The sequence below is a fragment of the Molothrus aeneus genome, unplaced genomic scaffold (assembly GCF_037042795.1).
Source record: "Molothrus aeneus isolate 106 unplaced genomic scaffold, BPBGC_Maene_1.0 scaffold_34, whole genome shotgun sequence".
Lineage (NCBI taxonomy): Eukaryota > Metazoa > Chordata > Aves > Passeriformes > Icteridae > Molothrus > Molothrus aeneus.
The window spans coordinates 1,487,116-1,556,790 of record NW_027099005.1 but is presented as its reverse complement, the minus strand read 5'-3'; the positions used below and the strand labels follow the sequence as shown (position 1 = coordinate 1,556,790).

Sequence of the window (69,675 nt, the reverse complement as noted above, 5' to 3'; positions counted from 1 at the left end):
TCACACATTTTCACATTTTTATAGGTTTTGGTCCATTTCCATATTGGGGTTAATTATCCAATTACAGCTTCAGGTTGTGAAGTCCCATCCTCCCAGTCTGCTCTCCTCAATTCACTGTTTGCACTTTTTGGGCCTGAAGTTGCAACAGTGTCCTTGGCTCTCCTAGGTTTCTAGGTTTCCTAGTCCAGTTATGGAGAAATATTTCAAAGAGCTTCTAAAAAATATACACTCCTATTTTAAAGGACGTATTTTATTACTGCTCTCTTTGGAGCAGAGACAATTGCAGCCTTCTGTGACTGATATTGACCCAGGGTCTCTCCTCAGCAGCTCTGGCCTGCTCACAGAAGCTGTGCCTGGAGCTCTGACCCAGTGTGGACAACCTTGCTCCACGTTGCCCAGCCCCATCCTGTCTGTCCTCACTCCCCTGGACCTGCTGTGCTTGGAGAACTGGCTGCACTCAGCCTAAGAGGGGTTTTCCCTTTTTGTATTTTTTGAAGCAATCTGAAACTCCTGAGTTTCCCCACTGAAAACAGACACACTCCTCAAGTGTGTGCCAAGACCAAGCTGTCACCAATAACATTCCCCTCACCCAAGGCAGAACTGTGCAGGAAATGTTTTAGACCTTTGGACTCCATGGTTCCATGAGGCCTTGCTCTGTGGCAATGGACTTTTGGTTCCATGAGGTTCTGTGCTCAACAGTGGTATCCTTTGTTCCAAGTGTCACCATGGCCCCTTGGTTCCACGGGGCCCTGCTGTGTCACAATGGGCTCCATGATTCCATGATTAATGCAAAAGCTTTGCATGAACAACGAGCAACACCATGGTCTCCTTGGATCTGCTTTGTCGCAATGAACAATGGGTTCCATGAGATCCCAAACTGTCACGATGGATATTTGGCTCCATATGGCCCCTGTGTCACAAAGGACCCTTGGTTCCATCAGGCCCCACAGTGTCACAGGGGTTTCCTTGGTTCCATGTGCCCCAATATGTCACAGGGTTTTCCCTCTTCTGCAGCAACCAGCAGCAAACCCCAGTGCCAGGGTCAAATGTCTGGCAAGAAGGAACAAGGGGGGACATTTGGAGTGATGGATTTTGCCTTCCCAGGTCACAGTGACGTGGGATGGGGCCCTGCTGTCCTGAAGATGGCTGAACACCAGCCTGCCCATGGGAAGGGGTAAAAGACAACAACCTCTGTCCATGGAACTTCAACAGCAGAGAGGTCAGGAGAAGGCTGGGTTTAAAAGACTCTCACCAGCACAGGAAACATCAACCTAGGACATTTTCTTGAAAGCTGACATTTTAGAGCATTCTTTTATACAGACATGGACCACCAAATACCAAGTTAAACAGGCTTTCTCTGTGCCCTGAGACCAGCTGGAATCTTTTCAGCAGTCTGTGCTGTTCCATCCCTTGCTTAGGGCGAGGATGTCGGATGTTTCAGCAGTCTCCGCGCTTCTGGAAGGCTTCACAGGCAGGCTCTAAAAGCCGAATAAAACAAAACAGCAGTGTAAGGCACAGCACAAAGGAAGCACCAGGCTGATCAACACCGCCCTTGCAGTGACATTTCCCATGAGATCCTCAGCACCCCGGGCTGCAAACAAACCCTGCTCGGGGTGAGCACAAGAGCCGGGCCCAGCGCTGAGCACCAGCCCGATCCCAGCAGGGCCTTGGAGGAGGCAGGGGCGAGCCCCGAGCCGGGCTCCAAAGGGGCCTCAGGGCTGGGGGCGATGGCGCCGAGCACCCTGCCCGTGTCCCCCTCGTCCCTGCGGCGCCACGGGGCCAGAGCCCGGTGCTGGGGCTCGGTCCCTGCTGCCGCAAGGGCGCTGCCCAGGGCTCCCCGCCTGCCGGGGCCAGGCCCGGGGGCTGAGGGGCGGCTGCCAGCCGCAGCGGCGCCTTGTCCGGGCCGGAGAAGGGCTCGGGGCCAGGGCAGCAGCGGCGGCGGGGTCGCTCCTCTGCCCGGGATGTTTGCGCTTCAGCCGCAGCAGCACCGGCGGCTTCTCGGAGCTCGGCGAATGCCCAAGCTCAGCGGGGGCAGCCGAGCGGGGCCCAGAGGAGCCGCAGTCCCATCTGGGCCCAAAGGGCGCCCGCTCGGCCCGGGCGGCACTGAGGGAGCGGCGCTGCCATCGCTGTCGCCCTCAGGGGAACCTCCGGAGCATTCACCTGCCTCAGACACTTGTGTATACAGCGGCATGAAAGCATCGCTCCTTCTCGAGGCTGCATTACAGCACACAAGTAACAAAATCAGATTTAGTCCAGATTTGCTCCTTCCCATGCATCATCTATCAAGAATCTACTCCAAGTGCAGTGAATGATCGGAGACACATCCATGTATATTTCTAGATCATTTATTCTCACACCAATTTTCAAAGTCCTTACACTGGTTTGAAGTGCCCGTGTCCTCCTCCTTATTCTCCTCCTCGTCCTCCTGCTCCTCCTCGTCCTCCTCCTACTCATCCTCCTCCTCTTCCTCATCATCTTCCTTGTCCTCCTCCTCCTCGTCCTCCTCCTCCTCCTAATCCTCCTCTTCGTCCACCTCCTCCTCCTCCTCGTCCTTGTCCTCCCCCTCCTTCTCCTTATCCTCCTCCTCCTCCTCCTCGTTCTCGTCATCCTCCTCCTCCTCTTCGTTCTCCTCGTCCTCGTCCTACTCCTCCTCCTCCTCGTCCTCCTCCTGCCTTTCCTCCTCCTCCTCCTCGTCCTCGTCCTCATCCTCTTCCTCCTCCTCCTCTTCCTCCTCGTCCTCCTCCTACTCATCCTCCTCCTCCTCCTTGTCATCCTCTTCCTTGTCCTCCTCCTCATTGTTGTCCTCCTCCTCCTTGTCCTCTTCATCCTCGTCCCCCATCTCGTCCTCATCCTCCTCCTCCTCCTCGTCCTCGTCCTCCTCGTCCTTGTCCTCCTCCTCCTCCTAATCCTCCTCTTCGTCCTCCTCCGCCTGGTCCTCCTGGTCCTCGTCCTCCTTCTCCTCCTCTTCGTTGTCCTCCTTCTCCTCCTCCTCCTTGTTCTCGTCCTCGTCCTCCTCCTTTTCATCCTCCTCCTCGTCCTCGTCCTCCTCCTACTCATCCTCTTCTTCTTCTTCGTCATCCTCTTCCTTGTCCTATTCCTCATCGCTGTCCTCCTTCTCCTTGTCCTCTTCATCCTCATCCCCCATCTTGTCCTCCTCATCCTCCTCCTCATCCTCATCCTCCTCCTTCTCCTTGTCCTTCTCCTTGTCCTCCTTCTCCTCCTCCTCCTCTTCATTCTCCTCCTCCTCGTCATCCTCATCCTATTCCTCCTTCTCCTCGTCATCCTTGTCCTCCTCCTCCCTTGCCTTCTCCTCCTTCTCCCCCTTTTCCTCCTTCTTGTCCACGGCCTCCTCCTCATCCACCTCCTCCACGTCCTTGTCCTTGTCCTTGTCCTCCTCCTCCGCATCCCCTTCCTCCTCATCATCCTCCTCCTCCTCCTCCTCATCCTCCTCGTCACACTCCTCCCCCTCCTCTTCTTCCTCCTTGTCCTCGTCATCCTCCTCCTCATCAACAGAACTGGAGATTTTCTCCTCACTCTTTTCTGTGGAAGGATGAAGCCCAGCTGCCCTTTTCCTCTGGTGCCTCCTCCTTTCCTCAGCTGAGGATGTCAAACTCACCAGGAGCAGGAAAATCCCCATTCCCTTTTTGCTTGTGGCTGCAGCCTGGAATATCCTCTCAGAACAAAACCTTTCTGACAGCCCTGCTGAATGACACTGGCAGGAGGTTTGTGAGAAATGGAGAAAATTGTATTTTGATAGGAAATCAAGTTACAAAATTACTTCTTTCTGTCCCATTCATTTTCAGTCAGTTCCAGTTCTGTTTTTCAGAGTGCCACCTTCTCAGCTGATTGTGTTTGTGTCCCCCTTTCTCTCCTGCCTTTCTCTGCCTGCTCTGTTTCTCTCTCAGTGTCTCCCTTGACCCAGGGCAACTCTCACCAAAGACCCTGCCCTGATTGAATTCCCAGTCCATGAGCTACAACAACCATGGGTGAAGTTATGAAGGCTGGCAGGGAAATGTCACTATAAGAGCAAGATCTCACTTGGTTTTTGGTCCCTTCTTTAAGGGCTTGTGCCTTCCAGGTCAGGAACATCTTTTCCTGGCTGGGAACTGGAATTCCAGCCCCTGGCAGTGTGTGCCATGGATGCCAGAGGGGCATTCCCGAGGTTCCCAGGGTGCTGCTCCTGCCGTGCCTCCCAAGGAGCTGTGCAGGGCCAGGGCACAAGGTCCAGCAGCTCTGTTGGTTCTGCAGTGCCACAAGGGCCCCTGGTTCCATGAGTTTCCCAATGCCAACAGTGGTTCCTTGGTTCCCATGATGCCCTGCTGTGTCACCATGGATATTTGGTGCCATGAAGTTCTTCAGTGTCACAATTGGCCTCCCTCGCTCCATGAGCTCCCACAGTGTCACAATGGCCTCCTTGGATGGGCAGTGTCACCATGGACCATTGGCTCCAGGCAGCCCCGCTGGGTCACCATGGACTCCTTGGTTCCATGAGGTTCCGGGGGTGTCTCCATGGTCTCCTTGGATCCACAGTGTCACAGTGGACCCCTGGATTCATGTGGCCCTGCTGTGTCACCATGGCCCCTTGGTACCATGGCACCCCAGGGTCACAATTGACTCCTTGCTTCCACATCGCCCCCTCAGTGTCAAAATGGCCCCTTTGTTCCATGGGGAACACAAAAGTTTTGAGGAAACATTGAGTAAATCCTGCTTAACACACCTGGGAACATCTGTTTGCATTCAAGAGAGAGTTTAAAGGTGAGGATGGCACCAGCAGCTCTTCCATCTGCAACAGACAGCCAGGGAAAGGACAGGGACAGAGGATTCAGCTGCAAGACTGAGAGAATTCTGCTCCCAGGGATCATTTCTGCTCACACTGTCCCTTGTAGAAAGGTGACACCATTCCAGGCAGCCTGGACTGAGCAGGTGGGTCCTGAGTGGGGTTTGTTGTTCAGGAAACCTGCTCAGGCTTTTCTATTCTTTCCTTCCCAACAGGAAAACTTCTCCTGGGCCTGTGTGCAGGTAGAGCCTCGAGGAGAGCAGGTGGGTCATGGTGCAATGGGCTGGGACATGGAGCTGCAGAGCTCAGGGGACAAGGTTCTGTGCAGGGCATGGGAATGTCAGTCCCAGGTGGGCCATACAGACATGGTGAGGCTGGGGGTGAGGAGCAGCTGGTCCAAACAGGCTCAGCCCTCAAGGGGCTCATTATTCTCCATGGCCAGACCTCGTAAGGAGATATTCAGCATCAATATCACCTGGGGAATGCTTCTATCAGCTCTTCTCTGATCTGGAAAATAAAAAAATACTCACTTGATTAAAGAAAAAAGTCATGAGGTACACTTTGAAATCTTCATCCTTAACAGAACTCCAAACTGACTCCAATCACTGCACAAGCCCTGGAGAATTGAAGACCATTGAAGGAAGAGAAAGAGCCCCTGAGGTCTTTCTGTATCTTAATCAGACCCATGGTGGATTTGGGGCTGGGTCCAGGAGCCTCAGGCACGGAGAGAAGGATGAAGAAGCTGCTCAAGGAGTCAGCAGCAAAACTCCGAGTGCCTTGGAGCATGGCTGGGCCCCAGTGAGGGCAGGGAGTGCCAAAGGCTGCCCAGGGCCTGGTGAGAGCAGATCCTTGAGGCCAGGATTGCAGGGAGCCCAAGGCTCTGAGCAGGGAATTGCAATGCTGAGCAAGGCCTGGCTTGGCTGCAGGAAGCAGAAAGGCCAAGGCCTGAGCCCAGCCTGGGCCAGCAGGGCCTGTCCCTCACGGCTGCCTCGGGGCTCTTGGTGGGCCAGGGGGATGTGAGGGGCAGCAAGGACAAATGGCACAAACCCGTGTGACACTCCAGATCCTCGGGGAACCGAGGGCCAGTGTGACACAGCGGGGCCTCATGGAAACAAGGGGCCATTGTGAGCCTGCGGGGCTGGGACACCCCAGGCTGATCTCAGAATGTCAAGGGCTGCCTCTCATCTGCCCATGAAACACTGGGGCTCCATGCTTTCCTTCCTATGGAAAGAACTGTCTCTCTTTTCAGACGCCCATGGACAAAATTGGTACTCCGCCCTAAAACCTTGCTGTATGCAAGCGTATCTCTCAGAGAAAAACCTGTCAGCTTTGGCTGGCCTTGGCCTCTGGTGGTCACATCTCATCTGCCTCAGAAGCACCAGGGCTGTGCAGCAGCTGCAAGACAGCCCTGCCAGAGCCAACTTGGGCAGCACTTTGGCCGTGGCTGCTGGGCCTGGGCCTGAGGCAGGAGCAGGAGACAAGTGACCCTTGCAGGCCTGGGGCCTCATGGCCTCCTTGTCCCTGCTCAGCAGCCGGGCAGGGGCCGCCCCATGCTCCTGCCCTTGGCATTGCACATCCCCATATGCCAGTGCCCATCCCAGCAAGAGCCCTGAGCAAGGAGGGAGGGACAGGATCTGCCTGGCCAGGCCCTGGGGCTCAGGTCTTGGCCCTTGGCATTCCTCAAACACATCCAGCTTTGCTCAGCACCAGAGACACCTCGGCCTTGTTTGTCCCCAGCTGTCATCACTGCCTCCAGTGTTCTGCTCTAACTGGAACCTGGGGACACTTGCTCAGTCGTGTCCCTCACTTGGACCCATTAAAACTTGAAGAAACTATTGGAGTTTCAATTTACCTTTGAGTTCTTGAGAAGTTTTCTGAACACTCTCTCAGGGACTGAGTCTGATGTAAACAACACCAAATCCCCGAGAGGCTCATTAAAGTCCTTGTGCTGTGTCTGTGCTGCTGAGCTTTAAAGGAACAGCTCTTCCCAGGGCCAGCTCCTCTCCCAGCCCAGCAGGGCTGAGGGCTCTGCCTGCAGGCACTGAGGGCACAGGAGCCAGGCAGAGACAGGCTGAAGGCAATCAGGATTGGGAAGACATTGAGCTGAGACTTCACTTGGGGAAAGTTCTTCACAGCCCTGTGCATGGTGAGTGTGTGGGTGCAGGGCAATGTCCCCTGTGCTCCTGGAGAGATCTCCTGAAGCCAGCAGACCCCAGAGCATGGGGGATGTGTCAGGAGGACTCTCCCAGTTTCTCTGTGGCACAGGAGGAGCAGGAGGAGCAGGAGGAGCAGGAGGAGGAGGGGAAGGATGTGCTGCAGAGCGGGGCTGCCCTGGGCACCGTCAGAGGGACAGGGCAGGACGGCTCCTGCTGCCAGGGACGGCTGCAGGGGCTGAAGCTGGGGCTGCAGCCAGGGCTGCCCAGGGCTGTCCTGCAGAGCAGCTCCTGCAGCCCTCAGGGCTCTTGGCCAGCCCAGGGCATGTGCCACCTGCCAGGGGCAGCTCTCAGCCTGCCTGGCAGCTCCCCATGGACGCTGCAGGGGAGAAGTTCCAGGTGCAAGGAGCCACCCCCATCAGGGCAGATTCCTCCTGCTCTGGAGATGGTGCTGCATGGCCAGGGCTGCTCTCAGCTTTCTCCTAAAGGGAAGGGAAAGGGGCTGTCAGCTTTGGCTGTGTCCCTGAGCCTCCTGCACTGTCAGCCTGGGCATCAGCAGATGGGCCTCAGATCTCCCTCAGAAAGTGCCTCCTCAGCCTCCTCTCCCTACAGACAGCAGCAGCAGCACCTTGGCTTGCAGCATCTCTGTTTGTCTGGCCTGCCCTTAAGGCCCTGCTGCCAGGGAGATGCCCCTGGGCAGTGCCCTGTGCTGGGAGGGGTCTGCGGGGCAGAGCTGAGCCCCCAGGGCTGGGCTGGGCTCTGGCAGCACAGGCAGGGACAGGGCTTGGATAGAGAGAAACAGCTCCCAGCAGGCACAACTCCGGGCAGCAGAGAGCCAGACCAACCCTTGGCATCCCTCCATGTTCAGCTACACTGGGAAAGAGAGAAGGGCTTAGAGAAATCGACTTTAAAGCTGGAGTCTTTAAAAACTCCACTTTATTTTTCAAGCTCGTTTTATGTTTGATTATCCTGAATTAGAGGGAGGTAAAGTGGGCAAAGGGCACCTGTGTGAAGACCAGCAGGTCTGACTGCACTGGGACACAGGGAGCCCTGTTTTCCCTCTGGGCTTCCCTGGGGTTCAGCCTGAGAGCAATGCTGAAGATGAATCAGTAATTCAGGAGCATAAAGCCAAGCTCAAAAATAAAGAAGCTGATGAGGTTTCCCCACAGGCAGAGAAGTAATTTTGAGGGAATTCCTAAAATAAGTCCATAGGATTGACTCAAAGAGCTTCTGAATGTCTTGTTTCAACAGTCCACCATGCCCAGAGTGAAGAAATGTCCAGCAGCAGCTCCATCAGGCACTTCCTCCTGCTGGCATTGGCAGACACGCGGCAGCTGCAGCTCCTGCACTTCTGCCTCTTGCTGGGCATCTCCCTGGCTGCCCTCCTGGGCAACGGCCTCATCATCAGCGCCATAGCCTGCGGCCACCACCTGCACACGCCCATGTTCTTCTTCCTGCTCAACCTGGCCCTCAGCGACCTGGGCTCCATCTGCACCACTGTCCCCAAAGCCATGCACAATTCCCTCTACTCAGCATGTGCTGCACAGCTCTTTCTGTTTGTCTTCTTCATTGGAACAGAGCTTTCCCTCCGGATCATCATGTGCTACGACCGCTACGTGTCCATCTGCAAACCCCTGCACTACGGGACCCTCCTGGGCAGCAGAGCTTGTGCCCACATGGCAGCAGCTGCCTGGGCCAGTGCCTTTCTCAATGCTCTGCTGCACACAGCCAATGCATTTTCCCTGCCTCTGTGCCATGGCAATGCCCTGGACCAGTTCTTCTGTGATATCCCCCAGATCCTCAGGCTCTCCTGCTACAAATCCTACCTCAGGGAACTTGGGCTCATTGTAGTTAGTGCTTTTCTCTTATTTGGTTGTTTTGTGTTCATGGTTTTCTCCTATGTGCAGATCTTCAGGGCTGTGCTGAGGATCCCCTCTGAGCAGGGACGGCACAAAGCCTTTTCCACCTGCCTCCCTCACCTGGCTGTTCTCTCCTTGTCTGCACTGATATATTTGCCCACTTGAAGCCCCCCTCCATGTCCTCCCCATCCCTGGATCTGGCAGTGTCAGTTCTGTACTCGGTGGTGCCTCCAGCCCTGAACCCCCTCATCTGCAGCCTGAGGAACCAGGAGCTCAAGGATGGCATGAGAAAAATGATGACTGGATGCTTTTCAGAAGGAATGAAGGACCCCTTTTGTACAGCATAACATTTAGAATATAACTCATTACAGACTCAGTCTAGGTTTTCATATATTGATAGTGTTCTGGGTGGATAGTTTTGGTTTTCTTGTGATCATCATGATCACAACATAACTTTATTATTCATCCCTCTTCTATTTAAGTGTTTTCCTCTTGAATTTGACTCACAGATTTTTTAAATTGGGAATTGTGCTCTGTGGTTTTTAAACAAAATAAAAGACCCTGCTTCAAATGCTTTTTCTGCTACCCTTCCACTGAGACTTTTGTAAAAGCTGTGATGCTTTGCAGCACAGCAGCACAGACAGGGAGCACCGGCACGTGATCTTTTCAGAGCTGCTCTTGGCTCCTCCACACTCTCCTTTGGAGCCCTTGTTCTCTGAGGTCTGAGTGCTCTGGAAGCAGGGGGAGCAATGAGGGCTTTTGTGAGAGATCTGACCTCCACCCCAGCACTGCCATCAGCAAAGGGATCTCCTCAGCCCAGTGCCTGAAGGCTTCTGCCACAGTCTCTCTCAAGAACATGCCAAGGGATGGACTCTAAAGAGGCTCATTGTTCTCCCAAGGCTCAGTGGGATCAGATCAGGGTCCCAGTGTCACCTACAAGACACTCAGGTCTGGGTCAGGTTTTGCTTGTGGGTGGCCAGTGCCCATCAGATGCTGAATGGTCTGTGCTGAACCTTCCTGGGGCTCTGCAGCTTGTGCCAGGGCTGATGGCAGGGGAAGGTTTTCTCTACCTCCTCCTTTTACTTTGCAGTGCCTCAGTTTTCCGGGGCATCCTCATGATTTTCAGTGTCACCGGTGCCCAGATCCATTGTGTCTCCTGAGACACTCTGACAGAGCATTTTTTAAACACAGTCCTCCCCCCTGCTGAATCCTCTGACATACAGCCTGTGGAGCAGAAAGGATGGGCTTAGAGAGGCACTGAGAAAAGTGCTCAGGACAGCTGTGAGTGGGGGAATTACACACCAGAGTCACCCATCTAAACTGGCCCTCAGGACTGCGACAGCTGGACAGGGCTGTGTCCTGGGCACTCCTCTGGAAGAGCATTTTGGTGTCAGGGCTGTTGAGAAGGCTGGGCAGTGTCACTGTGGGACCTCTCTCAAACCCCTTGGAAAGGCCAGAGCCATCCCAGAGGGTCCTGGGCACTTGGGAAGGGCAGACATGGAACCAGTCTGCAAACAGGGCAGGGAGGGGACTGGGAGAGCCACAGCCTGGTCAGGATCAGCAGGGAAGGGGATGTGGCAAATCCTCCTGCAGCCATTCCAGGCACTGGCAGGACAGGGCAGGGACTGCAGAACCCACGTGGGAGGGAAAAGAAGGGGATGTTGTGTGCCCAGACTTCAGCCAGGCCTGGGACAGGGTCTTCTGTGGTCTCCTCAGAGCCAGACTGGAGAGAGCTGGGCTGAAGGAGTGGAACATGGGCTGGGTGGGAATTTGGCTGAACAGTGAGGGTCAAATGTCAACCATGGTACAGACTCCTCTTGGCAGCCACACCCTGGTGACATCCCTCAGTGACCAGCCCTTGACCACCACTGTGGAATATTTCTATTGTCTCTACAATGGCATGAAATGTACTTTCAATTCCTTTGTGGATGCTGCCAAATTGCAGGGAGTCTGTGACTGAACTCATCTAGTTAATGCTGACTGCAATATATAATTGGGCAAGATGACAGAGTTGGATAAATTTGTCTTGCTGTCAGGTGCCAAGCAAGCCACAAGAAACATCAGAAAAAACTGCATCAGAAGAAAGGCAGTTCAATAGGGAAAAACCCAAATCCAATGAAAAATACCTCCAAACTCAACCAAAAAAAAGGCACAGCAAGACCCACTAACAGAAGAAAAGAAAATCCTCAGGAAATCTCCTATCAGCAGAAAATGTTTGACCACCTTGTGGCAGGAGAAGATTCTGTATGTGTTGGTGCTGTTTTGAAAGAAAAATGTCTTAAAAATAAATTATTCCCTACCCCCCTTGCCCCTCTGCTTCTCTCAGGTGATTGCTGATCATGGTGTGACATGGAATGGAACATCCCTTGGGTCAGTCCAGCCCAGCTGTCCCATCCCTGTTCCCCAGGAACACTTGCCCACCCCAGGCCCATAGGTTGGGGGGGTTGCAGACGCCTCATGCGGGGCGAGCACTGAGACAAGGACAGGAGAACAGGACAACATTTACTCTTGTCAAGGACAGTCGAACAGAACAGCACGGCCTTGGAGAAACTGATTGAGGATGTGCCTCTGGCAAACAGAAGCCACACAAAATGCAAGCAGGATGCCAGCTCAGCTCTGCAAGGCTGACAAAACAGAAGTTATGCAGAACAATAATATTGCCCTTACTCAAAAGGAGGGGTCAAGGAACAGCCACCTAAAAAGGACACTGGATGTTGAAGACAAAACCCAAAGAACTATAAAAGGACTTGTGATAAGGGGTGCAACTATGTCAAATAAACTCAAAGGAAGTGGGGATAGCTAATGGATACGTAATCAGTGTGTGTGATAAAAACTCTGTTCATTCAATGCTCAGTGCACTCGAATGGAGGAAGGATGGCCCAAGTGACCACCATGCTGTAATAAAGAATACCTGCTTTCAAATACTCCAAACTCTGTTCAGAAGTTTCTATCCAATGGATTTCAGTATCAGTGGTGTCCTTGGCTCCATTATGCCCCACTCTTAGTTCTGTAATGTGAAAATGGTTGCTTGGTTCCTTAAGATTCCTCGGTGTCCCTGTGGTTCCCTTGGTTCCATGAGGCTCTGCAGTATCACAATGTCCCATAGTTTCCAGGAGCTTCTGGCCAATCAACCATGTCCTTTGTTCCAATGAGGCCCTGCAGTGTCACAATGGCCCCTTGGTTCCATGAGGTTTCACAATGTAACACGGTTGCTTTGATTCCAAGAGGTTCCCCAGTGTCACAACGGCCCCTTGGCTCCATGGGGTTCCACAGCATCAACATGGTCTCCTTGGATCTGCAGTATCTCCAAGGACCCTTGGTTCCACATGGCCCTGCTGTGTCACAGTGGGTCCTTGGTTCCATGAAGCCCCAGTGTATAACAATGGAATCTTGGTCCCGTGAGGTTCTGTACTGTCACAATGGTCTCCTTGGTTCTGGACTGTAACAATGGTTCCTTGGTTCCCTGAGGTTCCATGATGTCACAATGGTCTCCTTGGTTCCACGAGGTTCCATGATGTCACAATGGTCTCCTTGGTTCCACAAGGTTCCATGATGTCACAATGGTCTCCTTGGTTCCACAAGGCCTTGCTTTGTCACAATGGACCCATGGGTCCATGAGCTTCCATGATGTCACAATGGTCTCCTTGGTTCCACAAGGCCTTGCTTTGTCACAATGGACCCATGGGTCCATGAGCTTCCATGGTGTCACCATGGTCTCCTCAGATCCACATTGTCACAATGGACAATTGGCCCCATGGGCGCTGCTGTGTCACAATAAACCCTCAGTGCCATGAGGTTCTGTGGTGTCACAATGGTCTGCCTGGTTCAATGAGGCCCTGGAGTGTCACAATGGCTGCTTGGTTCCGTGAGCTTCCATAGCATCAACAATGGTCTCCTTGTTTCTGCAGTGTCATAATGGACCCTGGTTCCATGAGGTCCCTAAATGTCACTGGTCTCCTGGGTTCCATGTGGCCCTGCTGTGTCACCACGGCCCCTTGGTTCCATGAGTTTCTGTACTGTCAGCAATGGTTCCTGTGTTCCAATGAGGCCCTGCTGTGTCCCAATGGACCCTGGGTTCCATGAAGTTCTTCAGTGTCACAATTGCCCCTTGGATCCATGAGGTCCCACAGTGTCACCATGGTGTCCTTGGATCCACACTGCCATAAGGGACCATTGTTGCAGCTGGAATAGCTGCTAATAAAGCCCAGGGTAGGGAAGCACAAAGGGCCTTTGCATGGTACCCACAGATGTTTGATTCAGCCGTGCAGTGAGATGTTCAGGGTCACAAGGCAGGACTCCTGGGGGGAATCCAGGTTCCTGTCTCTCCAGAGGAAGGGGCTGATCAGTGCCATGGGGGCAGTACAAAGATGGGGCCAATGGGGGAATAGGGAGGGAGTGGCTGAGGCACATGGGACAAGGGGAAGGAGCCAATGGGGTCAAACAGCTTTTGAGGGAAGCTTCTTATGTCTCCCTAACCCAGGGAAGCCTCTCAGGGTCTCCACAGCTGCACAGTGTCAAAATGGCCCCTTGGTTCTTTTGGGCTCCTCAGGATCAAAGCGGCCCCTTGGCTGCATGATGCCCAGCTGTGTCACACTGGTCCTTTGCTTCCATTGGGCCCCACAGCGTCACAATTGTCCTCCCTTGGCTCCATGGGGCCCTGTAATGTCACAATGCTCCCTTGCTTCCGTGGTGTCACACAGTGCCACAATTGCCTTTGGCCTAGCACAGCATCATAGTGTCCCAATAGACTCCTTGGCTCCATGGAGACACAAAGTGCTACAATGGTCCCTTGGTTTCACAAGGCCTCAAGGTGTAAAAATGGCCTCCATGGTTCCATGAGGTCCTTCTGTGGAAAAATGGACTTTTGGTTCCATGATGCCCCATAGTGTCACAGTGGTCTCCTTGGTTCTGCACTTTAAGAATGCCCCCTTGGTCCCATGGAGCCCCACAGTGTCACTATTGTGCCCTTGATTCCATGAGGCCCTGCAGTGTCACAATGGCCCCCTTGGTTCCATGATGTCCCATAGCAGAGCAATGGTCTCCTTGGGTCCACAGTGTCACAATGGCCCTTTGGTACCCATGGATTCCAAAGGGCCATAATGGTCTCCATGGTTCCATGAGGCCCCAGAATATCCCAATGGACCCTTGGTTCCAAGGGCCCCACATTGTCACAAGGCTGCCACAGTGTCAGAATGGCCCCTTTGTCCCATGGAGCCCCACAGTGTCACTTTGGTCCCCTCGATTTCATGAGGCCCTGCAGTGTCACAATGGTTCCTCGGTTTCAATGGGTTCTGAAGGGCCATAATGGTCTCCATGGTTCCATGAGGCCCTGCAATCTCCCAATGGACCCTTGGTTCCAAGGGCCCCGCAGTGTCACAAGGCTGCCTTAGTTCCACAAGGCCCTGCAGTGTCACAGTGGCCCCTTGGCTCCATGAGGCAAAGCAGAATCAGAATGGCCCCTTGGTTCATGGAGCACCACGGTGTCACCATGGTCCCATTGGTTCCACAGGGCCCCTCAGTGTAACAATGGACCTTTGGTTCCATGAGGTTCCTCAGTGTCTCAGTGGCCCCTTGGCTCCATGTGGCCCCGCTGTGTCACAGTGCCAGGTGGTTCCATGAGGCCCCACAGTGTCCAAATGGTCTCCTTGGTTCTGGGAAGCCCCACAGAGCCACAAGGGACCCTTGGTTCCAGGAGGCCTTGCTGTATCACAATGGACTTTTGGTTCCAGGAGCTTTCCCACTGTCAACAATGGTCTGAGCAGTGCAGTGTCACCATGGATCCTTTGTTCCATGAGGTTCCAGAACATAACATGATCGCCTTGATTCCAGAAGGTTCTGCAGTGTCCCAGTGGACCATTGGTTCCAGGAGGCCCCACGCTGTCACAATGACCCCATGTCTCCAGAAGCTTCCACACTGTCAGCAATGCTCTCCTTGGTTCCATGAGGCCTTGCTCTGATACACTGGACTTTTGGTTCCAGGGGGTTCCACTGCATCACAATGGACCCTTTGTTCCATGGGGTTCCACAGTGTCACAGCTGACTCCTTGGTTCTGTCAGCCTCTGCTGTCACCAAAAGCCCAAAATATCAGAATAAGTCTCCATAACACTAATTTGCTATTAAAGAGGGTATCGTTTGTTGAGGCCTAATGTGTAACATGAAATAACTCCTAACCTTATGAGGACATGTAATTCTACCAGTGTGTTACAGTGGCTAAATATGAATTACAATTTACCCATTTCCATAAAACCCACCCCAAGTTCCGAGATTCACTCCTTGTTTTCTCTATCTTTTCACCCTTGAGCCAGATGTCTTCCTCTTCTCTTCCAAGCATCCTTGCAGGGAAAGCAGCCCCTGCATGCCTTGTTCCTGTGCTGAAAGTTCCCAGGCAGGGTAAAAATGGAATGAACCCTTTTGGTATCAGCCCCAGGCTTTGTGTGGGCAGGCAGAGGCAGGCAGGAGGCAGAGCTGCCAGCAAAGGAAGGGCCCAGCCAGGTGGGGCAGGCGGGGGATGCCGACAGCCTGCAGGGACAGAGGCGCAGGGCAGGGACACCGTAGGACAGCCTGGGCTGCACAGGGCACAGGCATGGGCAGCAGCTGCAAGACAGCCCTGCCAGAGCCAACTTGGGCAGCACTTTGGCCATGGCTGCTGGGCCTGGGCCTGAGGCAGGAGCAGGAGACAAGTGACCCTTGCAGGCCTGGGGCCTCATGGCCTCCTTGTCCCTGCTCAGCAGCCGGGCAGGGGCCGCCCCATGCTCCTGCCCTTGGCATTGCACATGCCCACATGCCAGGGCCCATCCCGGCAAGAGGCCTGAGCAAGGAGGGAGGGACAGGATCTGCCTGGCCAGGCCCTGGGGCTCAGGCCTTGGTCCTTGGCATTCCTCAAACACATCCAGCTTTGCTCAGCACCAGAGACACCTCGGCCTTGTTTGTCCCCAGCTGTCATCATTGCCTACAGTGTTCTGCTCTAACTGGAACCTGGGGACATTTTCTCAGTCGTGTCCCTCAGTGAGATCCATTAAAACTTCAAGAAACTTTGCAGTTTCAATTTAAGTTTGAGGTCTTGAGAGGTTTTTTGAAGACACTCTCAGGGACTGAGTCTGATGTAAACAACACCAAAGCTCTGAGAGAGTCATTAAAGTTTTCCTAGTCCAGTGATGGAGAAAGATTTCAAAAAACTTATCAGAAACAGACATTCCTATTTTAAACGATGTATTTTATTTTCTTTCTCTTTAGAGTAGAGACGATTGCAGCATTCTGTGATTGATATTGACCCAGGGTCTCTCCTCAGCAGCTCTGGCCTGCTCACAAAAGCTGTGCCTGGAGCTCTGACCCAGTGTGGACAACCTTGCTCCACATTGCCCAGCCCCATCCTGTCTGTCCTCACTGCCCTGGGACCTGCTGTGCTTGGAGAGCTGGCTGCACTCAGCCTAAGAGGGGTTTTCACTTTTTGGGGTTTTTTGAAGCAATCTGAAACTCCTGAGTTTCCCCACTGCAAACAGACACACTGCTCAGGTGTGTGCCAGCCCCAGGTGCCACCAAAGCCACTGCAGAGCTGCCCTGGGCCAGCTGTGAGGGTGGATCATCAGCCCAAGCTGCACTGGGCCACTGCAAGGGGCTGTGGCCATGGGCACTGCTCTGACCCCACTGGTGGGTTTGGCTGCCATGGCCACCGTGAGAAATTAAACTGTCCTTGGAAACACTGGGGAGGACTGGGACATACTGGGGAACACTGGGAACATTGTGGGGAAGACTGGGGACACAGGGGCACCCTGTGTTTGAAATTGGGTGGAACTGGAGGGAATGGGAATGGACTCAGGTGTTTTGGGAGGGACTGGTGTGTATTGGAAGGGATCAGAGGGGCACTGGGGTTTTACTGGGGTTGTACTGGGGTAGTACTGGGAATGAACTGGGCTGTACTGGGAGGGAATGGATAGGCTGTTCCCGCCTCCGCCGCCTCTCATTTGCCGAGGCTTCCGCCCATCACCACTCACAGCCAATCAGCGCCAGAGATCGGGGCTTGGGGGCGGTGCCTAGATGGCTGCCATATTTTCCTTTTGCCTACAACTCCCATCATGCCGCGCAGCTGGATACAGCCCCATTGCAGCCGGGACTGCAACGCCTGTCATGCCCCACGCTCCCAAGAACCCTGGGATCCGCCCCCATCTGTCCCATAAGTGTCCCCTAGACACTCCAGGATCCCTCAGTGCCCCCTCAGTGCCTATCTGGGAGCCCACAAAGGCGTCCCCAGTTCCCCTGAGTGCTCCCAACCCCACTGATGCCCGGTACAGCCACTTCTGGGAATTCGTCTCCTCTCATCCCCCGTGGCCCCAGAGCCCCTCAGAACACAGTCCCGCGCCTAAAACTCCTGCCGTTCCCGCGCCCTAAAGGGCCCGGTTAGAGCTCCCCGAACTCCCCCCACGGATTCCCGAGCCGTTTACGTTCCCCCGAGGACCTCAAGTCACGGCTTGGATGCAAAAGTGTCCCCCAAGAGCCTTCCCGGACCCCCAAACGCCACGTTCCAACCACTTCCAGGACTACAGCTCCCATCATGCTCCGCGGCACACGTCCAGCGCTATTCCAGCCGGGACTTCATCTCCTGTCATGCCCCGTGACTCTCGGAGAGCCATTGCAACTGCGCCTCGATCTCCCATGATGCTCTGCGGCCCCGTTAAACCGTATGATACCCGCGCCTACAACTCCCATCAGCTCCCGCGCCCCAGAGAGCCCCGTTCGAGCTTCCCAAGGGCGCTCCCGGACCCCGAAGGGCCCCGAATTCCTCTCCCTGACCTCAAAGGGCCCCCCTGGACCCCCAAGTGCTGTCCCAGACCCCGAACTGTCCCTCAGAATCCCCGAGTGCCCCTCCAAGTGCCTACCCGGCTCCCCCAAGTGTCCTCCAGACCCTCAAGTTCTCTCTGAATTCCCTCCCCAGACCCAAAATTGCCACAAATGTGCCCCAGAAATGTCTCCAGGGACCCCAAGTGCCTCCTCTTGACCATATGCGAAAAAAAAGATGATAAAAATGATGGCAAAAGGTCTACAAAGAATATTAGTTACCATAAAGAGGAAGAAATAAATACCCAATAGAGCTTAATGAATTAATGAAGGGAATTGTGTTACTTAGAACCAATGAGCAATAATTTTCTTGGTTGCTAAAAGTGTATAGATTTTTAAATATAAATATACAAATTAGGTAATTAATTTGAATAATACTATCAGAATAATATAATTATCATTTTATTAATTAATTGAATTTTATTTATAAGGAAAAATGCTTAAATTTTTGGATATGTTTAGGGATGTCACTCCCAGGTGGGCGATGGTTTTATCATTCCAATGGTGCAACTGCCAGACCAGTCTCCTGGCAATTTAGTGTATGCTGTAGTACCACAGATCCAAAACGGGTGTTTAGGGGCCCCCCAAAATGTATGCTTAGGTTCTGTTGGACATTCCCAATATTTAGAAATGCCTTTCATTCCCCAAAAGGGGTTTATCCCTTCTTCAGTGTACTCATAAAATTCATATGCTTCATGGTAGATACACTTGTTCTTTTCTTTTCTTTCAACAGACCAAAATCTATTTGGATCTCTTGGGATCCGCTGGGTAGCAGAGTTCTTTACTGCTAAATGCCATTTACAGACCATTCTTTTTACTGGTGTACTGTGCCCCTTAATACTAAATTAATACTAAATTCTGAGTTACTCTGTATCCAGTTACAGATTTCTAATAGTCTTAGAGTAATCTTTTCCCATGGCTAAATTTCAGTCATCTGGGTACAAACTCGACAATCAGTTAAATTTAGTTTGTGGCTAACTTTTTTCACTGAATCTATGAATAGGTTCTTACCTCGGGGTATCTCTAAATGGTGTTGTAGTCTTACTGCTTTTACTGTCTCTTTCTCTTTGACCTGATGTACCAGGCTTGCTTCAGTAGCATCACATTCAAAGCACAACCAGGTTTCTCCTACAGGGCACTCTCCCAGGAGTTGCTGCCTAAAAGTGGTGGTATTCTGGACTGTCCAATACATTGGGGGAGGTTAACACAATTCGGGTTAGAATTGGTGTGGACTCTGGACAAGGAGCTCACTTCTTCCTCCTCATAGAGGGGTTGGTAGCACTCATTGCATGGCTCTCTTGGGCTCCCCAGAGCACCACCAGCAATTAGAGCCATCATTACTGCTCTTCCCAAGAATCTGGTATGGGTCATCTGGCACGACCGGCCCACCCGGCCTTGCCTCTTGGGGAACTTTACTAAGAAGAAGCTTCCAAGCTCTTTAGAGTCCCTTCTACCGCTTCTCTGGTTAAACTTCTCTTGGTCCGTTCCTTACTAATTTTGGTTCCTCTTAGGGGAGTGGTCTCTAGAGGATTAACCTGGAGTCTTTGGAACTAAATTGGGGGAACTTGACCAGAATTACTTATTAACAGTCTTTAACTTGTTAAAAACTTATTTTAAGCACAGAACTGTCTTTATAACACTTTAGGATAAGGTATGGTTCTGATACCAAACTCATTTAGTTCATCAGTCTTTTGGGCTCTTCCTTTTGAGAGTCAACTTTAAGTCTTTTGGTCCTTTTATAATGGTATACTCAGGTGAATTAACTCGTGATGTGGTTGACTCCTGTCCTGAGTTAGGGGGTGAGCCATGTGGAATCTAGTCCAATGCTAGGGAGTGAAACTGACATTGAATCCGGCCCAATGCCAGAGGGTGAGTGGTGTGGAGTCTGGTCCAATCCCAGAAGGGAGAGTGGTGTGGAGTCTGGTCCAATGCCAGGGCGTGAAACTGATGTTGAATCTTGGTCCAATGACAGGGGGTGAAAGTGGTGTGGAATCTGATGATGTGGGTCTAACGTTTTCCTCTGGTCCGCACAGTCGAATTAGCAATGAGGAGTACCTGAAAGGGGCTTTCAAATATAGGCATTAATGGTCTACTATGATTTTCTCAAAACCCAATTTCTTGGGTTAATGTTATGTATAATTTGTTAATTTCCCTTTTTCCATAGCTTGCATGTTTCTCTCATCAATTTCTGCCTACTCTGTATTTTGCAAGGAGTTGTATTTCTGTAAGCTAACTTAACTCCCAAAGGGCTATCTTGGGGGTATCTTTTCTAGCATGCTTTTATTCTCCCCATTTTTCTCGGCATCTAACTTACTGGTTTGCTGTTCAGTTTTCAAGATCTTATCTATTCATCCCCTGCCTCTGTTTCTCACTTTCACTAACAGCTGAAATACCACTTTTCTTTCAACCCCTTGCATCTAAAACAAACTTTTTCCCCACACTGCTTTTCAACACAATACACCTCCCTCCAAGGAGATGTGGTAAAACTTACAATGCACAATCCACAATACCTATACTTTAATTCGTCTACATTCACTCACTTTTATTTCTCATTCACCTTCACACATTCCTTCACACCCTCAAGACACAAAGTGAATCCTCATTGCCAGAAAATCACGGGTCCCTGTGGCCTCCCCTCGCCTTGGGGTTGGCCTCCAGCTCTCAATATCTCCGGGCCTTCTGGAAGGGCCCTGGCTCTGCTGCCTCCGGTGCCCGTTCACCTGTGAGGCTGCCTGCGTGTCACTCACGCTCTTACAGCTACGGCCCCCTCACACACCGGGGAACACTGGTCTGGTTTGCAGGTCACACACACTCTTTCTACTGCCCCCTTCCTACCTGCCCGGGAAGTTGAGGCTGACTTTGTTTGTGACTCACTCTCACACACACAACAAGACAACAATAAGGTACCTTTGACTTTCACATCACTTATTACTAGTTTAGTGCTACTGTCCAGTCCTAATGCTATTGGATGTCCTTCTACCTAGCTGTTTTTGTCTCACCTCAGATGTTTTTGGGTATTTTACTATACTTTTTGGTACTTTGTTGAGACAGGACTTATCTGCTCCTGTATCCAACCAAAAATTCAAATTCTTCATTTAGGGGTCCCACCTCAATGTTTACCAAGGGCTTTTCTAGATGTTGCATCGGGTCCCCTAAAGTGTAAAGCCCCTGTCACCCTTAATCATCACCTCTAAGAACCCTCTCCAAGGCTTCTTGTTCCCTGGCTATTGCCTCATCGAGACTGAGCTTTCTACAAAACTTCCCGACGTGTCCTGCCTCTACACAATAACAGCAGTGTCATTCACTCAAAGGGACTTGAGGTCTCTCTATCTCTCTTGTACCTGACAATCCTGGCCTATCTTTGCCTCCTCCTGGTGGTGGACCCACCCACCCCACACTTTCTTTAGCTATGGCAACCATGATCTTGGCCTTGGCCTTTGCTTTTTCTTCGCCTCTCCTTAAATACACTTTCAATGCTTCTCTTAATAACTCATTTATGTCCTTCTCTTGCCAATCTTCAATTTTTTCTAGTTTTCTCCATATATCTGGCCAAGATTTGGTAACAAATTGGACTTTTAGTAGCACTTGACCTTCTGTGGTGTCTGGGTCTATTCTAGAGTACAATTGGAAGTTCTGCTTTGGGCGATTAAGCCAAGCAGCAGGAGCTTCATCCTTCTCTTGTGCCCCCTCAAATGCCAATTTGGTATTAGTTCCTTTGGGAATTGACTCTTTTATCCCTGAATTATCAAAGACCTATATTCCATCATGGCCTTCCTCCTTTCCTCCTGGTTAGGGTTCCAGCTGGGATCTGTCAGTGGCAATTTCTGTTCACCTGATGGCACTTGGGACAGTTCTCTTTCTCCCAAATTCTTATGCCAGCCGCTCTAATCATCTGGACCTCTTCTGGGGAAAATAATATATTTAGAATGGAATTCATCTCCCCCCAAGTGTAGATATTTGGACCTAAGAATTGATCCACTTGGTTGGCTATGCCCACTGGGTCCTCAACTAAATGCCCTAACTCTTTCTTGAATCTTCTCACCTCAGAAGCTGTTAGAGGAGCATTCACAAAGCCATCACCTCCCACTACTCCTCCCATAGGAACTTCTCTGAGGGGAAAAAGTCTCTCTGCCTTGGAGGTCTTGGATCTGGTACTACAGTATGGCCCATCTTCAGACGCCATGCTACTAGTTTGAGGGATATCAGGGTTACCCTGAACTTTCTGCAGATCAGCAGGTGTATTTGGTGATAGCTGTTTACCGGGCAAGGTGACATTTGTGTCCCAACTAGGAGGAGGTAAAGGGACAGCAATAGGAGGGGGAGAAGAGTTTGGGTACATTTTAAGTGGAGCTGGAGAAGGGGTGGAGAATGCAGCAGGTGGAGTAGGCAGGCACTTGTGGTGGTGCAGAAGGAACTGGAGAAGCCAAAGGGGGTGGTGAGGGAGTGGTTACTAGGGGAGATACTGAGTCTACCATAGGGGAAGCCTAAGAGGTAGAAGGAGGAATTTGAGCAGGCGGTAATGAGATGGCAGCCGGGGGAAGAACCGGACCTGCCATTTGAGGTGCCCAAGGAAGAGGATTATAAGGTGGAGGGGCAGGAGGCAAATAATCCAGGGGGTCCCATCTTTTACCAATTCCAGCATCCTCTCCTTCATTCCCCTCTTTCGTCCTCTGTACCTTACAAATTCGCACCCTTCATCCCCAATAGCGTTCTTTAACCAGCAAGCTTCATACAATAATTGCTCAGGATCAGTATCTCCTCGAGCTGTCAGACAATGACTCAGTTGTTGGCTCATCCACTTGTCCCTTGCCCCATACCAAGGCCATCCTCCTTGAACCTCTAATTCTGGCCAGACTTCTACTCAATAGTGGATTATCTTCACCTTATCTAATCCCTCTGTGGCCTCTGTAGAATGCCATTTCTCTAACAGTTCCCCCAAGGGGCTATTGGGAGGTATATTCCTCAGATGCAGGCAGGGAAGCTGGCGGAACCGCGGCCGGAGCGCCCACAGGCTCTTGCGGAGGGGCGGCCGCGGGAGGGGCCGCGCGGGGAAGCGCCCTCACGCGCCGGGCGGGTTGGGGCGGCGCTCGCGGCGCTGGCCGGGGCGGCGCCCCCACTCCCATCCCCCCTGAGAGCAACGGGAGGGGGGAACAAACGGCTCCGTCTGAGCATGCTCCGAAGACGCAGTAAAAAAAACTTCGGCTGCGGGCGAAACTTCGCCCCCCCGCTGCGGTTCAGGGGGGCTGGAAAGCAGCAGAGCATCCCCCTCCAAAGGGTCTTCCCCCGGAACTGGGGGGAACAGGGCTTTCCCCTTGCAGTTAGCAATCCAGGGAAAAACAGCTGCTCTCCGTTTCAAGACTAGAAAGAGCTTCAAAAAGGTTGGATAAATTGAGGGGCATCCGAACCCCCGGTATAAAAAGAATTGGAAAATGGAGCCCATACACTCCCAGACAAACACATCGAGGGCATATAGCACATTCGTAAAAAACCCAAAGAGCTTCGCCCATCGAAAAAACTCATAGAGATCTGTCTCCAACAGGAGAATTCTGTCCTCTTCACCCCATTTTTGCCAGAGGGCAATAAGTTTCTCCTCTGAAGGGGAGAATGGAACCTCATCCTCTAGGGGAGAAGTCCTCCAGATGAGCAGCCACAAACTGCGAATGACCTCATCTTTAGGAGGGGAAAAACCAACAGTACCTTGTGACAGTGTCCAGGACTCTCTGGCTATCTGCATGGTTCTGCTGAGCTTTCCGAACATCTTCCTGGAGGCTTTTCAGAAGATTCCCTTTGTGGTCAGCCTTACTGTGAACTCTGTCCAAATTCGGATCTTCAGTTCTTCAGCTCCTGGCTAGAATCCACTTCTGTGGTCACTTGTGAAGCAACCATCAATGCCACACATTCAGGGTTTACCCAGTGCAGCAATGCTCCTCTGGTGGTCTCACCAAGTGATGATTGTCCTCCTCAGCCGAGGGTCACCAATTGTGACTGTGGTCACAAGGGTTTTCAGGATGAAGAAGAGACGAGAATGTTGACTCCATGATCAGAAGGCTTGATTTATTATTTTATGATATATGTTACATTAAGACTATACTAAAAAGCAATAGAAAGGAAAAGTTTCTTCAGATGCTAGCTAAGCTAAGAATAGAAAAGAATGAATAACAAGGATCTGTGTCTCAGACAGAGCAAGAGCCAGCTCTGCCATGAGTGGTCAAGAAATCCAAACACCCACAGGAGACCAATCACCTGTTGCATTCCACAGCAGCAGATAACCATTGTTTACTTTGGTTGCTGAACTGCAGCTTGTCACAAGGAAAAATCCTAAGAAAGGATTTTTCATGAAAGATGTCTGCGACAGACGGCGAACAAGCACGGCTGAAAAAGGGAACGTGCCGTGCCCTGGGTGACTTTAACGGAGAGCCCAGCCGATACGTGCTGCCAAGACCTTGTAGGGCTGCAACAGCGCTGACCTTCTTAAAATGGATAGAGAAATGCAAGCAGCATATGATTTATTTACTAGCTTTTTACAAAAGCGTCAGGTTAAGGGCATAGATTTGCAGAAAGAGCTTCCTGGGTTGTTAGCTTATGGGTATGAACAGGGAGTTTTTCAAAATCCTCATACAGTTCATGTGTTAACAGAGTGGTGCAAATTTGGGGATAAGCTGTGGGAGGCAATCATAGATGATAAAACTGCAAAAAAGTTGGGAAAGCTGTGGCGAGTTGTGCATGATGAGTTATGACAATATCAGGCAGAAGAAAAGGCTGCTCAGCAAGCTAGCGTGGCACATGAAAAGAATAAGGGTTATGGGGACTGGTTTAACTGTCCGTTACCCCCTGCCACATCCACAGTCATTTTGCCACCAACATCAGCTCCTGCCTAAAGCAGCAGCTCACCCCCTGCGTGTGCTACAACAGCACCATCCGCACCGCCCGTGTCAAACCCTCCATCTCCTCCTCCTAGTAATGAGCCAATCCCTGGGTCAGAGAGTGACCTAGCAGGGGCCATTGCACAGGGGTGAAGGGAGGCATGGGCAGCGGTAGCAAAAGATGTCATGGATACAGGGGATGAGGACGCTATAAAAGCAGCTATGGATGTTGCGTGTCCGGTGATATATTCACCCATGGCAGGGGGTGGGTTTCAAGCAACAATAACTGCTCTAGACTGGGAGTTGTTGTTGCAATTACAGTCCACAGTTAGTCAATTTGGGGTAACCAGTGAGCCCACAAAACAAATGCTGGATTATATCTGGGGGACTCAGGTTTTGCTGCCGGCTGATTGCAGAGGAATAGCGAAGCTTATCTTCACTCAGCATCAGCAGCTCTTGTTTAATGCACACTGGCAGTCACTCTGTCAGGAATGTGTAGCAGTAATACGGCAGCCAGGCGACCCGTTACACGGGATAACCCTAGAGGAGTTAATGGGTCTCGGGCCTTTTCTTCGGACAGAAGCACAAGCGTTACTGGGTCCTGATAAGTGTCGGGAGGCAATGCGTCTGGTGCGGTTGGCTATAGATAGGATAAAAGAGCCAGGGGGGATTCCTTCTTATATGGGAATAAAGCAAAGAAGAGATGAGTCATTTGGATCTTTTATAGATAAGGTAGCCAATGCTATTGAGCGGGCAGGAGTCCCTGATTTCATGAAGGGTACTTTGTTAAAACAATGTGCACTCCAGAACAGTAATCAGGCTACAAAGAACGTTTTAAATACCCTAGGAGCTAATTGGTCTATAGAAGAAGCTTTAGAACAATTGGTGAATGTGCCCGTAGGGAATCAAGCGATGTTAGTAGATGCTATTAAGGAGTTAGGGGCAGGATTACAAAAACAGGTAGAAGCCTCACAGAGTCAGGTGTTAGCTGCTCTTGCCCCCCTACAAGCAGCAGCAACAATTACTCCACAGGCTCCATCTACTGGCCGATTCAAATGTTACCGGTGTGGAGGCACAGGACACACGCGATGGGCCTGTCAAGCAGCCAGCGTCTGGTGCCAAAATTGTCGCTTGGATACCCACAACACTGGAGCCTGCCGACGCCGCTCGGGAAACGGGAAAGCCAGCGCGTCCACCAGCCGCTGCGCCCAGACACAAGTAGCTGCTGTCAACACCTCAGCCCAGCTTCCCTTCAACCAGCCACCACCGGGAGCCTCGGGCTGGACGTGGCAGCCGCAGCAGCAGTAACCTTGATGACCACCCAACCGGAAAAGGTTCCGACTGGAATAAAGGGACCAATCATTAATGATAGATTACCTATGGGAGCTTTGCTTCTGGGATGATCATCGGCCACCATAATGGGATTATTTGTTTTACCTGGGGTAATAGACGCTGATTATACGGGGGAAATTTGTGTTATGGTGCATACTCTTTTTCCACCTATACAAATCGAGAAAGGACAAAGGATAGCTCAATTGGTTCCTTTGGAACAAATGGCTAAAACTTTACCCCCTCGTCAATCACAGTCGAGAGGGGAGCGAGGATTTGGTTCCACTGGAGGACTCACTTTATTAACAATGAACCTGAATGATCGACCAAAGCGCACTGTAATACTGGATTATCGGGGTGAAAGGCAAACCTTGGAAGGATTATTGGATACTGGAGCAGACTCCAGCATTGTGAGTCCGGATTTTTGGCCCCACAACTGGCCATTACAGCCAACCACAGTGACAGTTACCGGGGTTGGAGGCCTAACACTTGCAAGAAAATCACCCATGTTATCTGTAACTATTGATGGAAAAACTTTGCAGAGTGTTTTATCAATTGTACCTTTGCCCCCTACTGTACAATGCCTTATTGGTCGGGACATTTTGGCTCAAATGGGAGTAGTACTGACAAACGAGCACCATTTAGGCTAATGGCCATTGCGTGGACTTTCCCAATCCCATTAACCTGGATCATGGATGTTCCAGTGTGGGTTAAGCAACGGCTGTTAAAAAGGGAAAGTCTGGAACAAGTTCATATACTAGTACATGAACAATATACACAAGGTCATTTACAGTTGTCAACAAGTCCATGGAATGCCCCTATCTTTGTTATTAAAAAGAAATCGGGGAAGTATCGCTTAATACATGATTTGTGGGCTGTAAATGAACAAATGGAGCCTATGGGAGCCTTACAACCAGAATTACCTAACCCGGCTATGTTGCCAAGGGACTGGCCACTTTTGATTATTGATCTGAAGGACTGCTTTTTTACTATTGCTCTTCATCCTCGAGACACTCGGAGGTTTGCCTTTAGCTCGCCAGCTTTAAACAGGGAAGAGCCGGACAAGGGATTTGAATGGGTTTCTCTTCCCCAGGTCAGGCGCAACAGCGCCACCTTGTGTCAACATACAGTTGACCTGAAAAAATTCAATTATCTGCGCCTTGGAAATATTTAGGATGGATACTTACTGATCAAATTGTTACCCCCCAGAAATTGCAATTAAATGTTAAAATACATACATTGCATGATGCTCAAAAGTTACCTGGTGATCTGCAATGGCTGCGCCCCATTGTTGGTATCCCTAATGAACTGTTAGATGAACTTCGACCTTTGCTGAAAGGAACTGATCCAGCACAGCCTGTTCATGTAACCTCTGAGCAGGTTAAGACACTGCAACAGATACTGGACTGTGTGACACAAGGCAGTGTTCGGAGACGTGATCTTAACCTCCCCATACAGCTGGCAGTTTGGTGTGGAACTCAATTTTTACTGGGTGCACTTACTCAGCAAGACAGAAAAACGGGGGAGGTGTGGGCCTTGGAATGGATATCTCCTCCACTTCAACAACATAAAACCCTTCTTCAAAATATTGAAATTTTGGCTGATTTGCTCAAAAAGGGTCGTGAATGGGCATTACAGATTACGGGAAAGGAACCTGATCAGATACGGATACCAATGAAGAAGGATCCATTGACCTGGTACCTGACAAACAGTATGGAATTACAAGAGGCTCTGTTGGGAGCTGGTAGTGTGATTGCCACTGATGATATTCCCAATATACCGTTGAATTGGATAGGACAGTGGGGTTGGATTCAATGCCCAAAAAGATCACAAAAGCCCTTATTGGATGCTATAACAGTTTATACGGATGGAGGAAGAAAATCCAAAACTGCTGCAGTGACCTGGCAGGAAGAGGGACAATGGCATCATCAAATACTCCAGGCTACCGAGTTGGATACTTTACAAACGATGGAGCTATTGGCTGTTGTATGGGCCATGATGCATTTCTCTGGACCTCTCAACATAGTGACAGATTCTTTGTATGTTGCAGGAGTGTGTGAGCGAATAGAAGATGCCTCTAAAAAAGAGGTTCAAAACAGGAGGTTGCATGAGCTGTTTATACAGTTGCAGAGGGCAATTAAGCTGAGGAAACATTCTTTCTCTGTTATCCATATCAGAAGTCACAAGTGAGAGATTGGTCTGGGAGAGGGTAACGCGCGAGCAGATAAGTTAGTCTCAATCACACAAGCAACTCCAATTCCCAGGCAGATATAGCCAGAGAGGCACATTCCATGTTCCACCAAAATGCAAAAGACCTCCGTAGAGAATTTCAGATATCTATGGAGGAGGCACGGGCAATAGTCAAAGCCTGTCCTATATGTAGTCATCATAATGGGGGCTGCAGGTTAGGTTCTGGGAGTTAACCCAAGAGGGCTGAGCACAAATGAGACCTGGCAGATGGATGTCACACATGTTGCTGAGTTTGGAAGGAGGAAGTACGTGCATGTTACCTTAGATACTTATAGTCATTTTATATGGGCCACAGCACAGACTGGTGAGAAAGCAGGGCAGGTAGAGAGACATCTCAGCAGTTGTTTTGCAGTAATGGGAGTGCCAGAGCGCATCAAAACAGATAATGGGCCTGCTTACTGTAGCAAAAGAATAAAGCAATTCATGCAAATGTAGGGGATAGAACATGTGACAGGCATCCCTAATTCTCCTACAGGGCAAGCGATCGTAGAGAGAGCAAATGGTACCTTGAAAAGATATCTGAGTAAATACACAGATATCAGAGAGCCACAAGAAAGATTGTTAAAGTGTTTATTTGTTTTGAATCACTTGTGTGTTTTTGGGGAAAGTAAAGTTCCTGCTGTAATTCGTCACTATGTACAGGAAAAAGATGATGTGAAACAAGATGTATGGGTAAGATACAGGGATCCTAAAACAGGACAATGGCAAGGTCCTGCTAAGGTGTTATAATGGGGCTGCAGATATCTTTGTGTTTCTACCCCTACAGGATCTTTGTGGGTACTAAATGGACCCGAGCAGCTGTGTTTGATGGAAGACCTCAATCAACTGAGTGAAGAGGATTGTCAGCGAGTGGAGACGAGGCTGTTGATCATCCTTCGACCAATACTTCTTAAACTGAAAGGACAGTGTGATTTTGCCATCGACCAAGTGGTTGATTGGTGCAAATCTGTTGATAATATATTAAGCTTGCTTTTGGTGCTTTCTACATTTGAATCTAGAGGACCTAGGATTTTAGCTTGTATTAAGTGTCAAAATAGACATTGTGCTGCATGGATACTGCTTTTTTGTGGGGGTTGTCTGGAAACTAAGTGGGTACATCAATCCCAATTACCTGAGTTGTGGTGTAGGAGCTGTGGTTTCTATTGGCAGTCAAACTCCTGGCAGAGAGAACTTGAAGCATTTACAGGGCTACCTGGCCGCCAAGGGTTACAGTTGTATGAATCCCCAGAACAGAAAATCCTTGCATGGTTTAGGTGGGAAACCCAGCACTTAGTCAAACGTGCTTTAGGGCAATCTCAGTCGTGTATTTTACAGTCTAAGTGTGGTCAGGGTATTCTCCTGTCACAGTCAAGTGTAATAGGTCCGATTTCAGGAGGTCAGGATCCCAACCAAGTGTGGGATGATTGTTTCAAAGACCTAAAAGGGTTAAATCTGGGCAGGTCAAAGGGAAAGGAGAGAAGAGGAAAAAAGAGATATTCTTAACGGTTTGTGACAGACATGCTTGTTTCCAAAATGTCTGGGTGGTTCAAAGTAGTGCCTGGAAAGATCAGGGTGATGTGGAGACTTTATGCTATTACTTTATTAATTTCTGCTCTTTCTGTGGACAGTGTAGACCATCAGGCATGGGCCCCACTTCAGCCCAAGACTAACATATGGGTCACCCTGGCAAACTTAACTAACCAGGAGGCTATTTGCCTGTCATTATCTTCTCCTGCCAATCCATTTACAACCTGTTTGGTTGGGTTACCAGCAGATCCCTGGCCATGTCCCTCACATGTACCCACCTGTAGAGTTAACAATGCTAGGGCAAGTGTAGATAATCGGGACCAATGGGTTTCCTTTTTTCCCATAGCACCGCAGGAACCCCAAGAATTGGAGCTGTTAGGTTCAGTGATGGCAGATGCATGTCTTAATTTCAACCATAGAAGCCAGCTGCCAGCCAAGAACCATTCCAATATTGTAACTTCCAGCATGGCTATCTACCGTAATGCAACAGCCTGGTGCAATTATACCACAAAGAAAGTGTCAATCTCATCAAATGAGCCTATTCAATTGCCAGCAGGATACTTCCTGATATGTGGGGACCATGCTTGGGCCGGTGTCCCATCAATGCTGCACGGGGGCCCATGTACAATGGGACGGCTGTCTCTACTCACACCCAACATGTCCATGATACTGAACATGAGCCGCCACCATCGTCGAAATAAACGAATGGCTCATGCATTTGCTGCAGACTGCAGGGATGATGTAAAATTCTGGTCCCCAGAGGCCATAGTTGCAGCATCTTTCTTGACTCCAGGAGTATCAGCAGCAGGTGCTCATGCTATTTTAAACAAGTTGGGATGTTGGCTTGCTAAGCAAACCAATGCCACCTCTTTAGCACTTTCTAGCCTTTTGCTTGATGTTGATTCTATTCGCCATGAGACACTTCAAAATAGAGCTGCAATCGATTTTCTTTTACTTACGCAAGGCCATGGTTGTGAAGAATTTGAGGGCATGTGTTGCATGAATCTTTCTGATCATTCACAGTCCATTCACTCCCAACTCTCTGAGTTGCGGAGGTTAACTGGGAACCTACAGGTAGAATCGGGTAAAAATAGAAACAAAATAAGCATAAGAGTATAGAAGTAGGCAGGGTAGACCGATAAGTGATTAACCAATAATGAGCTCAGACCTGCAATATGTATAAGCTTCATTAACACCAATATAGATATGTGTGAACTATCAATAAAATTGGAGACTTGCTGATCACGCATATTGTGAGCTGCATTTCTTCCGCCGATCCAACACAGGCTCTGTAGGGCTTAGGGGAAGAGGGGGACAAGGGTGCCTGGGCTCAGCCAGCTGCCCAGGCGTGCAGTGTTGCAGGGAAAATGGCCAGAAGCCCCTTGGCCTTTGATGGTTCTGCGGAAGCCTTTGTGCTGGTGACAGAGCGGCTGGGCAGGGGCCGGAGCTGCGGGGATCCCTGTGAGAGCAGTGCCTGGAGATGGCCACAAGCCCTGTGCCAGACAGGAAGCACCCTCTGTGTCCTCCTACCCGCGTGCTGCTGGCTGCATTGCTGAGGGCTCCCGGCTGCCTCTGGATGGGGCTCCTCTAGAGCTGCTGTGGGGCTGCAGCGCTGCTGCCGGGCAGCTTGGCCGGGCTGGGGCAGCCCCTGAGGGGCTGGGGCGCTGGCAAGCCCTGAGCAATGGGGCTGTCAGAGGCCACAAGCAGCCCCCTGGCAGCCGCCTTCTTCCTGCCAGAGTTGACTTGCAAGAGGGATCCTGGGCACTCTGCAACTAACAGCATCGGTGCTGTTGGAAAGCCAAAGGCAGGGAAATCTCAGACCTTTGGTCTTGTCAGCAAAGCTTAGAATTCAACACAGCACTTGATAGGAGACCTTGGAAAGGGCTTCCAAACTTAGGTGCTAGAAGCCAGCATGCGGATTTCTAGTTGATTAGAGCAGAGACACGGGGAGGAAAGTTGAAGTGGAGGAAAGTTGAGAGTTTTAGGGCTGAAGATCTAGAAAAAATCCAAGTAGTTCCAATGGTAAACAAGAAGCTTAGGATGCAGTGCTGAAGGTTTGTGTGTCCTAACATGATTGGCTAAGGAAGCTTCCACTGAAGCCTGAGTCCAGAAGAGGAAATATTGAAGCATTGGCTCCAAAACATCAATATCCTTGTTGGCAGTGTCTTCTTGGCCAAGAAATCCGTCAAAGCTCTTGGAACTACAAGTCTTGCAGCCTTGTGAGTCATGCAGTGCAGATGTGAGCCAAAGTCACCCTTCCTGGCTATGGAGAAGAGAAGAAAAAGCAATGGCATCCTTTAAAAAGCTCAGAGGTCCGCTCTCTAGCTCTTTCCAAACTCCTTCAAATCCCCCAAAGTGGCATTTAGCTCAAAAGAGATGACAAGGACTCTTAGTGCTGGCTCTTGGACTCCAGAGCAGCTGCTTTAGGATCTTTCCCATAAGGCTGTGTAGTTGTGGGCCAGCAATGGATCATTTGAAGAAACTTTCCCAAGTGACTTGCATGGAGGTTTGTTTGAAGGGAGTTTGAGGAGAAAGGCTCCCAGCAGAGCTCTGGCCTTTGGCCTAGCTGTGTCCCCTGCTGATTGGGAAGTGTGCCATCAGCTGCAGGGCTTTCTGGGCTAAAAATATCATCAAGTCACTTGGACTTGCTCTTTGTGGTCTTTAAGAGCTGGACCCAATTTTGGGCCAAATTTGGAGAGCTCATCTATGGCTGGATGGACCAGCTAGGATTTTCCCAATTGCTGGCAATGGTTCTCCAGGGCCCTGGTGTAAAACGGGGCTCCCCAGAAACTGCGGATCTGCAAGACGATAAACAATTGCCTTGCTTTGAAGAGAGAGGCGTCTGCTAATGAAGGCAGAAGGCTTCTCTGAAATGGAAAATGAACATGCCCTCCCTTGAAATGATTCTAATTCAGAAATTCAAATGCTCTCAGGCAAAGATATGGGGATAGGAGTGAGCCTGCAGAGCCGGGCAGCGTTTGCTGATGCTCTGAGCCCTTGCTAAAGACCCTGTGCGGGCTGTCTTAGACACCTGGGGCCAGGCATTCCTTCCAAGCTGGGCCACTTGGGCTGGGCTGGGGGCGGCCCCAGGGCAGAAGGCAGTGTGTGCAAGGGCCCTGGCTGGCACGCGGCAGCACGGTCACCGTGCCATGGAACGGAACCCGGTGACCAAGGCCCCTTTGTGACACGTGGGAAATAGAAGCTTGCCCGGCTGCTGGGAACAGGCAACGGGGCAGAACGGGACAGAGCGGTGCCGTGAGGAGCCCCCGCACAGCGCACTCGTTCCTGTCTGACCCGCAGCCTTTCCCACGCGTTATTCCTGCAGCTGAGCTCGAGGCCAGACCACGGGACTTGGTGACCTGTGACCTTGCCGAGGCTTCTCTTCTGCTGCTGCTCTCGAGGGCAGAGCGTGGCACTTGGTGCCCCAGAGGCATCTCCCATCCCTGCCAACAGTGCCCTCGAGGCCCCACCACAATCCTTGACAGGAATCTCCTGTCCTTGGGGCAGGAGCCCTGGAGACCAGAGTGCAGGACTTGCTGTCCTGTAGCCTTCCCCAGGCTTCTGTCTTGAAGGTGCCTTCCAGGCACGACTGCAGGACTTGCTGACTCGGAGCTTTTCCCAGGCATCTCTCCTGCAAGTAGCCACAAATCCAGCCACTAACATGGAGCAGAGACCCCTGAGAGTGCCCAAGGTGGCCTGGGGGGAACAGGAGGAAGAAGGCCCTGCAGCTGCCCCAGCACAGGAAACCAAAGAGGTGGTGCCGTTTGAGCTGCCGCAGGAGGGTGAGTGCCAGAGCTGGGCCACAGGCTTGGTGCCTGCAGCCAGCTTGGCACCTTTGCATCCCATCGCATCGCATCGCATCGCATCGCATCGCATCCCATCCCATCCCATCCCATCCCATCCCATCCCATCCCCTGGGCCATGTCCATGGACAGGACGGAAGAGGGGCCGGGCAGACACCCCGCAGGGGCCGTGCTCCATCCCCTGGGGCATCCCGGGGCTCTCCCTGCCTGGGGAGCGCAGGGCTGGGCCGTGTTCTCCGGCCTCTCCCGCAGCCCCTCAGTTCTGGCTGCGCTCGCTCTTTGCCAGGTGCAGCCCTGGAGTGCACACAAGAGCAGGAGACCGCCCATGGCCTCTTCCGCAGAACAGCGCAGGTACCTGCAGCCATCCCCACCTGGGCTGGGCCTGCTGGCACTGCGCTTGCAGCATTACCTGCAACATCCCTGGCTTCTTGCCCTTCTCCTACAGCTGGTTTGCAAATTCATGAAGAAAATTCGGGCGGAAGAGACCCGCACCATGGGCACTGGGCTCAGAGCATATTCACACATCTTCAAAACTAAGACCAGTGCTGCTCTGCTGGATATGCTGGTAGAGGAGGGCTTTTCCAACCCAAAGCAAGTAAGCAGCCTGTGGCCAGGCTTTGATCCTCCCAGGAATTGCTTTGTCTCCCAAGCCATGCCTGCTGGTCACTGCAACTCTTGGAGGCCATGGCAGCGTGGTGGCAAGGGAAGCACTTGTCTGGAGAGGCTGGGCACATTCCTCCCTCTGGCCTCGTTCCAAGTGTCCCCGTGCCTTCTCCAGGTGCCCGCCCTGGTCAGGTACATCCACCAGTGGCTCCTGGCCAATCAGTTTGCTGAGCACAGGCTGAACAGGAGCCTGCTGGATCTGACGGAAGCATAGCCCGCTGACGTAGTCGTGACGCTCCTGCGTGTGGCCCCGTCCTGTGACAGGTATGGGGCCCACCTGCCCAGAGGGCTCAGGGCTCCCCAGCCCATCAGCCTGTACAGCCTGGCCCAGGTGTCCGAGTAACAGAGAGTTCCAGGGCCCTCTGGCTGCTCCTTTTGCCAGCCCTGGCACGTCAGGCCTCGAGCCTGCTGCCATGCTCCCTCGCTGCCCCTCAGGGTCCTGTCCCCACAGGCCTGGGCTGCCTGGCTGCTGCTGGCCAGTGGCAGTGGGCAGAGGCAGAGCTGGCAGCCAGCTCAGGTCCCCACTGCTGCCCAGGCCCCCGTGCTGTGTCTGAGACCCCCCTGAGACAGAGCTCTAACCCCACAGAGCTGCTTTCATCATGTGGAAGAGCATCATGTGCTCGCCCAGGACTGCAGAGCCGGCGCTGCTGATCCTCCTGCATGTTCTGGGCAGCTGGCCCAAGCACAGCACGTGCACCTCCGACGGGGACAAAACGGGTGTCTTTGTCCTGGCTGTGAGTTTCTCTAAGTGGTCTTTGCTGGCCCCAAGGCTGCCTCTCCAGCAGCTCTCCATCCTCCTTCCCCCACTGCGTCTCCCTGCCGCAGGCGCTGGGCTGAAACCTGGCCCAGGGGCAGCTCCAGGCCCAGCAGGCCCCGTGCTCCTCCTGCGTCTCTCTGGGCCTCTCCCTGCCAAGCTCAGGCCCTGCCACACGGACACCTGGGCACTGAGCGCTGTCTCGGGGCGCTTTGTCCTTTGCAGGCAACCGTGGTGATGTGGAAGATCCTCCAGGTGCCCTGTGTCCCACATATGGTGACGGTCTATTTCCCCCGCCTCTTTGTGCATCTGCTCTCCCAAGTGTTCTTCAGCACTCTGGATATGCCAGAGGAGGTCGATGCCTTCTGGAAGGGATGCCAGGAGGAATACGGCCTTGCCACCAGCCCCAACAGGTGCTCCATCCCACTCCTCCTGTCCCTGCCATGTCCCTGGCCAGGAGCCAGTGCTCCCAGCGTCACCTGGCCTTTGCTGTGCACGCAGGTTTGCAGTGCGGACCCTGAAGTCCCTGCTCTGCCGCATGCAGCACGAGGATGTGGTGGTGGCAGCGGAAGGCAACTGTGGCTGGGACACGCTGCTGTGTGCTGACACCCACCACTATGCCGTGGCTCTGCTGGCCAGGTGAGAGCCCCTTCTCCCCACAGCCTCTGACATTTGTGCTCCAGGTCCAGGGAGCTCCACACAGTCCCCGCGTCGTGGGCCAGAGGGCCTTGTCACCGAGGGATGGCCAAGCAGACTGGAAAAGGCTGGCAGAGGAGGCTGCCCAGCAGGAGCTGCCTCCCAAATAGCCCAGGGCCCCTTGCAGGATGCTGGGGAAAGAGCAGAGCTCTGGCTGTCAGTCCTGGCAGAGCTTTGTCCCCCTGGCCCACAGGCTTGGCTCCTTTTTCTCCTGCCAGGGAGATGTGCTGTGTCTCCATCCCCTTGTGCTCCCGCATCGCTCGCTACCTGCTGCGGCTGCTCAGCACACAGGAGCCACGCTGGGAGCTGCCCGCCCTGGCCTTCCTTGTGGAGGTGAGCCTGATGGCCAGCGCTGCCTGGCTGAGCTGCCTCCCAGCTCTCTGCCCTCTCGGAGCCGCAGCTGCCTGGGACGGTGCCCGCGCCCTGTGCTGCTGCCAGGGCACAGGCCTGTGCGGCTCCGGGCTGCTGCCGGCCGGCTCCCCTGTCACTGCCCTGTGCCTTTCAGGTCCTCCAGTTCCTGGACTTGAGTCAGCGTGGTGCTAACAGAGTCCTGCCAATCTTGTCAAGGCAGCTGCAGAGCAAGTGCAGAGAGAGGCGTCGCCTGGCGCTCAGGGCCCTTCTCGAGCTCATTGAGAAGCCCTTCATGGTGAGAAGGGGGCAGCGGCTGAGGCTGAGCTGGAGAATGCAGTCGCTTGGGCTTGGCAGGGCGTTGGGCGCTGGGTCAGCTGCTCCCAGCTCTCCTGCCTCCCACTTCAGCTGCCCCAGTGCTTCAGGACAGGCCTTTGGCCTCTGGGTCCTGCGGCAGCAGGATGGCATTTCACAAACTTGTGTTCCGCACAGACCAAAAAAATGTGGAGCCTGACTGAAAGTCTTGTGCAGTTCCTGTGGGATGCAGATGGAGAGATAGTTTTCATGACAGTCATGCTACTCAGCTTTATCATCTTGGACAACGACGCGCTGATGCCCGGCCCCATCACACTGCAGCTGCTTGAGGCGCTCCTGCCACTCTTTGACCACGTAAGGCTCACTGCCCCCAGCCACAGCCACTGGCGGCTGCCCGCACACTGTGTCCTGTGCATTTGCAGGCCTGCGCCAAGCTGAGCCCCGTGCAGCCGCAATGCTGAGGTCTTGTCTTCTTGATTCCATACAGAACAATTGGCAGGTTCAGCTGATCTCCATCCTGCTCTTCCAAACGTTGGTGACTCTTCCACAGGAAAGGGAAAAAAAGGCCCTGAAGACACCCCTGCGCCAGAGCCTGCTGCCCCTCTTCTTCCACTGCCATGATGGCAATCGGCTTGTGGCACAGGTGAGGACTCGTGGGCTGCTGCTGTCCCCCTGGCAGGGGGCTCGGCTGCCTCCTGGCCTGGCGCCTGCTGGGCTGCAGCCTCCTGCAGGCCTTGGCACAGGGACCTGGGTCCTGTGCCCTGGGCTGTGGGGCCATCTCCGCCTCTCTGCTGCTCTCCAGGCTTCTGGGAAAACGCTGCTTTGTGTGGCCAAGTTCCTGAAGAGGAAGGATCTTGAAAGACTGGTGAAGAGCCAGAATCTGTGGAAGTTGAGCGAGTGCCTGGTAAGGAGGGCCTGGAAGCCCCAGCCTCAGCCCAGGGAAGCCCCCTGAGGGCGGTGCAGGCAGTGCCCGGCCCAGGGGCTGAGCCCGCGCCAAGCCTTCCCTCCTGCCGCTCTCTCCAGCTGGCAGAGGACAGCAGCAGAGCGGCCGAGCACCTGCGCTGGGCCCTGCCCTACCTGCAGAGGCCACAGGAGTCCCTGCGAGCGGCGGCCATCAGGTTCACGGGTGAGCCAGGAGCCCGGGCTCCCTCCCGGGCCCGGCCCGCCGCAGCTGGGCCCCAGCCCCGCCTGCTGCCCCGGCAGCGCCAGCCGGGCCCAGCGCCGTGGAGCCCCGGCTGGCATGGGCATTGCTGCTGCCGCCCTCTGGCAGCCGTGCCCTGGGGTGGCAGTGTGCGCCAAGGACCGGGCTGAGCCCTGCCGGGCCAGCAGCCCGTGTGGCCACAGCGCCGGCAGCGCCGCTGGCAGGGAGCTGTGCCGCTGGCGCCCTCACAGGCTCGGTGTTCACAGGGATGGCCGCGCGGCACCTGAGGGGGAAGAAGGAAGAGCTCCGGCTCATCTGCAACGGTGAGTGAGGCCAGGGGGTGCTGCCAGGGGAGCTGCAAGCCCTGCCCCGGCTGCCGAGGGCTCTGCTCCCTGTGCGCACCAGGGCCGGCGTGGGCAGAGCACACAGAGATTTCAGGGCCACTCGGGGGATTCGTGGCCATCAGCTTCAGGCTGGTCCCGTTGGTCCCTGCTCCCTCCTGGCCATGGCTAGAGCCGGCTGCCATGGCCCAGCCAGGCCGCTCTCCTCGGCTCCCCGCAGATGTGGCATCAGACCATGGCTCTGTCCCTCTCTCTTTCAGCCCTTGAACACCTGACAGAGGACACCAGCAGTGCCGTGTCAGACGTGGCACTTGCAACATTGGATGTCCACCAGGCACTGCAGAGTGAGCCATATTCCGTCTTCCAGAGGCTGCAAGATCAGCTCCGCAGGGCATGGAGGACTCAGCCTGGTCTCTCCGCGCTCAGTTGGCTGCGCTGCTGCAGCTCTGCAGAGAGCTGATGCCAGAGGCTCTGTCTGCTGGGACCACCTGAGCCAGGGGAAATTTTCCATTTCTTTCAGATTGTTCTTTTCTTCTTTTTGGTTTTTCTTTAGTATATGAATATAGAGTTTGTTAGAATACACAGACTCCCAGGAGCTTTCTTTTGCTACCCAGGCTCTGCAGGGCTTAGGGGAAGAGGGGGACAAGGGTGCCTGGGCTGGGCCAGCTGCCCAGGCGTGCAGTGTTGCAGGGAAAATGGCCAGAAGCCCGTTGGCCTTTGATGGTTCTGTGGAAGCCTTTGTGCTGGTGACAGAGCGGCTGGGCAGGGCCCGGAGCTGCGGGGATCCCTGTGAGAGCGGTGCCTGGAGATGGCCACAAGCCCTGTGCCAGGCAGGAAGCGCCCTCTGTGTCCTCCTGCCCGCGTGCTGCTGGCTGCATTGCTGAGGGCTCCCGGCTGCCTCTGGATGGGGCTCCTCTGGAGCTGCTGTGGGGCTGCGGCGCTGCTGCCGGGCAGCTTGGCCGGGCTGGGGCAGCCCCTGAGGGGCTGGGGCCATGAAGGCATGAGGGGCTGGGAAGCCCTGACAGGACACGGCAGTGGGAAGGCACGAGGAGGATGTGTGAGGGAGTGGGTGGCTGTCACGTTGGCTGGAGGGGCAGTAGGTTGGAGACAGAGAGAGCACTCACCCCGATGTTCATGTGGCAAACAGAGAGCGTTTATTCTCAAGCCCTTCCTTCTAAAGGGCCTTTAAGAAACCCAGTCTAGATAATTTCATTGCTCTGATCTCTATGCCTTGTCAGATTCTGGCCAGTGAAATGCTGCAGCCCTGGGAGAGATGTGACTGGGCGAGGCCCCTGGCAGTCAAACCAGGGCTGGTACATTCACACAGCACGAGCCAGCCTGCACTGTGACACACGGCAACAGAGTGCAAGGCACAGCTCCGGGTGCTCCCCAGGAACCTCAGCTCTGGGAGCACTGTCTGCCCCAAGCTCCAGGGGCTGCAGTGGGAGCCCGGCTGGGCTCTGCCCTGGGGCCATGCTGCAGGGACAGCTGGAAACAGGGAGCATTCCCTTGCCACAAACAGCCAAGCCAGGGCTGCAGGGCAGGTGCTGCAGCCCGGACTGCACTGTTGTGTGCTGTGCTCTGGGGCTGGGGCTCCCCGCACAGGGCACTGGGCTGGTGTGCCACAGGAGACAGAGAAGCTTCTGCTTCAGCCTAACTGAGGTGGGTGCATGGGCTGGGAAGAGTGGGGAGGCTCAAGGGGATTCACAGAGCTCATCCTGCTGCAAGGACGAGGAAAAGGGAGAGGGAGCTCAGCAGTGAGGAGAGCTGAGGGCTGGAGAGCAGCTCTGAATGACACTAAAATCCCACTGGACCTCTGAGACATTGCTGCTCCTCAGGCAGTGACAGGATGAGTCCCTAAACCTGGGGCTCTGCCTTCCTCATGGTGAGGGGCATCAAGGAGAGAAAGCAGAAACCGCCCGTCAGCTGAAGGCTCCTGTGCCCTTGTCCCAGCTGCCCGCGGTGCCCAGGCCATGCTGGCCGTGCTCAGAGCGGTGCCCAGAGCTGCCCATCCCTGCGGCCTTTGGCACAGAGCAGGAGGGCAGGACATGTGCCCAGCCTGCAGCCAGCCAGGGCACATCCAGCCCTCAGCAGCTGCCCAGAGCAGGATGCTCCTGTGTTCGCTGCCATCTCCCAAAAGCTCTGATCCCACCCTGCCAAGCACACAGGGACCCACTTCACGCCCTCCCCCGCTGGAAGAAAAGCTGCTCCCAAACGATGTCCTCAGCCTTCTCCAAGGGCACGGCCCATCCACGCCACAGCTGCTCCCAAGCACTTCCCAATCCAGACTGGAGCCCACCTGGAACGCTTCCTCTAGGAAAACATACAACAAATTATTGAAAATAGATTACAGACAAAAGGGGAAACAAGAAACAAGGTCAAAAATCTTATCTCTACCAGGGGCTTGAGGAAGGCCCAACCCCTGCATGCCAGGGAAAAACCCACCCACGGGTGAGGGAAGCCCAGGCTTTCTCCCTTCCCCCTGCACTGCCCCCCACAACAACGGTGATCCCAAAGCAAACAAGGGCAGTGCAGCAGCCCAGCCCTTCCTTGCCTGCACAGCAAAGCAGCCCCTGCACAGCTTCTGGAGTCCCACCTCTGCTCCCACCATGGGGCTTTGTTTGTGTCGGGCTGGCTGCCCCAGCCCCAGCCCCAGCCCGGGGCACGGTGGGTGCTGGGGGCTGTTGGCAGGGCCAGGAGCCCACTCCCATTTGTATGCAGCCCAGCCCATGCCCCAGCCCTGCCAAAAGCAGCTGGGCAGTGACTGAAGGATCAGCTGCACCCGCCCCAGCAAAGGGGAAACCTTTGGTTCCTGGTTAGGCTGTGCAATGCCCAAATCTGGGAGCATCCCCCTGCGTGTGGACTCATCTGCAAATTCCCTGTAGAGCCTGGCTTTGAAGAAGGTGCCACAATCAAAGTCCAGCATCTTCAGCTGGCCAGTGGCCAGGTCCAGGAAGAGGTTGTCATCCTTGATGTCATCCTCGCTGTCTCCAGCAGCAGCAGCCCCACCTGGTACAGCTTCTCCAGGGGCTCCTTCTCCTTCCCTGGGCTGAGACCAGGCTCTCAGGGTTCTGCCCAGGGCCTCAGCTGTCAGGGAACCAGGACAAGCAAAACCAGCTCAAATGGCAGCCACCAGTGCTGGGCAGAGCAGCTCAGCTCCAGCACAAGGGCTGTGTGTGCCCATCTGATGAGCCCTGGGCAGTGACACAGGCAGGACAAAAAAGTCTGGGTTCCTTTGCTTCTCATTGCCAAGGCATGTGTGGGGCTGTAACTTGCCAGGGCCCTGCATCAAAGTGTGCCTGTGGCTCTCTCCCTTCTTCTAGGGCAGATGAATATTCTGCATCCCAGGATGACAGAGCAGCTCTTCCAATGAGGGTCTTTCCAAGTCCAGCATGGATAAACACCGCCTGATCAGATCTTGGCACTCTGGGCACAGAAACCAGAAACCGCCGGGCAGTTGGAGAAGGCTCCTGTTGGCTTTGCCCCACTATTCCCATGCCCAGGCCTTGCTGGATGTGCTCAGAGCTGGGCCTAAGCTTTCCCATCAATTCCCTGTTTTGGAGGAGAGCAGGAGAGCAGGACATGTGCCACCTCCTCAGCAGCTCCCAGAGCGGGATGCTCACGAACCCGCTGCTGTCTCCCAGCACTGGGATTCCCCCCGTGCCCAGAGATGAGGATCCACCTTGAGAGAGCCCTTGTGGCAGCGAGAGCCGATGGTCCCAGCTGATGTTCTGGCCCCTCCTGAAAGGGTGCTCCCCGCAGACCATCTGGTGCAGCAGGATGCCCAGGGACCAGATGGTAGCTGGCTTGCCATAGTACCAGCCAAAGTGGGTCCATTCTGGGGGGCTGTATGACCGTGTTCCTATGGAATAGAGATGGAGTTCATCAGGGGGATGCTGCTGCTCCCAGAGCCTGGCCCCAGCATCCCTGGGTGTGCAGGGGCTGCCCCAGTGGCACACGGGGTGACCCACTGCCCTCTCGCCAGCACCTGGGACTTGTGTACAGACTTGGGGTTGGGAAAGAAGCCACTGGGGCTGGAAGAGGGCAGTGAAAGCCCTGGCAAGGCCCGAGCATAATAAGGAAGAACCCACTCATTGCTGGGAAAAACCATGCCATCATTATCCCTGCCTGCATTGCCCCAAAAAACATTATCAACCCAAAACAGACCAGGTGAGTGGAGCAGTCCAAGCCCTTTCTCACCTGCACACCAAACCGGCTGGGGCTCAGGTTCCTGTTCCCCGTCTCTGCTAACCCCACCCACGGGTGTTTTTGTTGGGCTGGCTGCCCCAGCCCCAGTTCTGGGCAGAGTGGTGGGCAAAGGCTGCCAGCAGGGCTGGACGCTGGCTCCCCACTCAGCCCTGCTCAAAAGCAACTCAGCTGAAATCTCAGTGCCATGAAGGGCAGCAAAAGAGAGAATCCCTGCTGCCACACCCAGCTTGGGCTCTGAGATGTTGGGCCATGAGATGCCAGGACCAGGAGCACACCCCTGCGTGGGCTCACCTGCAGAGTGTAGGCTGTCTCTTGCAGGTAGGTGCCACAGCCAAAGTCAATCAATTTGGCCTGCCTGGTGTGCAGGTCAAGCAGGATGGTCTCTGGTTTGATGTCCTTGTGCAGGACCCCGCAGCTGGTGCAGTGCCGCACGGCCTCCAGCACCTGGCGGAACAGCTCCCGCGCCACCTCCTCGGGCAGGAACCCCCGTGCCCCAATGAAATGCTGCAGGTCCTGACACCGCTCCGGGTGCTCCAGCACCATCAAGATGTCGTTGGGGAGCTCAAGGCACTCCAGCAGCTGGACCACACCAGGGAAGCCAGTGGACACCTTGGCCAGCAGCATGATCTCCAGCGGGGCCCTGCTGCCGTCGGGCTGCAGGAGGAGCACGATGCCCTCAGTGGGGTTGATGCCGTGCCGGGGCTCGGGGAGCCCTCAGCCAGCCCGGGATGCTCTGCACCCTGCGCTGGCCCCACGCCCGCTCTCCCTTGGGGCGTCCTGGCGGCTTGCACCCTGCCGGGCCTCGGCTCATCCCCGCCCGGCAGCCCTGGCTGCTGCCGCTGGCCCCGCTCACTCACCAGCTCGCCCCAGTGCCGGACGTGCTTCCGTGGCACCCTTTTGATGGCCACCTGCAAGCCAAGGGCAGCAGCGGGCTCAGCTCGCCACCCGCCCTGCCCAGACCCATCCTCCGCCCTCCTCCCTGTCTGCCCCCTCCTCCTGCAGCCGCCACCAGCCCCGCCGCTCACCGGGGCACCCTCCGAGAGCCGCGTGGCCACGAAGACGCTGCCAAAGCCGCCGCGCCCCAGCAGCGAGCCCAGCCTGTCCTGCTCCTTCAGGCCCTGCTGCGCCTTCTCTGCGGGCGGGACGCAGCTGTCAGCACTCAGCCCGGGGCCAGCAAGGGCCCCCAAGCGCCCCTCAAGCGCCCCGGGCTTGCCATGCCCAGGCGTTCGCTCCCGGGAACGGGACAGCGGCGGCTCGGGGCCGGCGGCCGCGCTGCCAAGCGGCGGAGCTCGGGCCGGGCAAGCCGCAGCGGAGGCGGCAGGAGCGGCAGCGCTGCCTGTGTCCTCTGCAGGCACCGGGAGGAGCTGGGGCCGGGGCCGGGCTCGGGCCGGGTGGAGCCAAAGGGAGATGATGCCGCCCCAGCCCCAGGCACTGATGCCCGCCCGGCAGCGCCACCGCCAGCACGGCCAGAGCCGGCCGGAGGCGAGACCGCGGCAGGACAGCCGGGGCTGGGCACGGGGCAGCCCTGCCCGGGGCCGGGGGCGGGCCGGGGGCATTGCCCGGCCGGGCATGGGGAGAAAGAGACTGGGAGAGGAGGGGACACCGGGAAAGGGAGAGCGGGACAGGGTGCGGGACTGCGGGAGAGGGAGAGGAGAAGCGAGAGGGAGTCGATAAAGTCGCTTCTTTCACTGCTTTCACTGTTGCTGCCGCCGCTACATTCGCTGCTGCCGCTGCAACTGAAGCTCTGGGGCCGTTTGTCCCCATGTCCGTTTGTCCGCTGCCCGCTAGCCCCTGCGCCGAGCCCCGCGCTCCCCAGGGGCAGCCCCTGAGCCTGTCCAAACACGGGAACTTTGCCCTGTTCAGCCAAGACCCAGAGTCTGGACTCCTGCTCAGTGGCACAGGAATCCCCTCGGTGGCTGCTGTGCATTGTCCCTGCTGAGGGTCAAACACTATTAGAGCACATTCCCTGAATGCAGAATTTGTACCTGAACCAAGCACTGCACTTATCTCTCCAGCATTGCTTTCCAAAAAAAAAAAAAAGCAGAGGAAGGCAAACTGTGTATAGTTCATGGTATTTGACAGTGTCTTAAACATGCCAAGTCATGGATCTTAGAGGTGAGATCCATTTGGAATGAATGGGATGGAGAAATAATGCAAAGGGGAGCACAAAAATAAACAGAGGAAACATCTTGGTTTGTTTCTTTCTTTTTTCATTTAATTTCCTAAAAACTGTTCCAGTTCTTCCAGAATCTTCTCCACAGTCCTGTTTGCTCTTTCCAAGAACCTTTCCTGGAGAACCAGGTGCAGCTTCTGTCACAAGATGTGCCGCCAGCTGCAGCTTCTCTTGGCTTTCCACACCGTGCGTGCAGCAGGACTCCTGCAGCAAAGCAGGACAAATGTTTGAAGAACTGTACAGTTTTGTTCTTTCTTTTCCTTGTGGGCTGGGCAGTTGTGCCATTGGTGAGGTTTTCATTGTTACTGTTCTACCCTAAGAAAAACATGATGGGCTCCCAGGAATTGTTAGGGAATGCAAGCCTGACTGAATGCAGAGAAAGAATCTCCAGAGCCTGCAGCCAGAAATGGAGAGCTGTGTGATAATCATTCCAACACCCCCATGGACATCTTGAAAGTGATGTAGAAGATGAAAATGGGCTGACAGAGGGAGTTTGTTTCAGTGTTCAGTTCAGATGCTTCTACATCTCCAGCACTGATATGAATCAAGAGTACAATCAGTTCATGAAAGGCAGCAGAACAAGCTGGACCTCTGAGGAGATGACTGAAAGAATCTGAAAAGAAGAAATGCAGGGAATGACTTGGGGAACTTTGGCTGTACAAAGGATCATTTTTCCTAAATACTTTCCAATCCATTCCCTCCGCTTTTGTCCTTCCTAACAAGGCCATTTTCATCCCAGTTTCCCCATGCAATGGGAACCCTGAGCTTGTGGAAGTGGCTGAAAGATGCCCTGTTCCTCTGCAGGGACCCTGAGGCTGAAGCAGGAGGCTGAGCCCTCTCTGGGGCAGCCTCCTCCGAGCTGGAATTTGTGCCGTGCTGGGAGAGGAGGAGGAGGGGGAGAGCGCTGGCGCTGTGTGGCAGGAGCAGGAGGTTTGGGCCGCAGGACATTCCGTCTGCGCCGCTGCCCTGCAATGGGCGGCTGTGCCCGGGGCTCTGGGCCTGGCCCCGCGTGTGCTGAGCTCCCGACACTGCGGGAGCTCCCTGGGCTAGGCTCAGCTCCCCGCTGGGCCTGGGCAGCAGGCTGGGCTCCAGCTGGGACCAGCAGCAGCTGGAAATACCTCTGGGCATCTCCATTTGCTGCTGCTGCTCGGAAGAAGAGACAATGGAGGGAGTCAAGAATTTCTGGCTTCTCTTTCTCCTGGTGGATTTTTTCATTTGATTTAACACTTGAGAGGCAATTTCTGTGATGGCCTCTGTCAGCTGATTCTATTTCAGCAGCAGCAGCAGCAGCAGCAGGGCTGTGTTTGAGCACTGCAAATGTGGCCTGTGTGGCTGCTTTAATTCTCCTTGACTTTGTGCTCAGGGACTTGAGAGCATTTCAAGATCTGCTAATCATGATGCCGTGACCAAAACCTAAGGTCACCAATTCCTGGTCATGGGCTATGTACAAATCACCAACAGGACGGGGCTGCTGTGGAACGTGTCTCGAGCTGTTTATTTTCCAGCATCAGTCTCATTACATGGTTATGACAATGGGAAGATACCAGCAGCTTGTGTCCTCAGCAGCAGACAAAGAACTCAATGTTACAACTTACTTGAAAAGTTTTTTGACCAATCCCACAAAGCAAAAACATATTGATGGTAGTTCTATCCAACCACAATAAACACACGTACCTTTGGTTAAAACAATGCTTACTTATTTTGAATACAATACCTGCTTGTAAGCCTTAAAACACAATGCACAGAGCTCAAGCTTAGAACTTCCTAATATCTCGTTAGATATACTTCTCTGTAGCTTAGGGAGTTATTCTACCAAGCGTTAATACAAAAACCATTTTTCTATTTGTCCTTACTTTCTATTTCTAATATAACTTTTCTACTGACAAATCTTATGGCTACTGCTTAGTTCTAATCACAGTTCTGCTGTCTCTGAGGCCTGCCTTTTGCAGCTTTCCCAAAACCCTCTGATTTTAAGGATTCCCACACTCACTGTCATGAAAAAGCACTCTGAGTAGCGCTGATCAAAAAAGGCAATTGCAGTTTTACAGATAAATTTCAAGTGGCAAGCAGAAGAGTGGCAAGAGCAGTCATTATCTCCAATTCCCAAGGCAAAGGCAGCAGCAGCCTCCTGCTGTCACCTCAGGGTGAGTAAAACAGTGCTGAAAACAGCGCTGGAACCCGATCCTTTCTTCCTCTGAGGGCTGGCTCAGGGCAGCACAGGCAGGCCCTGAGGAGTCAGGGCTGTGTGTGGGTGATTGCTGCTCTAGTCCAGAATTGAGCTGGAAAAAGCCCTTGGGAGCCGAGGCAGGAGCAGGTGGGAAGGGGCTGGCGCTGCTGCTGCTCCTGGCCGGGAGCCCCGGCTGGGCCGGGCCGGCGCCCCCTGCACTGCGGCTGCTGCTGCTGCCAGAGCCGGGCGGGACTCGGGGACAGGGAACGGACACGGGGGGACAGCAAAGGCCTGGCGGCTGCAGGGATGGTGGCGCTCGGGCCAGCGCCAGCACAGAGCTTCAGCCCGCAGGTAACCCCGAGGGAAACGCTGGGGAAAGGCTCCATTTCAGCCTTTCTGCACTCGTGGCTGTGAAGGGACCGAAATAAAAGGAGAACAAGCAGGGCCTGACCCCTTCTCCTTTGGGAGGAGCCACAGGCCTGGGGCTGTGAGGGGCCATGAGGGTTATAGTTTGTGGTGAGGAGCCAATCACCGACAAGTGAGTCCAAATGAAATGTAATTTATTAATTGACAGAGCAAACAATAATAGGCAAATTACAGGGCTGGGTCCAGCCGGGGAGTCTCCGCTCCACCAACGGCTCACACCCACCCAGCTGTTCAGGCCTCTCTTTTATCTATCGTGGTTGTGTATTTTCTGGTGTTTTCTGCGTCTGCGCCGATAGTTGCTAGGGGGTCTTTTTCTGCCTTTTGGTGGTCGTTTGGAGGAAGGCTCCCATCCTGTCTCTCAGAGTTTTGATGACCCTGCAATAGCCTTTACCATATATAGGCGTGTGGCTGCATATAGTTACATATTGCATATTCAGCTTTTCAACATATTAGCTTGTGACAGACATATTGTGGTTTAAGCCTTATGACATATTGCAACATATTAACCCGTTATATTTTTGTTGTGGCTTTTCATCGGCTTCTCCTTTTGATGAACAAACTTGAGAAATTAACCTATTACAGGGAGGAGCCCCGGGCCTGGGGCTGTGAGGGGCTGTGAGGGGCCATGGGGGGCTGTGAGGGGCTGAGAGAGGCTGTGAGGGGCCATGGGGGGCTCTGAGAGGCCATGAAGGGCCGTTGGGGACCTTGAGGTAGAGAAGGGTCTCTGAGAGGCTGTGGGAGGCCAGGCAACTCATGGAACCAAGGGTCACTTATGACACTGTGGAACCAAGGAGACTTGTTTGCAGTATGGAAACTTACGGAGTCAAAAGTCCATAATGACATTCTGGGGCCTCATGGAACCATGGAGACCATTATGACACCTCAGGACCCACTGGAACCAAGGGGCCATCGTGACACTGCAGGGCCTCGTTTAACCAAGGGCTCACTGTAGCACAGCAGGGCCTCATGGAATCAAGGGGATCATAGTGGGGCTCCATGAGACCATGGGGACATTCTGACTCTGTGGAACCAAGGAGACCATTGTGACACTACAGGGCTGCATGGAACTGTGAACTGATGTGACAGTGAGGGGCCCAATGGAATCAAGAAGCCATTCTGTACTTCAGGGCTTCATGGAGCCCAGGTGCCATTGTGGCACTGCAGGGCCTCATGGAATCCTGGAGACCATTATGGCACTTTGAGGCCTTGTTGAGTCAAGGGGCTCTGCAGGGCCTTGTGGAACCAAGGAGCTCTTTGTGACACTGCAGGGCCTCATGGAAGCAAGGGGCCAGTGTGATACAGCCAAGCCTTTAGGAACCAAGTGTCCATTGTGATCCTGGTGAGCCCAATAGGACAAAAAGGCCATTGTCAGACACTGCAAGGCCTCATGGAAGCAAGGGGCCATTGTGCCACTGCAGAGCCAAGGAGACCATTGTGGTATTGCTGGGCCTTGTGGAAACAAAGATCTGTTGTGATACTACGGGGCCTCATGGAACCAAGGGGCAATTGTGATGCTGCAGGGCCCCAGGGATCCAAGAACATGGAAAAATTCTGGTTGGCTTGGCTTCACTGTTCCAGCTGACCTTGGCATGTTGAGGGTTGCTTCTTTGCTGCCCCTGAAGCCCTGGAGTTCTGTACTTTCCTTTCTCTGGGAAAAAACTCTCCTCCTCTGTTGTGGTGTGTTTTATATTTGTTCAGTTTTCCCCCCATTGTTCTCTCAGAAGGTCCTGCCCTGTTACCAGTTTGTGTCAATCCCCAAACCCCTCCCCAGTTGTCTTGGTTACTAAATGTATCTTTCTTGTTCCCCACCCCTGGCTGCCTGCCTCTTACTCGACACCCCTGCCTCTTTTTCTAGAAAGTTCGGGCCAAGGTGTCGGGTGATTGGGTTAGGGGCCAGGGTCCCTCCCACAACTGTGTTTGATTGGTTCTCCGATTGTGCCAATCCTTAATGTATCCTTCTCTGATTTGCCATCTTTCACGCCCCCCACCCTCTTTAAAACCCGGGGTTTTCTTGCCTCGGGGCTCTCAGCTTCTTCTCCAAAACCCTCCACGTTTCCCTACCAATAAACTCACCCTCCCTGAAGAAACTGAGAGTCGCCTCTTCATTTCATCCTGCGACTTCGGAGCTCTCTACTGCGGCCACTCGTCCGTAAGCCTGTCATCGCTGGGCACCGGGCCCTGACTTCGTGTTGGGGAAGTGCCTTACTGGCTGGAGGTTGGCTGGACTCTCATCTAGCCTGGGCGTTTTACTTTCCACCGGCCACCGCTCCAGTTCTGGTGCCCACGTGGGGCCCCCCCCTTTTCGGATTTGCTCCTGACCGGACAACGTCAGTAGAGCCTGGACTCGTGGACCCCACGGACGGGATTTCGAGAATCCCAGCGGTCGCGGAACTACCCCGAGGTAGAGCAGACCTCGCTCTAGAGGTAGCGCTCCCCGGGGACCTCGGTCGGCAGCTCCTTGCACCCTGGAGTCGTCCTGTCGCAGGAAACTCCTCGTTCCAGCTTTTCGTTTGTCGCCTCCGGACTTTGTGAGTATTCTGCTACTCTCCCTGCTGCCTTCCCCCCTATTGGTGTTTCGTCACCACTCTTCTTTTTCTCTAGACAGAGGCCGGGGGTGGGCACCCTTATTTCTTTCTTTCGAGTTTACTGGAACGGGGGGGCTTTACCGTGGCTGCCACCTAACATCGAGCGATGGGTGCGAAGCTTTCGCTTTCGGCAGCTCAGAAGGGGCTGTTTTACCAAGTTGTGGGTATCCTAGTTGGGGGGGGTTGTTCCGTTGATAAAAAGGAAGTTAAAAAATTAATCCGATGGCTTTTTTCTGAGTTTCCCGAAGTCTCCCCCGATCTAATCAAGGATCCTGCCTTTTGGCAGAGGGCATATGCCAAGTTATCAAACTTGATTAGATCAGGGGACACCTCGCTTTCTCTGTTAGCTTTTTGGATTTCACAAATTCGATCTATCTTGAAAGCAGGAGGAAACTCAGAAAAACCTTCGGTCAGTTTTAGTTCGTGCCCCAGTTCTTCTGCCTCTCCCTCTACCCCTAACCCTCCTCCCCGTCCCCACAAACGTAAAACTGGGATTCTGAAGGGTGCAGCTCGCTCCAGCCCCGAGCAGGGTGACCATTCGTCCCCTGGCCCCCTTCAGAATACTCGGCCCCCCCGCCCTAAAAGTCCTGGCCAGACTCTTAGGGGCTCCTCTTCTTCCCCTACCTCCCCTGTTCCCGTCCCCAGGTCCTCAGTTTCTAAAACCCCAAGATTCAAAACCCTAATTTCTAAGTCCCCAGTTTGCTCCCAGTCGCCTCCAATTCCCCAAAATGGCTCCTATGGAGCCCAAGATGGAGGCGACCACATGGCCGAAATGGTGGGAAAGCCCTCTTCTTCTCCCCAGAATCCCTTTTTCCCAAGCTCCAACCCCTTCCTGCCATTCGGCCACTCCCAATGTTCTACCCCCTCGTCCTTGCCCCCTCCTGGTCCCTCCTCCTTTCCCGAAACCTCCCCTTCAGTAGTCCCTCCCCTTTCTCCTCCCACGTACCCGCCCATGGCTCCTCCCTCGGTCCCTCCCATACCACCTCCCATCTCTCCACCCCCTGCCAGTCAAAAAGTTCCACCCCTTGTCTCCGCCTCCTGGGAGGGTCCCTCGATATCGGACTGCCCTGCCCCAGTTCCCAGCCACGCCCCTACCTCCTCCTCTCCCGGTTCCCACGCTCTCCCTGCCGGCTCCCGCGCTTTGAGTTCCGGGTGGGGGGGGGGGGGGGGAGTTGGGAACCGGGAACCGGGGTCTGCTGCGATACCATCTGCAGCCCCAGTTGTTTACCATCCAGAGGGAGATGGTGGGGTGCGTCGCCAATGGGTCCCGCTGCACCATTCGCAGATCAAGGAGCTGTGCAAGGCACAGAAGGATTACGGCCAGGACAGCGAGTACTTTCGGGGAGTGTTGCAGGCAACACTTACCGAAGCCGATGTCACCCCCTATGACATCCAGCGCCTCTTCATGTGCCTGCTCAATCCCACCGAGCGAGCTATGTGGGAGGCGGCCTGGAAGAGGGGAGTGACGGAAGCCCTCCCGAGCCTGTGGGAACAGCCCCACACGGGACTGGACCTAACAGGCAATGTCCTGGCCGTCGATCAACTCCTTGGGACCGGGAACTGGGCAGATGGGCACTCGCAGGCGAGTGCCATCCCCCAGGAAGCACTCCGGGAGTCAGCGCGGGCAGCCGAGAAGGCGTTCCTGGCGCTGCTGGGGGCGGCTCCTCTCCTTTCTTTTTCCAGGATCTTTCAGGGCGCCGAGGAATCTTTCCTCGATTTTGTCAAGTGTCTTCGAAAAGCTGTCGAGCAGCAAGTGGCGGACGAGATTGCCCGGGAACCTATCCTGAAGGAAGTGGCATCCACGAATGCAAACTCTGCGTGTAGGGACGCCATCCTCAGCCTCCCGGTGCACCCCCCCCCCTCGCTGCACGATATGCTCGAGGTCTGCACCCGGAAGGTCCTGATCATGCCATCTAGGGAAGGAGAGAAGAAAAAACAGCTGCCGCCCCGAGTCAGCGCCGCAGAAGAAGCGCCTGAAGACACCTTCTCTGAAGCCACCTGCCGCTCGCCTGCTCCCGGTCCTTCCGCCGCCAAATCACCCTGCCATCTGTGCAGAAAGCTCGGGCATTGGATGCCCGACTGCCCGCTGCGGCGGGAATTTTATGAATTCAAAAAGGGGCAGGGACTCCTAGGGAAGGCCCAGACAAAAAACTAACATCTGAGCGCAGTTCCCCCCTGCGCCATGATAAAAATAAGGCGGGACAACCAACACCACGCAGGGAGGGGAGATCTCAGGGACCGCCGCCTGCCAAACAAGACATATTCTCACCGGACTTGTCATATATTGCATGTCTCCAACCTAGACCCGTGCTAACTACCTTTTCTGCTTTCAGACCCTTCCGGCTGCAGCTGACGGAGCCGCTACATCTTAAGAACTCCGATTTTCAACTCGTGTCAGTCAGCCCGGAATGCCCAGGAAACTGGGGGCGGATAAGGTGTAAGTACGTCGTTGTCGGAGACACTAAGCACACACCTTTAGAGGTGAACATAATCCCGGGTCTTCTGCCATCTGACCCGGGACTGTTTGCCGTGGGGCTGCACTGTGTCCAACCCCCCACTTTCCTGCCCAAGGGACAGGTGATTGCACAAGCGATCCCTGTTCCCGAAATGACTTGGGCCCTGGGGTTTCCTCCGGCTGAACTCCAAAATCCAACAGTAGCTTGGGCCCAAGTCCTGGGGCGGGAAAGGCCTCATATCACCTGTCATATCTCGAAAGGGGGAGAGGGCAAGCCTCTTAAAGGCTTGTTGGACACAGGGGCAGATGTAACGATCATTCCTTCCCGGGAATGGCCGTCACATTGGGAATTGCAAAACGCGCCTGGCCACGTCCGAGGTGTCGGGGGTTTACAATTGGCACACCAATCTAAGAGCGTCGTACAAATTACGGGGCCGGATGGGCAATTGGCTTCAGTGCGCCCATTCGTATTAGATTACATGGAACCCCTGTGGGGGAGAGACCTCTTGGCCCAGTGGGGAGCCCGAATTGACCTCCCAGCGGCTCCCCAGGTTTTTCGGGCAGGGGTCACTGATGAGCGCCCTACCTGGAAACTGAATTGGAAATCAGACAAACCAGTGCAGGTAGTGCAATGGCCGCTCAACAAGCAAAAATTAGCGGCGCTCAACGAGCTCGTTAAGGAACAGCTACTTAAAGGCAACCTGGTGGAGACCATGTCCGAATGGAACTCCCCAGTGTTCGTTATCAAAAAGCCCAACAAAGATAAGTGGCGGCTCCTTCACGACCTCCGCCAAATTAACAACATCATTGAAGATATGGGGCCTCTCCAACCAGGGATGCCATCCCCAACGATGCTCCCCCAAAATTGATTGGGCCATAATTCCAAAATTGGAATTTGGCCGTAATTGACATAAAAGATTGCTTTTTCCAAATTCCCTTACACCCGGACGATGCTCCGCGTTTCACCTTCACGGTTCCTGCCATCAACCGTGAAGCCCCAAGCAAGCGCTATCATTAACGGGTTCTTCCACAAGGCCTTAAGAACAGCCCAGTGATCTGCCAATGGTACGTCGCTTCCTTGCTGTCCCCAGTACGTGCAGTCACCAAAGACACCATTATTTACCACTATATGGATGACATCCTAGTGTGCGCTCCGACCAACGACCTACTTACCCACACGCTTGACCTGACAATCGATGCATTGGTTGTTGCAGGGTTCGAGCTCCAGCAAGATAAGATTCAATGGATGCCACCCTGGAAGTACCTGGGCCTGGAAATAACGAAGCGGACCATTGTTCTGCAAAAATTGGCTATTAAAACTAACATCAAAAACCTGGCGGATGTCCACCAGCTGTGTGGGTCCTTGAATTGGGTAAGGCCTTGGCTAGGCATTCCAACAGAAGACCTAGCCCCCCCTTTTCAATTTATTGAAAGGGGGAGAAGAGCTTAGTTCTCCAAGGTCCCTTACCCCAGAGGCCCAGACAGCGCTGGAGAAGATCCAAAACTCCATCTCGGCCAGGCAGGCCCACAGATATCACCCGGGCCTGCCATTTAAATTCATTGTTCTAGGTAAGCTGCCACACCTCCATGGGGTGATTTTCCAGTGGGACGATTCCATCAAGGGCAAGGACCGGGGCTCGGGGGATCCCCTCTTAATCATAGAGTGGGTGTTCCTCAGCTATCACAGGTCCAAAAGGATGACGCAGCCAGCCGAGCTGGTGGCAGAATTGATCAGAAAGGCTAGATCACGGATCAGAGAGTTGGCAGGTTGTGACTTTGACTGCATCCACATTCCTTTAAAATTCAATTCGGGCCATCTAAAAAGAAAAATGCTTGATCACCTCCTTGAAACAAATGAAATGCTTCAGTTTGCTCTGGACAGCTACACCGGTCAAATTGCAGTAGATCGGCCGGCCCACAAATTATTCAATCAGGAATTTACTCTAGCTACGAAATCAGTTCAGAGCAGAACCCCTTTGAAGGCTTTGACAGTTTTCACAGACGCGTCTGGAGCATCCCATAAGTCAGTGATGACTTGGAAGGATCCTCAAACTCAGCGGTGGGAGGCAGATGTCACCGAGGTGGAGGGCTTGCCTCAAGTTGCTGAGTTGGACGCAGTCGTCAGAGCCTTTGAGAGGTTCTCTGAACCATTCAATCTTGTTACCGATTCAGCTTACGTAGCAGGTGTAGTGTCCAGAGCCGAAAATGCAATTTTACAGGAGGTATCAAACATCCCTTTGTTTAACTTGCTCTCTAAGCTTGTGAACTTAGTCTCCCACCGAGAGCAACCCTTTTATGTGATGCATGTCAGGTCACATACCGATTTGCCTGGGTTTATTGCTGAAGGCAACAGGCGTGCTGACGCCCTTGCCGCTCCTGTTCAAGCTGCCCCACTCCCTGATCTGTTCAGTCAGGCCAAGATCAGCCACCAGCAATTCCATCAGAACGCCCCTGGCCTTGTTCGACAATTCCATCTTACACGCGAACAGGCCAAGGCGATCGTGGCTACATGTCCTCAATGCCAGTCCCACCAGCTCCCAACAATACCCTTGGGAGCTAACCCCAGAGGTCTATCTAGTTGCGAGGTGTGGCAGATGGATGTTACCCACATTCCTTCCTTTGGCCGTCTGCAATTTGTACACGTCTCAATGGATACCTTCTCCGGCGCAGTCTATGCCTCTGCCCACACAGGGGAAAAGGCAGCAGATTGAGAAAAACATCTAGTTCAAGCGTTCGCTGTCCTGGGCATCCCCAAGGTCCTGAAAACAGACAATGGCCCGGCGTATAAATCCAGGGAGCTGCGAAGCTTCCTGCAACAATGGGGAATAGAGCATAAGACCGGCATCCGCTATTCCCCGACAGGCCAAGCCGTGGTAGAAAGGACCCACCAGAGCCTAAAAAGAGTTCTGGAACAACAACGAGTGGCCGTGAAGGTGGAGTCCCCCCATATCTGTCTCGCGAAGGCGCTTTTTACCATTAATTTCCTAAACTTTTCTTTTGAAAATCTCAATCCGCCTATCGTGCGACATTTCGGGAGACATGAGCAGCTGCAGGCCAGGGCCAGGCCTCCTGTCCTGATTAAGGATCCGGAGACCTGGAAAACGAAAGGGCCTTTCGATCTCGTGACCTGGGGAAGGGGATGCGCTTGCGTGTCCACCCCCTCAGGTCCGAGATGGATCCCCGCTAAGTGGGTCAAGCCCTTCCGCCCTGGGAAGACTCTGAGAGCAGAAAACGTAGAACAGGTCACGGAAGCATGTTGGCGGCGGCGGCGGAAGCTCCCCGGGATGGAGCCACTCCTAGTTTAACCCTCTCCCTGCCCCGGGCAGGACCTGATTCAGAGTCATTCCTTATGTCTGTCTCTTGTTTGTTTTTAGTTTTCCCCCGATGGACCGTGTCTACATCTTAGCCCGCTTGACAGCAGTCCTCATCTGGACCCTGATGCCATCAGTGGGCCCATGGATCGTCCCGCAGCCCAAGGCCAACGTTTGGCGCACCCTCGCGAGCGCCCTCGGCCAAGAACACATATGTTTAGATATGGGCTCAGCAGAGGACCCGATGTCGTCATGCCTTGTGGGGATCCCTCTCTCCCTTAATGAATTTCCCTCCCCTTTCAATACTTCCCTTACCTCCCTCTTATCCAAGACCCCTCCTCTAAAAATCAATGCACAAAATGCCTGGGGAGAGGGAGTCAAGGGGCTGGCCCCTTTGAACTCTGAACCTCCAGAGCTTAATTTGCTCGGCTCCGCCAATGCTTCCCTCTGTATTTGGTTTCAGTTCGCCCCTAACCCTTGGGACAGCAGGTACTCGTGGATCAAACCATCAAGGCCCGAGTACAAAGCTGCCCAGTGGTGTCGAATGACCATCGAGATGCCACTTGCTTCCACCCTGGGTAGCCAACCGCTGTCCCTGCCCCGAGGTATCTTTTTCATTTGCGGAGACCGAGCTTGGGCTGGCATCCCCGCTCACCTGGCCGGAGGTATCTGCATTTTTGGGTGGCTGTCGCTGCTTACACCCAACATTACCCAAATTCGCGATTGGAAAATGAAAAGAGCACAACCGAATTCGGCCCGCTCCAAAAGAGATCTCAAAGATCTCGACCCGGATTGTGACTCCCAAATTGAACATTGGTCGAAACCAAAAGCTGTAGCCCTCACCCTGTTTTTGCCCTGGGTGTCTGTGGCCAAGTCTCTGGGTGAATTGGCCCACCTGGAGTGTTGGGTAGCTAAGCAAGCCAATTTAACATCAGCGACGCTATCAGACCTCCTCACAGACGAGGAAATAACAAGGAAGGCGACCCTCCAAAATCGCGCGGCAATTGACTTCTTGCTTTTACTGCATCACCACCGCTGCGAGGAGTTTGAGGGCCTCTGCTGCCTTAATTTGTCATCTCGGGCCGAGGACGCGAGGGTGGCCATAGATAAAATGCAAGGCCTTGTCCACCAAATAAAACAACAGACATCAGACTGGCTGGGGGATCTCTTTCAAGGATGGGGCCTGTCAAGCTGGGCTGAGTCCATCCTAAAGACTATACTTTCCACCCTTTTAGTTTTACTTATTGTTTTGATCGCCTGCTCCGTAGTCTGGGGACTCGTAAAGAGACTTATATCCAGGACCATCAATGTCCCAGACGTCAGCCGAGCAGAAGTCTCAGAAGAAGAAGGAGAAAAAGCTGACACCGCTTCGTCGGAGAACTCCGATCCTGACGACTCCAGCTCGGTTTCTAGTGACGCGGAGCAGGCTGAAACTTCATTTTGAACAGTGTTTGCCCTTACCGTTCTTTTGTTTTAAACGAAAAAGGGGGAGATGTTGTGGTGTGTTTTATGTTTGTTCAGTTTTCCCCCCGTTGTTCTCTCAGAAGGTCCTGCCCTGTTACCAGTTTGTGTCAATCCCCAAACCCCTCCCCAGTTGTCTTGGTTACTAAATGTATCTTTCTTGTTCCCCACCCCTGGCTGCCTGCCTCTTACTCGACACCCCTGCCTCTTTTTCTAGAAAGTTCGGGCCAAGGTGTCGGGTGATTGGGTTAGGGGCCAGGGTCCCTCCCACAACTGTGTTTGATTGGTTCTCCGATTGTGCCAATCCTTAATGTATCCTTCTCTGATTTGCCATCTTTCACGCCCCCCACCCTCTTTAAAACCTGGGGTTTTCTTGCCTCGGGGCTCTCAGCTTCTTCTCCAAAACCCTCCACGTTTCCCTACCAATAAACTCACCCTCCCTGAAGAAACTGAGAGTCGCCTCTTCATTTCATCCTGCGACTTCGGAGCTCTCTACTGCGGCCACTCGTCCGTAAGCCTGTCATCGCTGGGCACCGGGCCCTGACTTCGTGTTGGGGAAGTGCCTTACTGGCTGGAGGTTGGCTGGACTCTCATCTAGCCTGGGCGTTTTACTTTCCACCGGCCACCGCTCCACTCCTCCAGGGGTTCATGGCTGAAATTGGGATTCTACATCCAAATTCAATTATATTGAAGGATGATTCCTGTATGAAACCTGCCAGAACATACAGCTCTGGGTGGTCTTGGAATCCTGGGGGTCACCTGTCATCTGCCTTCAAAACACTGGGGGGCTCTGCTTTTCTTTCCATGGAAAAATCATCTTTCAAATGCAGGTGTCCATAGCCAAAATTGGGAATCTGCCTCCAAAATTCCTTATATCCAAGGACAGCTCCCAGACAAAAGCTGCCAGGACTGTCTAGGTTCCCTTGGCTTCCTGAGGGCCAGCTCTCATCTGCCTGTGAAACACTGGGGCTCTGTACTTTCCTTCCTATGGAAAAGAACTGTCTTTCTGGTCCAGGTATCCATGGACAAAACTGGGATTTGGCCTCCCAAACTCCTTCTATCCAAGGATTGCTCCCAGACAAAAGCTGCCAAGACAAACAGGTCTGGCTGGCCTTGGCCTCCTTGGGGCTGCCTCTAATCAGCCTTTGAAACAGTGGGGCTCTGCCCTTTCCTTCCTGTGGAGAAGAACTGTCATTCTGGTCCAGGCACTCATGGCTGAAATGGAATTCCACCTGCAAAATTCCGCAAATATCCAAGGGTTGCTTTCAGACAAAAGCTGCAAGGACAGACAGGTCTGGCTTGCCTTGGCCTCTGGTGACTGCCTCTGATCTGCCTTCAAAACCCTGGGGCTCTGTGGTTTCCTTCCTGTAGAAAAGAACCGTCCTTCTGGTCCAGGCACCCATGGCCTCAAGCACGTGAGCACTGTACAGGGACAGAGGAGCTCTGTGCTCCGTGGGGTGGAGACTGAGGACAGCAGAGGAGAGCCCTGGGAGGGACTGAAGGGTGGATCATTTTAACATGGAAGAGAACAGCCAAAGAAAGAAAAAAATCAAAGCTAAGGGAACCTGGGGAAGACCAGAGTAGGAAAAAACCGAAAGGGATTTCCCTCACAGGGAAGGGCTGTGGTGCAACACATCCCCCAGAAGGAGTCTGGGTATCAGCCCCAGGCTCTGTGTGGGCAGGCAGAGGCAGGCAGGAGGCAGAGCTGTCAGCAAAGGAAGGGCCCAGCCAGGTGGGGAAGCCGGAGGATGCCGACAGCCTGCAGGGACAGAGGCGCAGGGCAGGGACACCATAGGACAGTCTGGGCTGCACAGGGCACAGGCATGGGCAGCAGCTGCAAGACAGCCCTGCCAGAGCCAACTTGGGCAGCACTTTGGCCATGGCTGCTGGGCCTGGGCCTGAGGCAGGAGCAGGAGACAAGTGACCCTTGCAGGCCTGGGGCCTCATGGCCTCCTTGTCCCTGCTATCCCGCACGCTGCCCAGCATCGCAATAAACATAGACTTTCTAACTTTAAACTGTTAGAGAGTGTTTGTCTGTCACAGTTGGATATCAGTACTAGATCAATATCCATATATTTTTATTAAATCACATCACTGCCTCCAGTGTTCTGCTCTAACTGCAACCTGGGGACACTTTCTCAGTTGTGTCCCTCACTGGGACCCATTAAACTTCCTAAACTTTGGAGTCTAATTTAACTTTGAGTTCTTGAGAAGTTTTTGAAGATACTCTCAGGGACTGAGTCTGATGTAAACAATACCAAATCCCTGAGAGGCTCATTAAAGTCCTTGTGCTGTGTTTGTGCTGCTGAGCTTTAAAGGAACAGCTCTTCCCAGGGCCAGCTCCTCTCCCAGCCCAGCAGGGCTGAGGGCTCTGCCTGCAGGCACTGAGGGCACAGGAGCCAGGCAGAGACAGGCTGAAGGCAATCAGGATTGGGAAGACATTGAGCTGAGACTTCACCTGGGGAAAGATCTTCACAGCCCTGTGCATGGTGAGTGTGTGGGTGCAGGGCAATGTCCCCTGTGCTCCTGGAGGGATCTCCTGAAGCCAGCACACCCCACAGCCTGGGGGATGTGTCAGGAGGACTCTCCCAGTTTCTCTGTGGCACAGGAGGAGCAGGAGGAGCAGGAGGAGGAGGAGGAGGATGTGCTGCAGAGCGGGGCTGCCCTGGGCACCGTCAGAGGGACAGGGCAGGGCGGCTCCTGCTGCCAGGGACGGCTGCAGGGGCTGAAGCTGGGGCTGCAGCCAGGGCTGCCCAGGGCTGTCCTGCAGAGCAGCTCCTGCAGCCCTCAGGGCTCTTGGCCAGCCCAGGGCATGTGCCACCTGCCAGGGGCAGCTCTCAGCCTGCTGGGCAGCTCCCCATGGACGCTGCAGGGGAGAAGCTCCAGGTGCAAGGAGCCGCCCCCTTCAGGGCAGATTCCTCCTGCTCTGGAGATGGTGCTGCATGGCCAGGGCTGCTCTCAGCTTTCTCCTAAAGGGAAGGGAAAGGGGCTGTCAGCTTTGGCTGTGTCACTGAGCCTCCTGCACTGTCAGCCTGGGCATCAGCAGATGGGCCTCAGATCTCCCTCAGAAAGTGCCTCCTCAGCCTCCTCTCCCTACAGACAGCAGCAGCAGCACCTTGGCTTGCAGCATCTCTGTTTGTCTGGCCTGCCCTTAAGGCCCTGCTGCCAGGGAGATGCCCCTGGGCAGTGCCCTGTGCTGGGAGGGGTCTGCAGGGCAGAGCTGAGCCCCCAGGGCTGGGCTGGGCTCTGGCAGCACTGGCAGGGACAAGGCTTGGATAGAGAGAAACAGCTCCCAGCAGGCACAACTCCAGGCAGCAGAGAGACAGACCAACCCTTTCCATCCCTCCATGTCCAGCTGCACAGGGAGAGAGCAAAGAGTTTCGAGAAAATAAGTTTTAAAACAGGAGCATTTCAAAAGTCCACTTTGTTTTCAAGCACATTTTAAGTGTGATTACCCTGAACTAGAGGGAGATGAAATGATCAAAGGGCACCTTTGTGGGGACCAGCAGGTCCGACTGCACTGGGGCTCAGGGAGCCCTGTTTTCCCTCTGGGCTCCCCAGTGTTCAGCCTCAGAGCCATGCTGAAGATGAATCAGTAAGTCAGCAGCAAAAACACCCAATCAAAAAATTCTAGCAAAGTCTCCCATCCAGGAAGAGAATTAATTTTGAGTGGATTCCATGCAAAATCTATAGGACTGACTCAGAAAGTTGGACCCAACTTGTCAACGTCTTCTTTCAACAGTCCACCATGCCCAGAGTGAGGGAATGTCCAACAGCAGCTCCATCAGCCACTTCCTCCTGCTGGCATTGGCAGACACGCGGCAGCTGCAGCTCCTGCACTTCTGCCTCTTGCTGGGCATCTCCCTGGCTGCCCTCCTGGGCAACGGCCTCATCATCAGCGCCGTAGCCTGCGGCCACCACCTGCACACACCCATGTTCTTCTTCCTGCTCAACCTGGCCCTCAGCGACCTGGGCTCCATCTGCACCACTGTCCCCAAAGCCATGCACAATTCCCTCTGGGACTCCAGCACCATCTCCTACTCAGGATGTGCTGCTCAGGTGTTTTTCTTTATGTTCTTCATCTCAGCAGAGGTTTCCCTCCTGACCATCATGTGCTATGACCGCTACGTGTCCATCTGCAAACCCCTGCACTATGGGACCCTCCTGGGCAGCAGCGCTTGTGCCCACATGGCAGCAGCTGCCTGGGCCAGTGCCTTTCTCAATGCTCTGCTGCACACAGCCAATGCATTTTCCCTGCCCCTGTGCCATGGCAATGCCCTGGGACAGTTCTTTTGTGAAATCCCACAGATCCTCAAGCTCTCCTGCTCACACTCCAAACTCAGGAAACTTGGGATTATTGTGGTTGGTGCCTCCTTAGCTTTTGGCTGTTTTGTGTTCATGGTTTTCTCCTATGTGCAGATCTTCAGGGCTGTGCTGAGGATCCCCTGTGAGCAGGGACGGCACAAAGCCTTTTCCACCTGCCTCCCTCACCTGGCTGTGGTCTCCCTGTTTGTCAGCACCTCATTTTTTGAGTACCTGAAGCCCCCCTCCATCTCCTCCCCATCCCTGGATCTGGCAGTGTCAGTTCTGTACTCGGTGGTGCCTCCAGCCCTGAACCCCCTTATCTACAGCCTGAGGAAGCAGGAACTCAAGGTTGCAGTGTGGAGACTGATCACTGGATGGTTTCAGGAACAATAAAGTGCTGGGCAATTTATGCAAGTCATTTGTAAAAAAAAAAAATCCTTGATAGTACTTGTTCGTTTTATTTTGGAGCTTCTTTTTTATCGTTTTCGTTTTTAATATTGTCCACAAAGCAAGGTATTTTTTTCTGCCATTTCTCATTTTGTCTCTCTCCACATTTACTGTGACCCACTGACTGTGTCAATGAGGAGTTTTGCTCTCAGTGGCTTTAAATGAACTAAAGGATCTCCCAGCAAAGTTTTCTGCAGAGATGCCCCTTTTGTTGCCTTCTCTGGAGCTGCAGCAGCAATGTCTGTGTGCAGAGCTGGGGCAGATCAGTGCTGGCCCAGCAGCTGTGCCCAGCAGCAGCAGCAGCACTTGGTGTTGCCAGTGCTGCTGCCGTGGCCCTGCCCCGCTGCCCTGGTGGCCCTGGTGTTGCTGCAGGGCCTGAGTGCTCTCGGGGCCGGGCACAGCCCTGGGGGTGGCAGTGCCGGGGCTGCAGCAGGGACAGGCCATGGGCACTGCTGGGGCAGCGCTGACGCCTCAGCCCAGGGCCTGGGGGCTCCAGGCTCCTTGCCCAGGCTCTCTCAAGAACACGGCCAGGCCAATGCTCAGCACAGAAAAGCCCCGTGAACAGCCCCAGGCTGGCCGTGGGCAGGCTGGGGGCAAACAGCATGGCTGGGGCTCTGCAAGGGCCCTGGGGCAGATGGGAAGGAGCAGCAGAGCAGAGGCTGATCCATCCCCAGTGCGCTGCACAGCCCAGGGCAGCGTCCCAGAGCGTCCTCATGCAGCTGCCAACAACATCCCCCCTCTGCAGCCCTGGCCTCTCCCCCAGCTCACACAGGTGCCCCATCCTTGCAGGCACAGACACGGCAGCACTGCCTCAGCAGCCCCTGTTTGCATTGCACACAGCAGGGGCAGCACCCCCATGCTGTTGCTGTGGGGACATGAACCTGAGGGAGCACAAATGCCATCAGCCCCTGGGGCCAGCAAGGGCTGGGGGACGCCAGGGAAACCACTCAGGTTTATTGTGACAAACCTTTGAGTTCACCAATTCTAACCTTCACCCTAACACCACCTTGTCTGCCCTGAGCCTCCAGATTATACAACCGCAGCTCCCTCATGTCCTTTCAACCAGATTTCTGTTCCAGACCCCTCACCAGCTTTGTTGCCCTTCTCCAGACACGCTCCAGCCCCTCCATGGCCTTCCTAAATTGGGGACCCAGAACTGGACACAGCACTCGAGGCGTGGCCTCACCAGTACTGAATGCAGGGGAAGAATCCCTGCCCTGCTCCTGCTGGCCACACCATTCCTGATCCAGGCCAGGAGCCATTGGCCTTCTTGCCCACCTGGGCACACTGCTGGCTCATGTCCAGCCTGCTGTCCATCAGTGCCCCAGGTCCCTTTCTGCCTGGCCGCTCTCCAGCCACTCTGTCCCCAGCCTGTAGCGCTGCAGGGGTTGTTGTGGCCAAAGTGCAGCACCCAGCACTTGGTCTTGTTCAACCTCACCTTGCTGGATTTGGGCCCTGGATCCAGCCTGTCCAGGTCCCTCTGCAGAGCCCTCCTACCCTCCAGCAGATCCACACTCACACCCAGCTTGGTGTCATCTGCAGATTTGCTGATGCTGGACTCAGTCCCCTCATGCAGATCATCAGTGCAGATATTGAAATCCACGCTGGCTGGCTCTGATCCCTCAGCCATCCTGTGGGTGCCCTGTGATGGCACTCAGGGTGATCTGTTCCATACCCTTGCCGGGCACCCAGGTCAGGCTGACAGGCCTGGAGTTCCCCAGCTCCTCCTTCCAGCCCTTCTTGGGGATGGGCTCACATTGGCACCTCCAGTGCTCTGGGACCTCCCTGCTGAACCAGGACTGATGGTAAATGATGGAGAGCAGCTTGGGGAGCTCATCCACAGCTCCCCCATCCCCCTGGGATGGATCCCATCTGCTCCCAGAGACACCTGTGAGCATCTGAGTGGCTCAGCAGGTCCCCAGCTGCTTCCTCCTGGATTACAGGGGGGCTGTTCTGCTCCCTGTGCCCATCTACAGCTCAGGAAAACACTTGTCCTGAGGACAACCTGTCTTATTGTTGAAAATTGAGATACACAAGGTGTTAAGCAGCTCAGCCTTTTCCTTATCTTTAGTTACTCTGTTCCCCACTGCATCCACTATCGAGTAGAGGTTCTCCTCATTCCTCCTTTTGCTATTAGTTTATTTATAAAAACTTTTCTTTATTACTTTTTACAGAAGTGACCAAGTGAAGCTCTAATTCAGCTTTCATCTCTCTACTTTTCTTTCTGCATGACCCAACAACATCCTTAAACACTTCCTGTATTGCCTGACCTATTTTTTCTGAGTTCCCACAAAAAGCTCATGCCCAGCCAGGACAGTAATTTTCCTCTCTGGTTAAACTTTGTCACAGAGGCACAGTCTGCTCCTTCCCCCTTAAGATTCCTTTCTTGAGGTGTGTCCATCCTTCCTGGACACCTTTGTTTTTAACGGCTGCTTCCCTTTAAAAAATCAGTACCTGATTCAGTACTCTCCAAATCTGCATCCTGAATAGGCCAAGGTCTGCCCTTCCTGATTCCAGGGTAGACGTTTTGTTCATGCTCTTCCTTCTTTCACAGGATATTGAAAACTCGATTATTTCATGGTGGCTGTGCCCCAGGCAGCCTCCAACCACCACATCTCCCACCAGCCCTTCTCTGTTTGTGAACAGCAGCAGACAGAGCTTTCCTTGGGAGTGGGATTGTTACCAAAAATGCAGTAAAATAAAAACTCCTTAACACCAATGTAGCATTAAGAAGCAGCATTCTTTATTTGGCCAGATGCACAGGGGGATAGCCCCTCCCAAAGCTGTGCATGCTGAGTACAGGAAAGTTTCTGTTTACATTCTGTGTTTTGCACACATCTTCATTGATTGTCCCAGACTAAACATACATATGTGTGGAGTTGGCCCAGCTGTGACTCAGACTCAACTGGATTTTACCCCAAAAGCACTGAGCGTGAGCTTCAAGCCCTGAGAATCATTTGTTTATCTTGGGGTGAGCTTGAGAGTTCCCCCAGAAGCCTTTGGTGTTGTTATGCTAAGTTGTCCCAGTTCTGCTCCCCTATTGGTTACCTGTTTGCCCTAGATGGTTGTTGTTCTAGAGTGTTCCACCCCCAAGTGTATATATTGTTGTTTCCCCTTTGTCTCAGGTCTTTGGATCCTGTCCCTCATACTGTGGTTGTCTTCTCTACATTTGTTGTTTTTCACCCTGTTATAAAAGTTCTTTTTAGACAACTCCATCGAATCCACTCCTTTTCATTTTCGCCACCCTCGCCCTGAAGTCAGGGAACCAGAGAGGTTTGTCGCAGCCATACTCACCACAATGCATATGATAATCATTTCCCCAGAATCATTAACACATTTCCCCTCCCCTTTATCCATGTGTTCTTCTGTCCTGGGGGTCTCTCTGGTGGTCCCTGGTGCTCGTGGACCCCAATGTTCCAGTGGGCCTGGCTGAGCTGGCAGGACACTGAGGCTGGTGACTTTCAGTTCCCCTTCTCACACAATGGGCATTGTGTGGTTTCCATAGGCCTGGGGTTTTGGAGAACAAGCTTCAGGTATCAGCTCACCTGGTGTAGGCAATTTATCATCTGGTAACATGAGGTCACAGAGTGGGCTATGACACCACAGAGTGGGTTATGGGAGGTCACTGAGCAGCTAAGGCATCATAGGCTGTCTCTGTGACATCACAGAGCCAGGTGTGACATCACACGGCAGAGGTCTGACATTACAGAGCAGACTATGACATCACAGAGTTGGCTGTGACATCAGAGACCAGCTGTGTGACATTAGAAAAATGGGTTGTGACATCACAGAGCAGGCTGTGACATCACGGGGGGGTGGCTGTGTGACATCACAGGAGGGCTGTGTGACTTCACAGAGTGGGTTGTGGCATCAAAGACCAACATAGCGATATCAGAGAATAAGCTATGACATCACAGAGCAGGCTGTGACATCACAGGAGGGCTGTGTCAGGTCACTGGGTTGGTCACTCTGCCCCTGACCCCACTCACAGGTTTCCCCCGAGAAGTCCAAAGCTGTTCATGCCCAGCAGGGTCCCTGTCCCCTGGTATCCCCCTGGTCCACCTGGAGCTGCAGCCTCCCCCAAGGATGTTCCACAGGATCCACCCCAAAACCTGACTGAGGGACAAGGGGCTGGGCTGTGTGACCAGGACAGCAAGGACGGGGATTATCCAGGTCACTGTGGCCTGGATTGGGTTGCCCAGGGCAGGAAAGATGTCTGGCAGCTGGAGCAGGGTCTGGGAAGGGCCTCCAAGGTGGGGCTGGAGCCCTTGGGCTGTGAGCAGAGGCTGAGGGAGCTGGGCTTGTCCAGCCCAGAGCAGGGAAGGCTGAGGGGCTCCTCATCCCAGCCTGGCAGTGCCAGCGAGGAGGGGATGGAGAACTCAGAGCCAGGCTCTTCACTGGGGGGCCTGGGGGGAGACAAAAGCCAATGGGTGGAAAGGGAAAAATAGGGGAGATCAGCCAGGACAGGAGGAGATGAAATGAGTTCAGGCTGGCTTCAGCATTTCCTCAACACCAAAAGCAGCCTGACCCCCTTCTCTGTCCACCACTGACAGCTTAAAAAAATGGGAATTGTTCCGGCTGTTTTATCCCCACTCGAGGATGGGCATCCTGATACAAGAGTTTAACTGTCTTTATATCTATCACAGAAACATATTTTTCTAAAATTAATTTTAGTATGGAAATCACTTGTGGATGGTGGACATGTCAGAGGCTGCAGGGACATTGCACATGGCTCAGGGAAGAGCGTGATTGTTACTGAATTGTGTCCTGTTCAACCATGGTCTGTTTGCCATGAAGAGAAACTTCCGGTGCCTCTGAGTCCCACCAGTTCCTGACCCCTAAAGGACACAAACCTGGTGAGTTCTGGTTCCCACTCCAGCGGTGGCACCTGCACCTCCCTCCGTACCCAGAGCAGAGCTCCCTTGTCCCAGAGAGTCCCTGACAATGCAGGGATGAAGGAAACAGGGCAGGCTGTGGGGATCAGGGGCAGGGCACAGCCAGGGATTTGGGGTGGTTGTGAGCCCAGGGCAGGACCCGGCCCTTGGCCCTGGTGAACCTCATCCCATTGTCCTGGGCCCATGGCTCCAGCATGGCCAGATCCCTCTGCAGAGCTTCCTGCCCTCCAGCACAGCCACACTGCCACCCAGCTTGGGCTCACCTGGGAACTGACTGAGGGTGCCCTCCATGGCCTCGTCCAGATCAGCAATAAAGAGATTTCACTGACCTGGCCCCAGTCCTGAGCCCTGGGGACACCCCGGGATGTGACTCCATTCCTCAGCTGCTCTGAGTGCCAGGGGTTGGATGAGGGAAATGGTGGGGAGGGGGTAGGGACAAAGTGGGATTGATTGTCAGCCATGGAGGGTCTTGATTTTCATATCTGTTCAAACTGCATGAGGAGGGGCTGGGGATCAATATCAACTGGGGATTGCTGATGTCAATCTATAAACAGGGAAAGAAAACTAAACAGGACAAAACAATTCTCTATTCATTCTTTTCAATTTAGTAGATTCCTTTTGAATGCACTTCTGAAATATCTGTAATTAACCACAAAAGAATTCAAGACTTGAATTATTCCCATGGGCTTGTCTTGTTTGGGTGTTTTGAACAAATGTTTATGAGCCTTTGTCACTGAATTCCTGAACTGAAGAGCTCAAGCAGGAAGAGGCCTCTGCAAAAGTAAAGTTCATCACCAACCTCCAAAAGGCTGAGAATCCATCCTGATCAGAGCAGGAATGAACAGAAATGGGCACAGCTTTGTGGCTGCCCCAGCTCTGGGATGGGCCCTGGGCCTGGAGCAGGAGCAGCTCTTGAGGGCCCCAAGGCCGGGGCTCTTGTGCTGCCCTGGGCAGATGGGATGGCAGCAGGGGCTGCAGAGCTCTCAGCATCTCCTGCAGAGGAGAGCAGGGCAGCCAGGGAGCCTCCTTTCCCTTGGCCAGGCACCTTCCCCCATGGTGGGGCTGAGTCCTGTGGCAGCTGCAGCTGCTGCTGTGCCCTTGCCAGGGGCTGAGGCCGTGGGGCAGTGCCCAGAGCAGCCTGGCCTGAGCAGAGCTGTGGGGCCAGAGCCGGCTGGGCTGGGCTGGGCTCAGAAAGGCCCTTGGTGCTGCCCAGAGCTCAGGGCAGCTGGCAGAGCTTGCAGGGAGCTGGGCTGGGTTCAGAGAGCCTGGCCCAGAAACCGTCAGTGTCCATCTCAGCCTGGCTGAGCGTGCAGGGGCCAAGAAGAGCAGCCCAGGCTCTGCAAGTTCTCTGGGTGGGAGCTGAGCTTGTGAGCCCTGAGCCCTGCCCAGTGCTGGGGCTGCACCTCCAGCTCCAGAGGAGATGGGACAGATGGGAGCAGAGACAAATCATTCCTGCTGCATTCTTTCTTGTGTTTGCCTTTACAGGTGACCTGGATCCATATGTAGAGGATGTGGTTTTTTCAGATAATACTCACAGATAGATAAGAATAATACATTTTAGCTGGAAATTATATTTGATGCATAAAACACAATGAGAAAAAAAAAAAGACACATGATCAGAAGAGCATCTGAGTTTTTCAGAGGAGGAGAGACTCATTGATGTTCCAGTAGTCAAACCTGTTCAAATACTTTCCTCAGAGCTTCCTTGAGATGAGAGTTGACCACCAGAAGCCAAGGCCAGCCAGAGCTCTCTGTCCTGGGAGCTTTTGTCTGGGACAACCCTTGCATACAGGGAATTTTCCAGGAGGAGTATCAATTTTGGCCATGGGCATATGGAAAGATGGATGGTTCTTTTCCATAGGAAGGAAAGCACAGAGCCCCAGCTCTCCTGGGGCTGATGAGAGGCAGCCCTCAGCATTCCAAGATCATCCGGACCTGTCCAGTGGCCCCTGGGAGGCCAAACCATCCAGACCTGTTCCATGTCCCCTTGGTTCCATGAGGCCCTGCAGGGTCACAATGTTCTCCTTGCTTCTGCAGTGTCACAATGGCCCTGTGCTTCCATGAGGCCCTGCAGGGTCACAGTGGCCCTTTGGTTCCCTGGGGCCCCACAGTGCCACAATGGTCTCCATGATTCCATGGGGCCTTGCAATTCCACAATGCTCTCCATGGATCCACGGTGCCCTGCAGGATCACAAAGGCCCTTTGGTTCCATGAGGCCCTGAAATGCAGCAATGGCCTCTTGGTTCCACAAAGCCCTGCTGCTCCACACTGGGCCCTTGGGACCATGCGGCCCAACAGAGCCACAGCGATGGCCTTGGTGCCACAGGGTCCCACAGTGTCACAATGGCCCCTTCATTTCAGAAGGCCCCACAGTGCCACAATGGTCTCCATGGTTCCATGGGGCCCCGCAGTGCCACCATGGTCTCCACAGGAAGGAAAGCACAGAGCCCCAATATTTCAGATGCTGATGAACTGCAGTCACTAGAAGCCAAGGCCAGGCCTGTCTGTCTGTCCTGGCAGGTTTGTCTGGTAGCAACCCTTGGATATTGGAAATTTTGAATGTTAAATCTCATTTTCACCCAATTTCGGCCTGGAGGAGAAGGCCAATTCTTCTCCATAGAAAGGAAAGCATGGAGCCCCTGTGTTTGGAAGGCAGGTGAGAGCCAGCTGTCAGGAGGCCAAGGCCAGCCAGACCTGTCTGTAATGGCAGCTTCTGTGTAGGAGTAAACATTGGATATAGGACTTTTGGAGGTGAAATCCCAATTTCATCCATGAGTGCCTGGAGAAGAAGGATGGTTCTTTTCCCTTAGGATGGAAAGGGCAGAGCCCCAGTGTTTCAGGGCAGAATTCAGGCAACCACCAGAAGCCAAGGCCAGCCAGACCTGTCTGTCCTGGCAGCTTTTGTCTGGGAAAAACCCTTGAATATAGGGAATTTTGGAGGAAGAATACCAAATTCAGATATGGTCACCTGGGCAGGAGAGACGGTTCTTTTCCATAGGAAGGAAAGTACTGAGCCCCATGTTTGAAGGCAGGTGTGACCCAGCTCTCAGGAAGACAAGGTCAGCCAGACTTGTTGGTAATGGCAGCTTTTGTCTGGGAACAATCCCTGGATATGAGGAATTTTGGAGGGGGAATCCCATTTTGGCCATGGATGCATGAATGAGAAAGGCAGTTCTTTTCCATTTGAAGGTCAGCTCAGAGCCCCAGGGTTTCAGGGGTACATGAGAAGAGACCCTCGACATGCCAAGGGCAGTTGGACCAGTCAGGCCAAGCCAACCAGACCTGTTCCCTGTTCCCTTGGATCCATGGGGCCCTGCAGGGTCACAGTGGTGGTGTCATATTGGATCCTTGGTTCCATGAGGCCCAGATGTGTCACATTGGCCTCTTGTTTCCATGGGGCTCCAGAGTGTCACAATGGTCCCTTGCTTCCATGAGGCCTTGCAGTGTCACAGGGGTCTCCTTGGTGACCCAGTATCACAATGGACCCTTGGTTCCCTGGGGACTCACACTGTCAGAGGGGTCTCCTTGGTTCCATGAGGCCCTGCAGAACCCCTTGATCCAATGAGGCCTCCAAGTGTCATCATGGCCCCCTGGCCATTGGTTCATGAGT

The 69,675-nt window shown here is 53.7% G+C and overlaps 2 protein-coding genes and 1 pseudogene across 2 annotated transcripts; 2 read left to right on the top strand and 1 right to left on the bottom strand.

Moving 5' to 3' along the window:
* The first annotated feature begins 8,441 nt into the window (after positions 1-8,441).
* On the top strand, positions 8,442-9,136 carry LOC136570440 (olfactory receptor 14J1-like; annotated as a pseudogene).
* Positions 9,137-40,950: 31,814 nt separating this feature from the next.
* On the bottom strand, positions 40,951-43,411 carry LOC136570538 (serine/threonine-protein kinase pim-1-like). The gene is made up of 5 exons (XM_066571001.1): positions 42,866-43,411; positions 42,698-42,748; positions 42,128-42,494; positions 41,314-41,493; positions 40,951-41,057 (listed from the first exon to the last, which is right to left on the bottom strand). Exons 1-5 carry the CDS (start codon positions 43,409-43,411, stop codon positions 40,951-40,953), a joined length of 1,251 nt encoding a protein of 416 aa, XP_066427098.1.
* A 16,772-nt stretch (positions 43,412-60,183) lies between these two features.
* Positions 60,184-61,116, top strand: LOC136570536 (olfactory receptor 14J1-like). The gene has a single exon (XM_066570998.1). The coding sequence runs from the start codon at positions 60,184-60,186 to the stop codon at positions 61,114-61,116; it is 933 nt and encodes a 310-aa protein (XP_066427095.1).
* The last annotated feature ends 8,559 nt before the right edge of the window (positions 61,117-69,675 follow it).

What these genes read in the sequence shown, in the direction of transcription:
- LOC136570538 (XM_066571001.1), bottom strand. Translation starts at nt 43,411, where the DNA reads ATGCCCGGCCGGGCAATGCCCCCGGCCCGCCCCCGGCCCCGGGCAGGG. An exon ending in GGCTCTCGGAGGGTGCCCCG is followed by an intron (nt 42,749 to 42,865) that starts GTGAGCGGCGGG and finishes CTTGGCTTGCAG; the next exon opens with GTGGCCATCAAAAGGGTGCC. An exon ending in AGCCTACACTCTGCAGGTGA is followed by an intron (nt 41,494 to 42,127) that starts GCCCACGCAGGG and finishes TCTATTCCATAG; the next exon opens with GAACACGGTCATACAGCCCC.
- LOC136570536 (XM_066570998.1), top strand. Translation starts at nt 60,184, where the DNA reads ATGTCCAACAGCAGCTCCATCAGCCACTTCCTCCTGCTGGCATTGGCA.